Source organism: Cherax quadricarinatus, chromosome 78 (assembly GCF_038502225.1).
Source record: "Cherax quadricarinatus isolate ZL_2023a chromosome 78, ASM3850222v1, whole genome shotgun sequence".
Taxonomy (NCBI): Eukaryota; Metazoa; Arthropoda; class Malacostraca; order Decapoda; family Parastacidae; genus Cherax; species Cherax quadricarinatus.
The window spans coordinates 5,485,489-5,551,772 of record NC_091369.1 but is presented as its reverse complement, the minus strand read 5'-3'; the positions used below and the strand labels follow the sequence as shown (position 1 = coordinate 5,551,772).

General features: G+C 47.0%; 2 protein-coding genes across 3 annotated transcripts in view; both read right to left on the bottom strand.

Annotated features, from left to right (window-relative positions):
- Window positions 1-3,558, bottom strand: part of LOC128701587 (soluble guanylate cyclase 89Db-like) — a 16,925-nt gene extending 13,367 nt beyond the window's left edge. The window contains exons 1-3 of the mRNA XM_070101591.1: window positions 3,453-3,558; window positions 3,197-3,355; window positions 542-783 (exon numbers count right to left, since the gene is read on the bottom strand). Of these exons, the coding sequence (XP_069957692.1) occupies window positions 542-783; window positions 3,197-3,355; window positions 3,453-3,515 (464 nt within the window). The 5' untranslated portion in view covers window positions 3,516-3,558. The remainder of the gene's footprint in view (window positions 1-541; window positions 784-3,196; window positions 3,356-3,452) is intronic.
- Window positions 3,559-7,391: 3,833 nt separating this feature from the next.
- On the bottom strand, window positions 7,392-45,791 carry LOC128701667 (soluble guanylate cyclase 89Db-like). 2 transcript variants are annotated; one of them, XM_070101589.1, is made up of 5 exons: window positions 44,796-45,791; window positions 25,268-25,716; window positions 11,454-11,626; window positions 10,529-10,645; window positions 7,392-7,497 (listed from the first exon to the last, which is right to left on the bottom strand). In XM_070101589.1, the coding sequence occupies exons 3-5, from the start codon at window positions 11,606-11,608 to the stop codon at window positions 7,452-7,454; spliced, it is 318 nt and encodes a 105-aa protein (XP_069957690.1). In that variant the 5' UTR covers window positions 11,609-11,626; window positions 25,268-25,716; window positions 44,796-45,791; the 3' UTR covers window positions 7,392-7,451. The 2 variants fall into 2 exon arrangements, with proteins under 2 accessions (XP_069957690.1, XP_069957691.1); XM_070101590.1 differs by lacking the exon at window positions 25,268-25,716.
- Window positions 45,792-66,284: the final 20,493 nt, after the last annotated feature.

The following is a 66,284-nucleotide window of genomic DNA, read 5'->3' as shown; positions in this document are numbered from 1 at the left end:
GACACTATTGATAGTGACACTAGTGATAGTGATGACACTAGTGATAGTGACACTAGTGATGGTAACACTAGTGACAGTGACACTAGTGATAGTGACACTAGTGATAGTGATGACACTAGTGATAGTGACACTAGTGATGGTAACACTAGTGATAGTGACACTATTGATAGTAACACTAGTGATTGTGATGACACTAGTGATAGTGATGACACTAGTGATAGTGATGGCACTAGTGATAGTGTCACTAGTGATAATGGAACAGTCTACCTAGTTGGGTTATTGAGGCTAGGACTTTGGGTAGTTTCAAATTTAGGTTGGATAAGTACATGAGTGGGAGGGGTTGGATTTGAGTGGGACTTGCACATCGGAGCTTGTTTCTTGGGTGGCATTGAAAATTGGGTTGGGCAAATGTTTTGTTAGTGGGATGAATTGTAAAGGACCTGCCTAGTATGGGCCAACAGGCCTTCTGCAGTGTTCCTCCTTTCTTATGTTCTTATGTTGATAGTGACACTGGCAGCTGTTGAAGGTGATGATGACTCACTTGTCTCTGACAGTGATGAGGTTGTTGCAGTTGGTCACTGTAAGGGTGTCGACAGTGGCACTGCCTGGCATGACAGTGCCTGGCATACCCGTGTCACCATTAGGCATACCCACAACAGCGCCAGGTGCTCCGGCAGGACCACCCTGTGTTGCTGTTGCTGTGGCTGTTGTTGCTGTGGCTGTTGCTGTCTCAGGCAGCTTTTTAGAGATGACTTCCCAGGTCACACTCTGGAAGACTGTGATCTGCAAGTACCAACTTACGTTTAATGTATATCATGTATTATACGGTGTGTATTATACAGTGTGTATTGTACAGTGTATTGTGTATTATACAGTGTATTGTGTGTATTATATAGTGTATTGTGTATTATACAGTGTGTATTGTACAGTGTATTGTGTGTGTTATACAGTGTATTGTGTGTATTATACAGTGTGTATTGTACAGTGTATTGTGTATTATACAGTGTATTGTGTGTATTATACAGTGTACTGTGTGTATTATACAGTGTATTGTGTGTATTATACAGTGTACTGTGTGTATTATATAGTGTACTGTGTGTATTATACAGTGTGTATTGTACAGTGTATTGTGTGTGTTATACAGTGTATTGTGTGTATTATACAGTGTACTGCGTGTATTATACAGTGTATTGCGTGTATTATACAGTGTACTGTGTGTATTATACAGTGTATTGTGTGTATATATAGTGTACTGCGTGTGTTATACAGTGTATTGTGTGTATTATACAGTGTACTGCGTGTATTATACAGTGTACTGCGTGTATTATACAGTGTACTGTGTGTATTATACAGTGTATTGTGTGTATTATACAGTGTACTGCGTGTATTATACAGTGTACTGCGTGTATTATACAGTGTATTGTGTGTATTATACAGTGTATTGTGTGTATTATACAGTGTATTGCGTGTATTATACAGTGTATTGCGTGTATTATACAGTGTACTGCGTGTATTATACTGTGTACTGCGTGTATTATACAGTGTACTGCGTGTATTATACAGTGTATTGTGTGTATTATACAGTGTACTGCGTGTATTATACAGTGTATTGTGTGTATTATACAGTGTACTGTGTGTATTATAGTGTACTGCGTGTATTGTACAGTGTATTGTGTGTATTATACAGTGTATTGTGTGTATTATACAGTGTATTGTGTGTATTATACAGTATATTGCGTGTATTATACAGTGTATTGTGTGTATTATACAGTGTACTGTGTGTATTATAGTGTACTGCGTGTATTGTACAGTGTATTGTGTGTGTTATACAGTGTATTGTGTGTATTATACAGTGTATTGTGTGTATTATACAGTGTAGTGTGTGTATTATACAGTGTATTGCGTGTATTATACAGTGTAGTGTGTGTATTATACAGTGTACTGCGTGTATTATACAGTGTATTGTGTGTATTATACAGTGTACTGCGTGTATTATACAGTGTATTGTGTGTATTATACAGTGTATTGTGTGTATTATACAGTGTACTGTGTGTATTATACAGTGTATTGTGTGTATTATACAGTGTATTATGTGTATTATACAGTGTATTGTGTGTATTATACAGTGTACTGTGTGTATTATACAGTGTATTGTGTGTATTATACAGTGTACTGTGTGTATTATACAGTGTATTGTGTGTATTATACAGTGTAGTGTGTGTATTATACAGTGTATTGCGTGTATTATACAGTGTATTGCGTGTATTATACAGTGTACTGCGTGTATTATACAGTGTACTGCGTGTATTATGCAGTGTATTGCGTGTATTATACAGTGTACTGCGTGTATTATACAGTGTACTACGTGTATTATACAGTGTACTGCGTGTATTATGCAGTGTATTGCGTGTATTATACAGTGTACTGCGTGTATTATACAGTGTAGTGTGTGTATTATACAGTGTATTGCGTGTATTATACAGTGTATTGCGTGTATTATACAGTGTACTGCGTGTATTATACAGTGTATTGCGTGTATTATACAGTGTATTGCGTGTATTATACAGTGTATTGCGTGTATTATACAGTGTACTGCGTGTATTATACAGTGTATTGCGTATATTATACAGTGTACTGCGTGTATTATACAGTGTATTGCGTGTATTATACAGTGTACTGCGTGTATTATACAGTGTATTGCGTGTATTATACAGTGTATTGCGTGTATTATACAGTGTATTGCGTGTATTATACAGTGTATTGCGTGTATTATACAGTGTAGTGTGTGTATTATACAGTGTACTGCGTGTATTATACAGTGTATTGCGTGTATTATACAGTGTATTGCGTGTATTATACAGTGTATTGCGTGTATTATACAGTGTACTGCGTGTATTATACAGTGTATTGCGTATATTATACAGTGTACTGCGTGTATTATACAGTGTATTGCGTGTATTATACAGTGTACTGCGTGTATTATACAGTGTATTGCGTGTATTATACAGTGTATTGCGTGTATTATACAGTGTATTGCGTGTATTATACAGTGTATTGCGTGTATTATACAGTGTAGTGTGTGTATTATACAGTGTACTGCGTGTATTATGTAGTATAATGAAAGTCACTGACTTAATAATCCCAAGATGTTCTCCTCGTTGAGTTTAAGTGAAGGAAGTTAATTAGAGATCCTTACCGCCTCCCAGGAGAAGGTAACGTGTGGTCGCTGTATCCTGAAGTAGTGGAGGAACTCTGACCCCAGCAGGTCCATCCCCAGCAGGTGTAGCAGCTGCTCTCCTGCGAACCTCACTCTCAGCTCCGGGTCCAAGGCGATACCGAACGGCACGAATTCAAACTGTGGGAAGAAATGATGGAGAATAAGAGAGAGAGAGAGAGAGAGAGAGAGAGAGAGAGAGAGAGAGAGAGAGAGAGAGAGAGAGAGAAAGTCTTACCAGCTTACTGATGTTGAAGCTTGGGAAATTAGGCTTGGTGAAGCCAATTCTTCTCTTCTGCATCTCTTCAACGAAGCCTCTGTTGTTGAACTCCAGCCTGGGGGGGGGGGAGGGGGGGAGGGGGGGAGGGGTTAGTACTGGCTTCAGTAGTAATGTTGATGTTACAGACTAGTTGATGATTAAGACACATGTGTAACACCTAGGTGTCTTTACTGATGAATAAGATACATGTGTAACACCTAGGTGTCTTTACTGATGAATAAGACACATGTGTAACACCTAGGTGTCTTTACTGATGAATAAGACACATGTGTAACACCTAGGTGTCTTTACTGATGAATAAGACACATGTACAACACCTAGGTGTCTTTACTGATGAATAAGACACATGTGTAACACCTAGGTGTCTTTACTGATGAATAAGACACATGTACAACACCTAGGTGTCTTTACTGATGAATAAGACACATGTGTAACACCTAGGTGTCTTTACTGATGAATAAGACACATGTATAACACCTAGGTGTCTTTACTGATGAATAAGACACATGTGTAACACCTAGGTGTCTTTACTGATGAATAAGACACATGTGTAACACCTAGGTGTCTTTACTGATGAATAAGACACATGTGTAACACCTAGGTGTCTTTACTGATGAATAAGACACATGTGTAACACCTAGGTGTCTTTACTGATGAATAAGACACATGTACAACACCTAGGTGTCTTTACTGATGAATAAGACACATGTACAACACCTAGGTGTCTTTACTGATGAATAAGACACATGTACAATAGTTTTATTCGGTCCAATAAAGGAGATTATATTACTGGAGACAGGAAGAAGCAATTCTGAGGTGGTCAGTCCCTCAGCCTCAGCCTGAGGGACTGACAACCTGCTATCATCACTGAGGGACTGACCACCTGCTATCATCACTGAAGGACTGACCACCTGCTATCATGGCTGAGGGACTGACCACCTGCTATCATGGCTGAGGGACTGACCACCTGCTATCATGGCTGAGGGACTGACCACCTGCTATCATGGCTGAGGGACTGACCACCTGCTATCATGGCTGAGGGACTGACCACCTGCTCTCATGGCTGAGGGACTGACCACCTGCTCTCATGGCTGAGGGACTGACGAAAGGAAGCACAGAAAGTGAACTTGAAGGCAACGCAAAAAAAACTTACAAACCTCACGTAACACAAACCAAGCTCAAGTTCTTGGTCCAGGCGAGGTATCATTTAGTGTCGAGAAAATCGTAATTTTAGGCTATGTTGCCGCAGGTTCGTGTCCCAGGCGTCCTATGGTAAGCCAAATATTAATAACGTGATAGGTAATGCCCTGTTATCTATAGGTCCGTCCCACTGCGGCTTCCAGAGAGGCAACGAACACTAACGATCAGGACAAGAGCTGCACTCTTCCTATCAGAGAGCCCAAGAGCTCTACTCTTTCTATCAGAGAAACCAAGAGCTCTACTCTTTCTATCAGAGAACCCAAGAGCTCTATTCTTTCTATCAGAGAACCCAAGAGCTCCACTCTTTCTATCAGAGAGTCCAAGAGCCCCACTCTCCCTATCAGAGAGGCCAAGAGCTCTACTCTTTCTATCAGACAGCCCAAGACCTCTACTCTCCCTATCAGAGAGCCCAAGAGCTCCACTCTCCCTATCAGAGAGCCCAAGAGCTCCACTCTCCCTATCAGAGAGCCCAAGAGCTCCACTCTCCCTATCAGAGAGCCCAAGAGCTCCACTCTCCCTATCAGAGAGCCCAAGAGCTCCACTCTCCCTATCAGAGAGCCCAAGAGCTCCACTCTCCCTATCAGAGAGCTCAAGAGCTCCACTCTCCCTATCAGAGAGCCCAAGAGCTCCACTCTCCCTATCAGAGAGCCCAAGAGCTCCACTCTCCCTATCAGAGAGCCCAAGAGCTCCACTCTCCCTATCAGAGGCTAAAGGCTCCACTCCCCCTTCAGAGGCCAAAGGGCTCTCTCCCCCATCAGAGGCCACCCCACTCCCCCTTCAGAGGCCAAGGCTCCTCCTACCCAGGGGCCCAGGCCCCCTCCCCATCAGAGCCCAAAGGGCTCCCCCCTATCGGGGCCCCAAGGCTCCCTCCCTATCAGGGCCCAGGCTCCTCCCCCTATCAACCCGGCTCCTCTCCTATCAGGGGCCTAAGGCTCCTCCCCCTATCAGGGGCCCAAAACCCTCTCCTATCGGGGCCCCCAAGGGCTCTCTTTCTATCAGAGGAGGCTCCACTCCCCTATCAGGGGCCCCAGGGCCCCCTCTCCCTATCAGGGCCCAAAGGTCCACTCTCCAAGGGCCCCAACCACTTTTTCCTTAGAGGAAAAAGGCCCCCTCTCTATCAGAGGCCCAGGGCTCCTCTGCCTATCAGGGCCAGGCCCCCTCCCCTTGGGGCCCCAAAAGGCCCCACTCTTTCTCCAGAGGCCACCCCCCCCTTAAAGGGAGCCCGGGGCCCCACTCTCCCTATCGAGGCCAAGACCACTTTTTAAACAAGTCAACCTTCCTGTACTCCAGAATAAAGTCATTACCTCTGTGTAACGACAGCCAGTTAAATGATTGCTGGCGTTATTTAAAGGGTGTAATTGGGTAGTTAGCAAGGAGGGTCGTTATTTATTGTTTTTACACATAAAAAAGGCGGGCACTCCCTCCCCCTCTTCTAAAAAGGGGAGGGAAGGGCCTGAAAGGGGGTGCAGTAGCGTTGGGTTCGTGTCCTCGCGAAGGTCTCCGTTAAGGGGCTATTAAAGAAATCCCGGCGATCTGCGGGGTGGCCTGATGGATCAGCCCAATAACGCGCGACAACGGCCCTTTTGCGCAACGCGAGTACAGCAAAAGGCGGGAGCGCGGGAGCGGCAGCGTAGCAGGGGATGTCAGACATCCCCCAAAAAAAACAAGGTGTTGCGTGAAACCGACTTCTCAAGGGTAAAAAAATGATTCTCAAGGTAATTGGGTCATCGGGGAAATTAAGGTGAAAATACAGCTGTTGTACCTGGGATATGGGGGTCCCGGGTGTACCCGGGTTTTGGGGGTACCGGGGGTCGGTGTACCTGGGATATCTGGTGTACCTGGGGGTACCTGAGTTTCCCGGTGCCCAGTCCTGGGGGAGTGTGTACCTGGGAGTATCTGGGTGTACCTGGGAGTATCTGGGTGTACCTAGGTGTACCTGAGTGTTCCTGGGTGTACCTTCAGTACCTGGGAGTATCTGTGTGTACCTGGGAGTATCTGGGTGTACCCGGGGGGCATGGGAGTACGAGAGTATCTGGGGGTCCTGGGTGTACATTCCTGGGAGTACATGGGTGTCCCGGGTGGCCTGGGGAGTTCTGGGTGTACCTGGGTGTAAAGGGGTACCTGGGAGTACCCGGGGGTTCCTGGGTGTATGGGGGTACCTGGGTGTACCTGGGTGTAAAGGGATACATGGGAGTTCTGGGGGTTGGGGGTAAAGGGGGTTCCGGTGTCCTGGGGGATGGGGTACCCGGGGTACCTGGGTGTTTGGGTTCTCATTCAGGAAACATTTTCACAGTCAGGTTAAGATTTTCACAGCCAGGTTGATTACAGCCAGGTTAAGATGTCCCGCCAGGGTTAAAAATTGTCACACCAGGTTAAGATGTGTCACAGCCAGGTTTGATGTGTCCAACCAGGTTTGATGTCACAGCCAGGTTAAAATGTTAAGTCAGGTTAAGATGTTCATTCCAGTTAAGATGTGTCACATTCCAGTTAAAATTGTCCCGTCAGGTTAAGATGTGTCACATGAGGTTAAGATGTGTCACAGTCGGTTAAGATTTTCAATTCCAGTTAAGATGTGTCCCTTAGTTGGGTGTGTCACATTCCAGTTAGATTTCACATTCCCGTTAAGATGTGTGCAGTCAGGTTAAAATTTTCACATTCCTTTTTGTCCCTCCCGTTAAGATGATAAACATTTTTCACCAACTAGGTAATGGGAGAGTCTGGTCGACAGTCAGTGGAAAACAGGCCCCTTTCCCTTTGTCATTTCCCCCCACTACCATTAAAAGGTGACTTCATCTTCGGAAATCTGAGGATACGGATATAAATACAATTTATTATACCACAAGAGGGCAGCCACCCCTTCAGTAAACACTCCACAGTAACCCCTTTGCCTCAGTAACACACTACCACAGTAACACCCCTAAATAACCCTGCCTCAGTAACCCCTGCCTCAGTAACACACTGTCTCAGAAACCCAACTGCCTCAGTAACACACTGCCTCAGTAACACCTGCCTCAGTAACCCTGCCTCAGTAACACACTGTCTAGTAACCCCTGTCTAAATAACACTGCCTCAGTAACACCTGCCTCAGTAACACCTGCCTCAGTAACCCTGTCTCAGTAACACACCCCTCAGTAACACACTGCCTAAATAACACCTGCCTCAGTAACCCTGCCACAGTAACACCTGCCACAGTAACGCATTGCCTCAGTAACACGCTGCCTCATTAACACACTGCCTAAAGAAAACCCGCCACAGTAACACACTGCCACAGTAACACTGCCTCAGTAACACACCCTCAGAAACCCCACACTGCCACAGAAAACACCCTCAGTAACACACTGTCTCCCCCTAACCACTGCCCCAGTAACACACTGCCCTCAGTAACACACTGTCACAGCAACTTTCCCCCCAATGACACTTCTCAGTAAACACGGGCCCAGTAACACCTGCCCTTTAAACACTGTCTAAATCACACTGCCACAGTAACACACCCACGGTAACACACTGCCTAAAGTAACACCTGCCACAGTAACACACTGCCCCCAATAACCCCCGCAGTAACCCCTGCCACAGTAACACACTGCCACAGTCCACTCCCCCAGTAACCCTGTCTCAGTCACACCCACGGAAACACACTGCCACAGTAACACACTGCCTCAGTAACCCCTGCCACGGTAACCTGCCACATAACACACTGCCTCAGTAACCCTGCCATAGTAACCTGCCACGGTAACACACTGCCATAGTAACACTGCCACAGAAACCCTGCCACGGTAACCCTGCCTTTTTTCACCTGCCCCCCAGTAACACCTGCCATAGTAACCTGCCACGGTAACACATATAGTAACCTGCCACAGTAACACACTGCCTCAGTAACACACTGCCAGGGAAAAACCCACTGCCGATAACACACTCCCAAATAGTAACACTGCCTCAGTAACACACTGCCTCAGTAACACACTGCCATGGAAAACCCTTTCCCACAGTAACACACTCCCTGAAGAAACCCACTGCCCCCTTTTAACACCCCTGCCTCAGGGGCCCCTGCCAAAAGAAAACCTCCCACAGTAACACACTCCCAAATGGTAACACTGCCACGGAAAACCCTGCCACGGTAACACACTGCCACGGTTTTCACCCATGAGTAACACTCCCCTTTTAACCCTGCCTCAGAAAACCCTGCCAAAAAGTAACACTCCCAGGTAACCCCCCCAAAGTAACACTGCCTCAGTAACCCCTGCCACAGTAACCCCTGCCATTAGTAACACCCACAGTAACCCTGCCAAAAGAAACACTGCCCCATAAACACTGTCTCAGTAACCCCTGTCCCAGCAACTACGCCCCCAGTAACCCTGTCTCAGAAACCCCTCCCCACGGTAACCCCCCAAAAGCACTGTCTCAGTAACCCCTGCCACAGTAACCCTCCCCACGGTAACACGCTGCCTCAGTAACCCCTGCCACGGTAACACACTGCCTAAATAACCCCTCCCCCGGAAACCCCGCCACGGTAACACACTGCCCAGAAACCCACACTGCCACGCCCCTGCCTCAGTAACACCTGCCAAATGCCTGCCACAGTAACCCTGCCTCAGTAACCCCTCCCCACTAACACCTGCCCAGTAACACACTGCCTCAGTAACCCCTGCCTCAGTAACACACTGCCTAAAGTAACACACTGCCTCAGTAACACACTGCCACAAGTAACCCTGCCACGGTAACACCCCTGAAAAGTAACACACTGCCTCAGTAACACATTTATAGTAACACTGCCACGGTAACACACTGCCACAGTAACACCTGCCACAGTAACACCCCACAGTAACCCCTGCCACATCCCTGCCTCAGAAACACCCTGCCACGGAAAACACACTCCCCGGTAACCTGCCAAAATAACACACTCCCCGGTAACCACTCCCACGGTAACACCCCACGGTAACCCCACGGTTTTAACCCCTGCCAGGGAACACACTGCCCAGTAACACTCCCCGGTAACACACTGCCACAGTAACACATTTTGCCACGGAAACACACTGCCTCAGTAACACACTGCCATAGTAACACTGCCACAGTAACCCTGCCCTCAGTAACACACTGCCACAGTAACCCCTGCCTCAGTAACACACTGCCTCAGTAACACCTGCCTCAGTAACACCCTAAATTTTTCCCCTGCCTAAAGTAACACTGCCACAGTAACACTCCCCACGGTAACACCCCTTCCAGGTAACCCCTGCCCTCAGTAACCCCTGCCTTTGGAAACACTGCCACGGTAACACACTCCCACAGTAACACACTGCCACGGTAACACCCCCCACAGTAACACACTGCCTCAGTAACACACTGCCTCAGTAACACACTGCCTCAGTAACACACTGTCTCAGTAACACACTGCCTCAGTAACACACTGCCTCAGTAACACACTGCCTCAGTAACACACTGCCCCAGTAACACACTGCCTCAGTAACACACTGCCTCAGTAACACACTGCCTCAGTAACACACTGCCTCAGTAACACACTGCCTCAGTAACACACTGCCTCAGTAACACACTGCCTCAGTAACACACTGCCTCAGTAACACACTGCCTCAGTAACACACTGCCCCAGTAACACACTGCCTCAGTAACACACTGCCTCAGTAACACACTGCCTCAGTAACACACTGCCTCAGTAACACACTGCCTCAGTAACACACTGCCTCAGTAACACACTGCCTCAGTAACACACTGCCCCAGTAACACACTGCCTCAGTAACACACTGCCTCAGTAACACACTGCCTCAGTAACACACTGCCTCAGTAACACACTGCCTCAGTAACACACTGCCTTAGTAACTCACCCAAACCTCATCTGTGAGTGAAGATTATCCATCTCCTTCAGGAACTGACAGAAGTGTCTGCCTGTCACCCTCAGCATCTTGTCATACTCGTAGTGGCTGCAGTACCTAACGAAGCACCTAGGGAAGACACGTCCAGGTCAACACAGTGTTCTAGCAACGACCAGGGGGTGAGGGAAGGACTTTAGGAACGACCAGGGGGTGAGTTAAGGACTCTAGGAACTACCAAGGGGTGAGGGAATGATTCTAGGAATAACCAGGGGGCGATGGAAGGACTCTAGGAACAACCAGGGGGTGAGAGAAGGACTCTACGAACAACCAGGGGGGTGAGGAAAGGATTCTAGGAACGACAAGGGGGTGAGGGATGGCCTCTGGGAGCAACCAGGGGATGAGGGAAGGGCTCTAGGAACGACCAAGGGTGAGTTAAGGACTCTAGGAACTACCAAGGGGTGAGGGAAGGACTCTAGGAAAGACCAGGGGGTGAGGATAGGACTCTAGGAACCACCAGAGGGTGACGGAAGGACTTTAGGGACTACCAGGAGTGAGGGAAGGAGTCTAGAAACAACCAGGGGTTTGGGAGGGAGGGTTTTAAACCCTGGACACAGGAGTGGTTCTGACGCCGGTTTACCATGGATGTCAGAGTACTTACTAGGGATACAATATTGAGAGGCAGGGACTCAGTACTCAGTTCTAGAAACACAGTACTCGGTGCTAGGGATACAACATTGACAGGTAGGGACTCAGTACTCAGTTCTAGGGACAGAGTACTCAGTGCTAAGGATACAGCATTGACAGGTAGGGACTCAGTACTCAGTTCTAGGGACACAGTACTCAGTGCTAGGGATACAATATTGATAGGTAGGGACACAGTACTCAGTGCTAGGGACACAGTACTCAGCGCTAGGGGACTCACCTAGTCAAGACTCACCTGCCGAAGAATCTGAGGTGGTCGTTCTCGTCGCCCTGGCGGGTGAAGTGGGCGCATGCGGTAGCCAGCTTGCGGAAGAGTGAATCAGAGTACAGGTGATGGATGTTGAACTCTACGTTGCGGCAGCCGGCATGTTCCTTGATCATGTCCCACATCACCTCTCCGTACTCAGCCTGAGGGCAGGGGGCAGGGGGCAGGGGGCAGGGGGCAGGGGGCAGGGGGCAGGGGGCAGGGGGCAGGGGGCAGGGGGCAGGGGGAGGAGCAGGTATTACTTATATATATATATATATATATATATATATAGATAGATAGATAGATAGATAGATAGATAGATAGACAGATAGATAGATAGATAGATAGATAGATAGATAGTAGTAACGTGGATAGACGCAGTCAGGCGTCTGTTATCTGACTCTCTCTCTCTCTCTCTCTTTTTTTTTTTTTTTTTTTTTTTTTTTTTTTTTTTTTTTTTTTTTTTTTTTTTTTACACAGGGTTTGACAAGGTTAAGGATCCCTAGCTTTATTGACAGCTATTTACAGGTTAAGGATCCCTAGCTTTATTGACAAGCTATTTACAGGTTAAGGATCCCTAGCTTTATTGACAAGCTATTTACAGGTTAAGGATCCCTAGCTTTATTGACAAGCTAAGAGCTGTTACCTACATCAGCTCATTTGTAAGCCTTTTTATTGTTATGAGACATACAAGTAGGGAACAGGATGAAGTTGGAGCCATCTGTGGGCCAGCATTTTCATTTGATCAACTGACTTTATCTCGTTGACATCATTATCCTGTACGAATGTGTTCCATACTCGAGTCATCCTGGGTATGTATGATCTCAGATGGAGTGATGTTCTGGAGAAGGGTACAGCCAGAGTGAAGTTGCTGCTTTCTGCCCGTCTTGTGGCATAAAAGCTTGTTTCACGCTGTCCTCGAAGTGGATCCAAGTGTGGTATTTTGACAATATTGGCCTTGTACATAACAGTAAGGCCACCCACATCCCTCCTATGTTGAAGGCTCTGCTGAAATGACAGATCTATCCAGGATGGGTCCAGGCGAGAGATGAGACGTCTTGCTCTGTTCTCTACTCTGTCAAGCAGTCGCAGATGAGAGGGGGGGGGGCAGGCAAACCAAGAAAGTGGAGCATACTCAAGGTGCGAGCGTACTTGTGCCTCGTACAGGATCTTGCAACCCCTACTGTCAAGCAGATGGGAGATACGGCGAAGTGCTGTAAGCTTCCTGGCTGCCTTGTTTGCAAGATTTACAACATAGTTCTTCATGGTTAGTTTGGAGTCAAATTTCACCCCAAGGATATCAACTTCTTCTCCAGGTGCCAACATCCTCCCATTCATCCTTACTACTGCACCAGCATTACCATCATGGTGCCTAGAGACGATCATCATTTGCGTTTTCTCAGGTGCAAATGTTACTTGCCATCTATTTCCCCAAGCTGATATAGCTCTCAGCTGGTGATTGATGTAGCTTAGAGCACCTGGCATTTCTTCTCTTGGATAAGTGAATGTCAGTGTACAGTCGTCTGCATATGCATGTGATTCTGGGATGAGATGAAGAAGGTCGTTGAAGTAGACATTCCATAACAATGGACCCAGCACGCTTCCTTGTGGAACACTTGCCCCAATAGGATGTCTTGCTGATTCCGTTCCATTGAGAACTACACTTAGAGATCTACCATGAAGGTAATCACTGAGGAGACATAGCGTAGAGCCTGCAATTCCCAGTGCTTGAAGTTTTGCTAAGAGGCCCTGGTGCCACACCCGGTCGAAAGCGCCAGCAATGTCCAGTGCTACCACACAGCTGACTTTGGATTCATCCAGTGACTGGTGCCACTTAGTGGAGAGGTTTAACAACAGATCAGCAGAAGAGTAACCTTTCCTGAAGCCATATTGACGATCACAAAGTAGTGAGTGGTAGTCAAAAAACTCTGTCATTTGTCTTGAGATTATTGTCTCAAGGATCTTACCAGTGATTGACAGGAGTGACACTGGTCTGTAGTTGCTGATTTCTGCTCTGCTCTTCTTTTTGTGAACAGGGACTACATTTGCCTCTTTCCATAGAGAGGGCCATTTACACTGTACTAGGCAGTGCTGAAAGATGCGAGTTAGAGGTGCTGCTAGCTGGTCTGCACATCTTCTCAACAATCTTGGGCTCAACTTGTCTGGGTCCACAGCCTTTTCTTGGTCAAGCGATTTAAGTAGGAAATGCACCTCCTCCTGCCTTATTGTCACCACTGACAGTTTTGACACAGTTCTTGCAGCTAGCCAAGGAGGGTCCCTTGCTGGATCAGGAACTTGCATTTTGGTAGCAGAGTGTTCAGCAAAGAGGTCCGCCTTCTCTTGACTACTAGTAGAGGTGGTCCCATCCTGTCGATTTAGAGGTGGAGTAAGTTCATCAGGCAGATAACCTTGTCTGTCCTTGACCAGGGACCACCAGGTTTTGGAGCCTACCCTACCTGATGCTAACTTTCTTTTAGTGTCCACCTCCCATTTAGCAATGGCCCACTTTTGAACATCACCCATATGCCTACAGGCTTGCATGTGCAAGTTCCTGTTATAGGTGGTAGGATGTCTCTTATACCTTCGCCATGCTTTGTATTTAGCAGTAGCAGCCTCTCTACAACGAAAGCCAAACCAAGGCTGATCTGTAGGCTTCGTCACATATTGCCGGTGAGGAATGTGTTCTTGTTGTAGATTAAGGATGTCCAGTGAAGGCTTTCACTTGGTTGTCAACATCCCCTTGGAGAAGAGCATTCCAGTCAGTGGTGGCGAGCTCAGAGCAAAGGGCTGGTCAATTACCTCTTTCCCATAGCCAGGTTGTGCGTGTGGACTCCTCACCTCGTTCTGTTGGGATCTTAAGTGTGGTAAAAACAGCCTTGTGGTCAGACGATCCAACGTAGCCGAGGGGTTGACAAGTGACTATGCCTTCTGCCAGATCACTCACTACTGGGTCAAGGGAGGAGCCAGAGATATGAGTAGGGAAATCAACAAAGTTTCTCATGTCAAACACTGCAAGAAGGTCATCAAAGTCCCTCTGTATAAGGTGCTGGTTAAGGTCACCAACAATTATGATATGTTGACAGTTGTGTTGTAGCAGAAGGGAGTCAGTATTTTCCATTAGGAAGTTGATAGGGTCTGCATGTTGCCACTGAGGTCTGAACATTGCACATGCTAGTACAGAGGTACTAGTGTTTATACAGAGCTTGAAGAACATCATTTCAAGATGTGTAGGGGTGGCAACATCTATGTGCTGGGCATGAACACTTTTAGAGAAGCACACAGCAACACCACCTCCTTGCCCTTGCCTGTCTCTTCTCATCCATGAGGTGTAGCCAGCAATTCTTGCAAAATTTTCTGGAGTCCTGTCATCCAAAAATGTTTCAACAACAGCTATCATGTCGGGACGTCGAGTGTTCACAAAGCTATGTGTGAGCTCTCCAACATTAGTAATGAAACCTCTAATGTTGGCCGACAGGATGCTGATAGACTGGCTCCTCATGATGAAGTGGTCAGCTTGAGGTGGTGGGTGTGTAGGGTATGTAAGGTGCCTGCCCTTGAGAGAGGTAGGGTACTGAGGCAGCTGCAGGGATGTAGGTCTGTGGTCTTGTATAAGGCACAATCCCACCTGTCTCTCTCTCTCTCTCTCTCTCTCTCTCTCTCTCTCTCTGACTCACTCTCTGAGATGCTGTGAAGGATTTAAAAGGGGAAGAAGTGGGTAGTGGAGCGGAGGGTAGGGACTGGGATTGGGGGAGGGAGGAGGAGAGGATGTAAGGGGAAGTTAGAGGGGAGGGGAGAGGGGCGGGGAGAGGGGAGGGGAGAGGGAAGGGGAGAGTGAGGGGAAGTGTGTGGCGTCATTGTTGTACAATCGTCTACCACTTCCACCCTCCACAATACCTTGGTTGTGGGCACCCCACTTGTGTTATTGGTGGGGGTGTGGTGGGGTGGTGGGGTTGTGGTGGGGTGGTGAGGATGTGGTGGGGTGGTGAGGATGTGGTGGGGTGGTGAGGATGTGGTGGGGTGGTGAGGATGTGGTGGGGTGGTGGGGGTGTGGTGGGGTAGTGAGGGTGTGGTGGGGAGGTGAGGGTGTGGTGGGGTGGTGGGGGTGTGGTGGGGGTGGATCAAGGTTAGGGTACACAAGACAGCACTCAAGAATGGAGGAAGGAGTTGAGTGAGGGAGAAAGATTGAGGGAGATGATGATGGATGATGCTGACTTAACACAAGACCTGAATACTGTATCCTTAGAGAGAGAGAGAGAGAGAGAGAGAGAGAGAGAGAAAGAGAGAGAGAGAGAGAGAGAGAGAGAGAGAAAGAGTGAGCTACATCAATCACCAGCTGAGAGCTATATCAGCTTGGGGAAATAGATGGCAAGTAACATTTGCACCTGAGAAAACGCAAATGATGATCGTCTCTAGGCACCATGATGGTAATGCTGGTGCAGTAGTAAGGATGAACGGGAGGATGTTGGCACCTGGAGAAGAAGTTGATATCCTTGGGGTGAAATTTGACTCCAAACTAACCATGAAGAACCATGTTGTTAATCTTGCAAACAAGGCAGCCAGGAAGCTTACAGCACTTCGCCGTATCTCGCATCTGCTTGACAGTAGGGGTTGCAAGATCCTGTACGAGGCTCAAGTACGCTCACACCTTGAGTATGCTCCACTTTCTTGGTTTGCCTGCCCCCCCTCTCATCTGCGACTGCTTGACAGAGTAGAGAACAGAGCAAGACGTCTCATCTCTCGCCTGGACCCATCCTGGATAGATCTGTCATTTCAGCAGAGCCTTCAACATAGGAGGGATGTGGGTGGCCTTACTGTTATGTACAAGGCCAATATTGTCAAAATACCACACTTGGATCCACTTCGAGGACAGCATGAAACAAGGTTTTATGCCACAAGACGGGCAGAAAGCAGCAACTTCACTCTGGCTGTACCCTTCTCCAGAACATCACTCCATCTGAGATCATACATACCCAGGATGACTCGAGTATGGAACACATTCGTACAGCATAATGATGTCAACGAGATAAAGTCAGTTGATCAAATGAAAATGCTGGCCCACAGATGGCTCCAACTTCATCCTGTTCCCTACTTGTATGTCTCATAACAATAAAAAGGCTTACAAATGAGCTGATGTAGGTAACAGCTCTTAGCTTGTCAACAGACTTTGCAAAAGCATTTGACAAATGCGATCATGGCGTAATAGCCCATAAAATACGTGCTAAAGGAATAACTGGGAATGTGGGGAGATGGATCTTCAACTTCCTAACAAATCGAACACAAAGAGTAGTGGTCAACAGAGTTAAATCGGAGGCTGCCATAGTGAAGAGCTCTGTTCCACAAGGCACAGTACTCGCCCCCATCTTATTCCTTATCCTCATATCAGACATAAACAGAGATATACGCCACAGCACCGTATCATCCTTTGCGGATGATACTAGGATCTGCATGAGGCTGTCATCTGCTGAGGACGCGGTTAACCTCCAAGAAGATATAAACAAAGTTTTCCAGTGGGCAACGGTAAACAATATGATGTTCAATGAGGACAAATTCCAACTACTCCGTTATGGAAAACTGGAGGAGATAATAACTAGAACAGAGTATACTACTGACTCCGGCCATACAATAGAGCGGAAAAATAATGTAAGGGACCTGGGAGTAGTAATGTCTGAGGATCTCACTTTCAAGGATCACAACAGTGCCACGATCGCACGTGCAAAGAAAATGATAGGATGGATAATGAGAACTTTCAAAACGAGAGATGCCAAGCCCATGATGATCCTTTTCAAATCACTTGTTCTCTCTAGGCTGGAATACTGCTGTACATTAACATCTCCATTCAAAGCAGGTGAAATTGCAGATCTAGAGAGTGTACAGAGATCCTTTACTGCACGTATAAGTTCTGTCCAGCACCTTAACTACTGGGAACGCTTGGAAGCACTTGACTTGTACTCGTTGGAACGCAGGAGGGAGAGATATATCATAATCTACACTTGGAAAATCTTGGAAGGAATGGTCCCAAATCTGCACACAGAAATCACTCCCTACGAAAGTAAAAGACTGGGCAGGCGATGCAAAATGCCCCCAATAAAAAGTAGGGGCGCCATTGGTACACTAAGGGAAAACACCATAAGTGTCCGGGGCCCAAAACTGTTTAACAGCTTCCCATCAAGCATTAGGAGAATTGCCAATAAACCCCTGGCTGCCTTCAAGAGAGAGCTGGACAGATACCTAAAGTCAGTGCCGGATCAGCCGGGCTGTGGCTCGTACGTTGGACTGCATGCGGCCAGCAGTAACAGCCTAGTTGATCAGGCCCTGATCCATCGGGAGGCCTGGTCATGGACCGGGCCGCGGGGGCGTTGATCCCCGGAATAACCTCCAGGTAACCTCCAGGTTGTCAATAAAGTTAGGAATCCTTAACCTGTAAATAGCTTGTCAATAAAGCTAGGGATCCTTAACCTTGTCAAACCATGTGACTACTACCACACATTAGTTACAGCTACCATGACTGGCCTTCCCTACCGTGACTACTACCACACATTAGTTACAGCTACCATGACTGGCCTTCCCTACCGTGACTACTACCACACATTAGTTACAGCTACCATGACTGGCCTTCCCTACCATGACTACTACCACACATTAGTTACAGCTACCATGACTGGCCTTCCCTACCATGGCTAATCTGTAAGTATATTTATGTGTACCTGTACCTAAATAAACTCTCTAAACCCTTCGAAGACTCTCAGCTCTACGTCTAAGACTCTACAACACTCTATAGAGCTTGCAGAGGAAGCTATGTTACCACAATATAATATTAAAAACCCCGTAGCTGGGTTGGTGGCGCACTCACCTTACACACTGAGGTCCGGGGTTCGATCCCCGTTACGGGATATCCATGTTTACCCAGTAGTAGGTACCTGGGTGTTAGTGGACTGGTCTGGGTCGCATCCTGGGGACAAAATTAACCTAATTTGCCCATAACAAGGAACTTTCTATATAACAGTATGTCGTTGATGCCAGCTATGGTCTGTATAAGTTGTATCATATACTGGTAGAAAGATTATTATTATTATTATTATTATTATTATTATTATTATTATTATTATTATTATTATTATTATTATTATTATTATTATTATTATTATTGTTATTATTATTATTTTTATTTATTTATTATCACACTGGCCGTCTCCCACCAAGGCAGGGTGGCCCGAAAAAGAAAAACTTTCACCATCATTCACTCCATCACTGTCTTGCCAGAAGGGTGCTTTACACTACAGTTTTTAAACTGCAACATTAACACCCCTCCTTCAGAGTGCAGGCACTGTACTTCCCATCTCCAGGACTCAAGTCCGGCCTGCCGGTTTCCCTGAACCCCTTCATAAATGTTACTTTGCTCACACTCCAACAGCACGTCAAGTATTAAAAACCATTTGTCTCCATTCACTCCTATCAAACACGCTCACACATGCCTGCTGGAAGTCCAAACCCCTCGCACACAAAACCTCCTTTACCCCCTCCCTCCAACCTTTCCTAGGCCGACCCCCTACCCCCGCCTTCCTTCCACTACAGACTGATACACTCTTGAAGTCATTCTGTTTCGCTCCATTCTCTCTACATGTCCGAACCACCTCAACAACCCTTCCTCAGCCCTCTGGACAACAGTTTTGGTAATCCCGCACCTCCTCCTAACTTCCAAACTACGAATTCTCTGCATTATATTCACACCACACATTGCCCTCAGACATGACATCTCCACTGCCTCCAGCCTTCTCCTCGCTGCAACATTCATCACCCATGCTTCACACCCATATAAGAGCGTTGGTAAAACTATACTCTCATACATTCCCCTCTTTGCCTCCAAGGACAAAGTTCTTTGTCTCCACAGACTCCTAAGTGCACCGCTCACCCTTTTCCCCTCATCAATTCAATGATTCACCTCATCTTTCATAGACCCATCCGCTGACACGTCCACTCCCAAATATCTGAATACATTCACCTCCTCCATACTCTCTCCCTCCAATCTGATATCCAATCTTTCATCACCTAATCTTTTTGTTATCCTCATTACCTTACTCTTATTATTATTATTATTATTATTATTATTATTATTATTATTATTATTATTATTATTATTATTATTATTATTATTATTATTATTATTAAGGCAGTGACGGGAGGACTAAAACCGTGACGGAGAGACAAAGACAGTGACGGAATCTGCTTGTCTGTGTGTTAGAGTGAAGGAAGCAACCCTCAGCTGTAGCAACACTATCACCCCTCACCCTCTTCTCTCCCCTCCCCTCCTTTCCCCTCCTCTCCCCTCCCTCCATCCTTCCCTCCCACGCCTGTCATCTCTCCACGGAAGCTCTAGACACTCAGGGAAGAGCATGATAAGCCTCACGTCTCTCCCTCTCTTCCTTCCTACCTTCATGAAATACGAAGAGCAAATATACAATGACTTCTTTGTACTCTCTCTCTCTCTCTCTCTCTCTCTCTCTCTCTCTCTCTCTCTCTCTCTCTCTCTCTCTCTCTCTCTCTCTCTCTCTCTCTCTCTCTCTCTATGGGCCGTTGTAGTCCGTGTCAGTCGTATGGGCCGTTGTAGTCCGTGTCAGTCGTATGGGCCGTTGTAGTCCGTGTCAGTCGTATGGGCCGTTGTAGTCCGTGTCAGTCGTATGGGCCGTTGTAGTCCGTGTCAGTCGTATGGGCCGTTGTAGTCCGTGTCAGTCGTATGGGCCGTTGTAGTCCGTGTCAGTCGTATGGGCCGTGTAGCCCGTGTCAGTCCTATGGGCCGTGTAGCCCGTGTCAGTCCTATGGGCCGTGTAGCCCGTGTCAGTCCTATGGGCCGTGTAGCCCGTGTCAGTCCTATGGGCCATGTAGCCCGTGTCAGTCCTATGGGCCGTGTAGCCCGTGTCAGTCCTATGGGCCGTGTAGCCCGTGTCAGTCCTATGGGCCGTGTAGCCCGTGTCAGTCCTATGGGCCGTGTAGCCCGTGTCAGTCCTATGGGCCGTGTAGCCCGTGTCAGTCCTATGGGCCGTGTAGCCCGTGTCAGTCCTATGGGCCGTGTAGCCCGTGTCAGTCCTATGGGCCAGGTAAGACAAAACACTGGCTGTCGAGTACACTCACCTGGAATCTACCTGTAGGGTATTCCGGGGATCAAAGCCCCCGCGGCCCGGTCCACGACCAGGCCTCCCTGTGTATCAGGGCCTGATCAACCAGGCTATTTACTGCTGGCCGCACTTGAGCATAGCTCTAGCATCTGCAGTTTATTTTCCAAACTGACTTAAGTTTGTTTATATACGTCCCCTTTTGACACACTACAAGACACGTCATATACACAAGTAGTAAACTGACCTTGCAAGATCCTTCAGCAAGTGTAAGGCGGCGTAATTGGTCACGAAATCTGTTCAAAATAGACTTACTGGGAAGGTGGGCAGATTTGATATGTAAATAAGCCACTCTGAGTTTTTTGGGTTATCCTGGAGAGTAATCTACACATATGCTGCTATGTAAGATAATTAATGTAACTGTATTTGTGTGTATCTGTACCTAAATAAACTCACTAACTTGTTATAACTTCCTCAGTGATAGAAATTGGTGAACAAGAGTAAAGTTAGGGGCTGACAGGGTGACAAGTGGTGTTCCACAAGGCAGTATTCTCCCCACCTCAGGGTGACAAGTGGTGTTCCACAAGGCACGGTATTCTCCCCACCTCAGGGTGACAAGTGGTGTTCCACAAGGTACAGTATTCTCCCCACCTCAGGGTGACAAGTGGTGTTCCACAAGGCACAGTATTCTCCCCACCTCAGGGTGACAAGTGGTGTTCCACAAGGCACAGTATTCTCCCCACCTCAGGGTGACAAGTAGTGTTCCACAAGGCACAGTATTCTCCCCACCTCAGGGTGACAAGTGGTGTTCCACAAGGCACAGTATTCTCCCCACCTCAGGGTGACAAGTGGTGTTCCACAAGGCACAGTATTCTCCCCACCTCAGGGTGACAAGTGGTGTTCCACAAGGCACAGTATTCTCCCCACCTCAGGGTGACAAGTGGTGTTCCACAAGGCACAGTATTCTCCCCACCTCAGGGTGACAAGTGGTGTTCCACAAGGCACAGTATTCTCCCCACCTCAGGGTGACAAGTGGTGTTCCACAAGGCACAGTATTCTCCCCACCTCAGGGTGACAAGTGGTGTTCCACAAGGCACAGTATTCTCCCCACCTCAGGGTGACAAGTGGTGTTCCACAAGGCACAGTATTCTCCCCACCTCAGGGTGACAAGTGGTGTTCCACAAGGCACAGTATTCTCCCCACCTCAGGGTGACAAGTGGTGTTCCACAAGGCACAGTATTCTCCCCACCTCAGGGTGACAAGTAGTGTTCCACAAGGCACAGTATTCTCCCCACCTCAGGGTGACAAGTGGTGTTCCACAAGGCACAGTATTCTCCCCACCTCAGGGTGACAAGTGGTGTTCCACAAGGCACAGTATTCTCCCCACCTCAGGGTGACAAGTGGTGTTCCACAAGGCACAGTATTCTCCCCACCTCAGGGTGACAAGTGGTGTTCCACAAGGCACAGTATTCTCCCCAACTCAGGGTGACAAGTGGTGTTCCACAAGGCACAGTATTCTCCCCACCTCAGGGTGACAAGTGGTGTTCCACAAGGCACAGTATTCTCCCCACCTCAGGGTGACAAGTGGTGTTCCACAAGGCACAGTATTCTCCCCCCCTCAGGGTGACAAGTGGTGTTCCACAAGGCACAGTATTCTCCCCACCTCAGGGTGACAAGTGGTGTTCCACAAGGCACAGTATTCTCCCCACCTCAGGGTGACAAGTGGTGTTCCACAAGGCACAGTATTCTCCCCACCTCAGGGTGACAAGTGGTGTTCCACAAGGCAGTATTCTCCCCACCTCAGGCTGACAAGTGGTGTTCCACAAGGCAGTATTCTCCCCACCTCAGGGTGACAAGTGGTGTTCCACAAGGCACAGTATTCTCCCCACCTCAGGGTGACAAGTGGTGTTCCACAAGGCAGTATTCTCCCCACCTCAGGGTGACAAGTGGTGTTCCTCAAGGCACAGTATTCTCCCCACCTCAGGGTGACAAGTGGTGTTCCACAAGGCACAGTATTCTCCCCACCTCAGGGTGACAAGTGGTGTTCCACAAGGCACAGTATTCTCCCCACCTCAGGGTGACAAGTGGTGTTCCACAAGGCACAGTATTCTCCCCACCTCAGGGTGACAAGTGGTGTTCCACAAGGCACAGTATTCTCCCCACCTCAGGGTGACAAGTGGTGTTCCACAAGGCACAGTATTCTCCCCACCTCAGGGTGACAAGTGGTGTTCCACAAGGCACAGTCTTCTCCCCAGGGTGACAAGTGGTGTTCCCAACACAGTATTCTCCCACCCAGGGTGACAAGGGTTTTCCCCAAAGGCCCAAATTCTCCCCCCCAGGGTGAAAAGTGGTGTTCCAAAGGAAAGATTCTCCCCCCCCCAGGAAAATGGGTCCACAACGATTCCCCCCACCCGGGGACAAGGGGCCCGGAAAGTTTTTCCCCCCTTTAGGGTGCGGTGCCAACAGTTTTCCCCCCACCCAGGGTGAAAGGGGTTAAAAGGCAGTATTTCCCCCCCCCAGGGGAAAAGGTTCCCGGCAAGTTTTCCCACCCGGGGTGCAAGTGGTTCCAAAAGGGACAGTTTCCCCCGGGGTAAAGGGGTTTCCCCAAAGGCACAGTATTCTCCCCCGGGGTGCTGGTGTTCAAGGCCCAAAAATTCCCCCCACCTAGGGTACGGGTTTTCCAAAAAGCCGTATTCTCCCACCCGGGGGTAAAAGGGGGGTTTTCCCAAAAGGCACAGACCCCCCACCTCAGGGTGACAGTGGTGTTCCACAAGGCACAGATTCCCCCACCTCAGGGTGAAAGGGTGTTCCAAAGGACAGTATTCTCCCCCTAGGGTGAAAAGTGGTGTTCCAAAAGGCCGTATTCTCCCCCCTGGGGTGACAAGGGTTTCCAAAAAGGGCCGTATTCTCCCCCCCCAGGGTGACAAGTGGTGTTCCACAAGGCACAGTTTTCTCCCCCCCGGGTAAAAAGTGGTGTTCCAAAGGGCATTCTCCCCCCTCGGGGCAAAAGGGGTTCCCCCAAGGCAGATTCCCCCCCCACCCAGGGTGACGTGGTGTTCCCAAGGAAAATTCCCCCCACCTCAGGAAAAGTGGTGTTCCACAAGGCACAGTATTCTCCCCCCTCGGGGGACAAGGGTTTTCCCAAAAGGGCCCAATTTTCTCCCCACCCAGGGTGACTAGTGGTGTTCCACAAGGCACAGTTTTCTCCCACCCAGGGTGACAAGGGTGTTCCAAAGGAAGATTCCCCCACCTGGGTAAAAGTGGTGTTCACAACAGATTCCCCCACCTCAGGGTGAAAGTGGTTTTCCCAAAAGGGACAGTATTCTCCCACCCGGGGTGACAAGGGGGCCAAAAAGGGCACATTTTCCCCCCACCTCGGGGTGAAAAGGGTGTTCCAAAGGCACAGTATTCTCCCCCCCTCTTTTTCATGCTGACATGATATTTTCCCTAATGGTTAACCATGTTTTTTAAAGAGGTAGAGGGTGGGGGTGGTCTCGGGTCAGATGATCAAAAGTTCCAGTTTGGGTCCCTATAACTAAGACAAATTAGACCTACCTTCGTGTCTGACTTAACATGAGTGTAAAAAGGGCCCGACCCCTTCCGAGGAAATTTCCAAAGACCCCCGGCTGTCTTTGAAGGGCCCAGAGGGGCTCCAACAGCCGGGGGTGGTATATGTTGACGGCAACGCACCCAAGCGTTGCAGGCCAACAACATGAGGCCTGGTCTGGGACTCCCCCAGGCAAGACTCGACCATCCTTCCCCCCCCGACAAAGGGGGAGTAAAAGACATACAGACAGACAGAAACAGACAGACAAAAGACAGGCAGAAAGGGTAGACAGGCAGACAAGAGAACAGACAGACAGTCATCAGGAGGTGGGTAGAAAGACACAACAGAGACGTACTCACCCTGCCAGCCTTTAAACCCCCAGTAAATCCCGACATGGGGCTGTCTTTTTGCTGCTGTTGCTGCCCTTTGTTACTGTTTTGTTTGCAACTGCTGCTACTGTTGCCCGTTGCTACCGTTGTGGTGTTGCAGTTTTTTCCCCCGTTCCTCTATTGCAGCTGTTTCTTTCCTGCTGAAAATGTTTTGCGTTTCAAACCCCCTGCTTGTGTTTTATAGGGCCCGCTGATTGTTCCTTCGGGGGAAATCTGCTGTTTAATTATCTTTTGTTTTGTTGTGCTGTTTTCCAGACTGTTGCTGCTGACTGTACTGCCGTTGGCCACTCGGGTGTTTTGCACCGGGCAACAGAAAAAAGGGAAAACCAATGAATGGGCCCTTACGCAAAACCCCCTTCAATACAACATATAACAACACACACACACAACACAAACACTTTATATCACTTTCATTACAAGTCAGTTTTTCCTCCCCCCTCAAAAAAAAAAGAGAGAGAGAGAGAGAGGGAGAGAGAGAGAGAGAGAGAAAAAGAGAGAGAGAGACAGAGAGAGAACAAAAAAAAAAAAAAAAAAAAAAAAGGGGGGAGGGACAGAGAGAGACGGGGGGGGGAGAGAGAGAGACAAAAAAAACAAAAAAAAAAAAGGAGAGAGGGGGAGAGAGAGAGAGAGAGAGAGAGAGAGAGAGAGAGAGAGAGAGAGAGAGAGAGAGAGAGAGAGAGAGAGAGAGAGAGAGAGAGAGAGAGAGAGAGACAGAGAGAGACAGAGAGAGAGAGAGAGAGAGAGAGAGAGCTATCTCACCTTGCTTCTCGCGTCTCCAGCAGGTAATAATCTTGTTGTTTTTCATTCTCCCTTCAAACATCTCTCTCTCTCTCTTTCTGCTTTCACGGAGAGAAATTGATGACAGCTCCGCCAATTGATGGTGACTACTGAGTCAACTTTGTCCTTGATGGTTCTTGATTGATGGTTTTTAGTGGTCCTTAATTACTAGTCTTTAATAGTTTTTAGTGGTCCTTGATTAATGGTCCTTGATTGATGGTATTCATTAATGGTCCTTGATTAATGGTCCTTGATTAATGGTCCTTGATTAATGGCCCTTGATTGATGATCCTTGAATAATGACCGTTGATTGATGGTCTTTGATTAATTGTCCTTGATTGATTGTCCTTGATTAATGGTCCTTGATTGATGGTCTTTGATCCACCACCACTCTGAGTCACAACCTGATGGTCACTCTTGATCCACCAACTCTGCAATCAGAAAAAAACCCAACCAATCAGGATCAGCATTGACCTGAGACCTGCACTCAGGTCAGGGACCTGAGTGACGACATTTCGGTCCTTCCTGGACCTGATGATGGTCCGGGATGACCCGAAAATAGAGAGAGGCTAAAACAGCAAGCCAATAGAATGTACGGTATACCCAGTGAATACTGTAATAATAATAATAATAATAATAATAATAATAATAATAATAATAATAATAATAATAATAATAATAATAATAATAATAATAATAATAATAATAATAATAATAATAATAATAACAATAATAATAATAATAATAATAATAATAATAATAATAATAATAATAATAATAATAATAATAATAATAATAATAATAATAATAATAATAATAATAAATGCCACAGCACAGACACATAGGTCTAAAGAAACTATTCTATGTATAGGTCGTGTATAGTTTACCCTAACCTAACCTAACCTAACCTAACCTAACCTAACCTAACCTAACCTAACCTAACCTAACCTAACCTAACCTAACCTAACCTATCCTAACCTAACCTAACCAACCTCCTACCAACCTACTCAACCTAACCTAACCAACTAACTAACTCTAACTCACACCAACCTATCCTAACCAACTAACCTAACCTAACCCCTAACCTAACCTAACCTGACCTACACAACCTAACCAACCAACCTATCCTAACCTCAACCTACCAACCCAACCAACCTAACCACCAACCTCAACTGCAACTAACCTAACCTAACCTAACCTAACTCAATCCCAATCCAACCTAACCTAACCTTCCTAGACCTAACCTAACCTAATCTAACCTAACCTAACCTACGTCAACCTAACCTAACCTAACCTAACCTACGTCAACCGAACCTAACCTAACTCCAACCTATCCTAACCAACCTAACCAACCTAACCTATCCTAACCTCAACCCAACCTCCAACCTAACCTAACCTCAACCTACCTAATCTAACCTAACCTAACCTGCCTAACCTAGCCAACCTAACCTGTCCTGCCTCACCTAACCTAACCAACCTAACTACCTAACCTAACCTATCCTAACCTAACCTAACCTAACCTAACCTAACCTAACCTAACCTAACCTATCCTAACCTAACCTAACCTAACCTATCCTAACCTACCCTAGAATGAAGCACAGAATGCGCAGCTTCACTCACGATGGTAGTCAAGTTATGGAATTACCATAACGTAATAAACGTAGGAATGATGTATGGTAGTGTGGGTGTTAAGGCAGGTTTTAACCAGCTTAATAACCCCATCTTGCCTGCCATCTACCAGCTTAGTGCCGCCTCTTCCACTCTCCCCGGGGTAATATGAATATTTGGCATGATATGTGTTATATCATGCTGCACTGTGAACGTTCATATCATCCCAGACACGTTGTACATGATCGCCTCGATATTTTGACTTCTTGCGCCCATGTATTCACGTATATTTAGCTCCTGACGAAGTACTGTTGACTCACGAAAGGCCTTGAGTTCCCATGTCTTCCCTATTTACCTGGAGTTTACCTGGAGAGAGTTCCGGGGGTCAACGCCCCCGCGGCCCGGTCTGAGACCAGGCCTCCTGGTGGATCAGAGCCTGATCAACCAGGCTGTTGCTGCTGGCTGCACGCAAACCAACGTACGAGCCACAGCCCGGCTGATCCGGAACTGACTTTAGGTGCTTGTCCAGTGCCAGCTTGAAGACTGCCAGGGTCTGTGTAATCCCTTATGTGTGCTGGGAGGCAGTTGAACAGTCTCGGCCCTGACACTTATTGTATGGTCTCTAACGTGCTAGTGACACCTGCTTTTCATTGGGGATGGTGCACGTCTGCCAAGTCTTTTCTTTCGTAGTGAGTGATTTGTCAAGTTCGGTACTAGTCCTCTAGGATTTTCCAGGTGTATATAATCATGTATCTCTCCCTCCTGCGTTCCAGGAATACAGGTTTAGGAACCCAAGCGCTCCCATAATTGAGGTGTTTATCTCCGTTATGCGGCCGTGAAAGTTCTCTGTACATTTTCAGGTCGGCAATTTCACCTGCCTTGAAAGGTGCTGTTAGTGTGCAGCAATATTCCATCCTAGATAGAAAAGTGACCTGAAGAGTGTCATCATGGGCTTGGCCTCCTAGTTTTGAAGGTTCTCATTATCCATCCTGTCATTTTCTAGCAGATGATTGATACAATGTTATGGTCCTTGAAGGTGAGATCCTCCGACATAATCACCTGAGGTCTTTGACGTTGGTGTTTCGCTCTATTTGTGGCTAGTGGCTACTTGTATATAATATATATATATATATATATATATATATATATATATATATATATGTGTACTCACCTAGTTGAGGCCTGCCTTCCTTCCTGCCTTCCTTCCTTCCTGCCTTCCTTCCTTCCTGCCTTCCTGCCTTCCTACCTTCCTGCCTTCCTTCCTTCCTGCCTTCCTTCCTGCCTTCCTTCCTGCCTTCATTCCTGCCTTCCTGCCTGCCTTCCTTCCTGCCTTCCTTCCTTCCTGCTTTCCTTCCTTCCTGCTTTCCTTCCCTCCTGCCTTCCTTCCTTCCTGCCTTCCTTCCTTCCTGCTTTCCTTCCTTTCTGCCTTCCTTCCTTCCTGCCTTCCTTCCTTCCTTCCTGCTTTTCTTCCTTCCTGCTTTCCTTCCTTCCTGCCTTCCTTCCTTCCTGCCTTCCTTCCTTCCTGCTTTCCTTCCTTCCTGCCTTCCTTCCTTCCTTCCTGCCTTCCTTCCTTCCTTCCTGCCTTCCTTCCTTCCTTATTTCCTTCCTTCCTTCCTTCCTTCCTTCCTTCCTTCCTGCCTTCCTTCCTTCCTTCCTTCCTGCCTTCCTTCCTGCCTTCCTTCCTTCCTGCCTTCCTTCCTGCCTTCCTTCCTTCCTGCCTTCCTTCCTTCCTGCCTTCCTCCCTTCCTTCCTGCCTTCCTTCCTTCCTGCCTTCCTGCCTTCCTTCCTTCCTGCCTTCCTTCCTGCCTTCCTTCCTTCCTTCCTGCCTTCCTTCCTTCCTGCCTTCCTGCCTGCCTTCCTTCCTTCCTGCTTTCCTTCCTTCCTGCTTTCCTTCCTTCCTGCCTTCCTTCCTTCCTGCTTTCCTTCCTGCCTTCCTTCCTTCCTTCCTGCCTTCCTTCCTTCCTGCCTTCCTTCCTTCCTGCCTTCCTTTCTTCCTGCCTTCCTTCCTTCCTGCCTTCCTTCGTCCTGCCTTCCTTCGTCCTGCCTTCCTTCCTTCCTGCCTTCCTTCCTTCCTGCCTTCCTTCCTGCCTTCCTTCCTTCCTGCCTTCCTTCCTGCTTTCCTTCCTGCCTTCCTTCCTTCCTGCCTTCCTTCCTTCCTGCCTTCCTTCCTGCCTTCCTTCCTGCCTTCCTTCCTGCTTTCCTGCCTGCCTTCCTTCCTTCCTGCCTTCCTTCCTGCCTTCCTTCCTTCCTGCCTTCCTTCCTGCATTCCTTCCTTCCTTCCTGCCTTCCTTCCTTCCTGCCTTCCTTCCTTCCTGCCTTCCTTCCTGCCTTCCTGCCTTCCTTCCTGCCTTCCTTCCTGCCTTCCTTCCTGCCTTCCTTCCTGCCTTCCTTCCTTCCTGCCTTCCTGCCTTCCTTCCTTCCTGCCTTCCTTCCTTCCTGCCTTCCTTCCTGCCTTCCTTCCTGCCTTCCTTCCTGCCTTCCTTCCTTCCTGCCTTCCTTCCTTCCTGCCTTCCTTCCTGCCTTCCTTCCTTCCTGCCTTCCTTCCTGCCTTCCTTCCTGCCTTCCTTCCTTCCTGCCTTCCTTCCTTCATTCCTTCCTTCCTTCATTCCTTCCTTCCTTCCTTCCTTCCTTCCTGCCTTCCTCCCTGCCTTCCTTCCTTCCTGCCTTCCTTCCTTCCTTCCTGCCTTCCTCCCTGCCTTCCTGCCTTCCTTCCTTCCTTCCTGCCTTCCTTCCTGCCTTCCTTCCTTCCTGCCTTCCTTCCTTTCTTCCTTCCTGCCTTCCTTCCTTCCTTCCTGCCTTCCTTCCTGCCTTCCTTCCTGCCTTCCTTCCTGCCTTCCTGCCTTCCTTCCTTCCTGCCTTCCTTCCTTCCTGCCTTCCTTCCTTCCTGCCTGCCTTCCTTCCTGCCTGCCTTCCTTCCTGCCTGCCTTCCTTCCTGCCTGCCTTCCTTCCTGCCTTCCTTCCTTCCTGCCTTCGACTGTTTGGTCTCCTGGGATTGAGAAAGATATATCTGAGAGAGCGGCCGTGAGAGACTTTTATCTCGCTAAGGAAGATCTCTCTCTCTCTCTCTCTCTCTCTCTCTCTCTCTCTCTCCCAGCCTCCTTCCCACGGCACTAGCAGTTTCTGGCATCCTCTGGCATCCCCTGGCATCCTCAGGCACCCTCAAGGAGCTAACAGGCATCTAGTTCACACCAGGTGTCGAATTCTGACACCGGCCCTTTCGGTCTTGGGTCTAATGGTGAAATATTGGTGATGCTGGTGGTGGTTGTAGTGGTGGTAGTTGAAATGGTGGTGGTTGTAGTGGTGGTGGTTGTAATGGTGGTGGTTGCAGTGGTGGTGGTTGTAGTGGTGATGGTTGTAGTGGTGGTGGTTGTAGTGGTAGCAGTGGAAATGGTGGTGGTTGTAGTGGTGGTGGTGGTGGCTATGGTTAAGTGGGGGGAGGGTTGTAAAGTTGTTTGAGAGTGTTGTAGCAGGTGTAGGAGTGTACAATAATAATCTGGGATAAAGGGTACAGGAAGCACCAGCAACCTCACATATATACCCATTAAACAATTAACCTAACTTAGTGACATCAAATGCAATTCATCAATTAAATTTTCTGGACGTGGAATTTTAGTCAGGAGAGCATGATGGTACATGGTAGCCAGTAGTACATGGTAGTATATGGTATTATACGGTAGTTTATGACTGTACAGAGTATTTAGGAGCATCTGTGAGTACACAGTGGTACATAGGTGTATACAAGAGTACAAGGTAATGCAGTGGAGTACAGTGTACGTGGGAGTAGTTTACATGGGTGACCCCAGGAAGATATGAACAACATTCTGAGGATATCTCTTCAGAGGAACAACTCGAAATGGTTTTGAGATGGACCTGATTTGTATGGGCCAGTAGGCCTGCTGCAGTGCTCCTCCGTTCTTAAAATGGGAGAGTACCAGTGTCACGGTGTGAAGCTGACACCGTGACACCAGGTTAGATGTCAGGGTGCCACCAGGAAGCGGTGCCATCACCAGACGCTCCATGAAGCATAACCCAGGATGAACTAAATATGGAACATTGATCCATGGAACATATTTGTGTCACACACACACACACACACACACACAGACACACACACACACACAGACACACACACACACACAGACACACACACACACACACACACACACACACACACACACACACACACACACAAAGGTGTAGGGAGGCAAAAGCTAGGTGTACTAGAGAATGGAAAAGGTACAGAAGACAGAGAACTCAGGAAAATAAAGAGATTAGCCGAAGAGCCAGAAACGAATATGCACAGATAAGAAGGGAGGCTCAGAGACAATATGAAAATGACATAGCATCAAAAGTAAAGACTGACCTGAAGCTGTTGTACAGCCACATCAGGAGGAAAACAACAGTCAAGGACCAGGTAATCAGACTGAGGAAGGATGATGGGGAATTCACAAGAAACGACCGAGAGGTATGTCAGGAGATCAACACAAGATTTAAAGAGGCATTTACAGTGGAAACCAGTAGGACTCCAAGAAATCAGAACAGGGGGGCACACCAGCAAGTGCTGGATGAGGTACATATAACCAAGGAGGAGGTGAAGAAGCTGCTATGTGAACTTGACACCTCAAAGGCGGTGGGACCAGACAACATCTCTCCATGGGTCCTTAAAGAGGGAGCAGAGATATTGTGTGAGCCATTAACAAAGATCTTCAACACATCATTTGAAACTGGGCAACTCCCTGAGGTATGGAAGATGGCAAATGTAGTCCCAATATTTAAAAAGGGAGACAGACATGAAGCACTAAACTACAGACCTGTATCACTAACGTGTATAGCATGCAAGGTCATGCAGATCATCAGGAGGAGAGTGGTGGAGCACCTGGAAAGAAACAAGTGTATAATTGACAACCAGCACGGTTTCAGGGAAGGAAATTCCAGTGTCACAAACCTACTAGAGCTTTATGACAAGGTGACAGAAGTAAGACAAGAGAGAGAGGGGTGGATCGACTGCATATTTTGGACTGCAAGAAGGCCTTCGACACAGTTCCTCACAAGAGGTTACTGCAAAAGCTAGAGGATCAGGCACACATAACAGGAAAGGCACTGCAATGGATCAGAGAATACCTGTCAGGGAGGCAACAACGAGTCTTGGTACGCGACGAGGTGTCAGAGTGGGCGCCTGTGACAAGGGGGTTCCACAGGGTCACCCTAGGACCTGTGCTGTTCTTGGTATATGTGAACGACATAACGGAAGGGATAGACTCAGAAGTGTCCTTGTTTACAGATGATGCGAAGTTAATGAGAAGAATCAAATCGGATGAGGATCAGGCAGGACTATAAAGAGACCTGACAGGCTACAAGCCTGGTCCAGCAACTGGCTCCTTGAATTTAATCCTGCCAAATGCAAAGTCATGAAGATTGGGGAAGGCAAAGAAGACCGCAGACACAATATAGTTTAGATGGCCAAATCTGCAAACTCACTCAAGGAAAAGATCTGGGGTGAGTATAACACTGAGCATATCTCCTGAGGCGCACATCAATCAGATAACTGCTGCAGCATACGGGCGCCTGGCAAACCTACGGATAGCGTTCCGATACCTCAGTAAGGATTCGTTTAAGACTCTGTACACCATCTACGTCAGGCCCATACTGGAGTATGCAGCACCAGTTTGGAATCCACACCTAGTCAAGCACGTCAAGAAATTAGAGAAAGTGCAAAGGTTTGCAACAAGACTAGTCCCAGAGCTACGGGGATTGTCCTATGAAGAAAGGTTGAGGGAAATCGGCCTGACGACACTGGAGGACAGGAGGGTCAGGGGAGACATGATAACGACATATAAAATACTGCGCGGAATAGACGAGGTGGACAAAGACGGGATGTTCCAGAGATGGGACACAGACACAAGAGGTCACAATTGGAAGTTGAAGACTCAGATGAATCAAAGGGATGTTAGGAAGTATTTCTTCAGTCATAGAGTAGTCAGGCCATGGACTAGCCTAGAAAGAGATGTGGTGGAGGCAGGAACCATACATAGTTTTAAGGCGAGGTATGATAGAGCTCATGGGGCAGGGAGAGAGAGGACCTAGTAGCAATCAGCGAAGAGGCGGGGTCAGGAGCTGTGACTCGACCCCTGCAACCACAAATAGGTGAGTACATACAGATCATAAACAGATGGGCAGACTGCTTTTACCTTGAGTGCAACAAAGTCATTGACAGAGTCGTCCTGGGAAGATGTGACAAGTGGGGTGCCACAAGGATCTGTACTTGGCCCCAATAATCCTTATAATTTACGTAAGTGATTTACAAGATGGAATTTGATAATAACCAAATGAACGTATTTACAAAACAACGAAGAAATTTTGTGTCAATATAGAGCGACAGTAGATATTTAACAAGTTGATCTGCATAAATGGACCACATTGAGTGATAGACGGATAATAGAGAGAGAGAGAGAGAGAGCCCTAGGAGTTATTATTAACAAAATAATGCCATAGGAATATCATATCAATAAACTACTAAACTGACAAGCTATAAATTCCAAAATATAACTTACAATAAACCAGAACTGAAATATACTGTTGTGTGTTGCCAACACTTGTGAAAATACTAAGTGACTGTCTGAGTTAAACAGCATAAACTATGCTGAAAGACTGACAGCCTTAAGGTTACCATCCAGGCTGGCTGATAGCAGGGAGAGGAGACACGATCACAACATACAAGGTCATAAGAGGTCACGAGAGAGTGGATAATGAAGGGTAAGTGGCAGCCACTCTGATAATTGAAGGAAAAGTGGAGCTGATTAATAAACTGAAAGAGGTAAGTGGTAGAGCAATTAGTGGCTGGGTTGGTAGCGCACTCACCTCACACACTGAGGTCCGTGGTTCGATCCCCGGTACGGGTCGTAACATTAGGATGTGTTACCTTAAGACACCTGCTGTCCATGTTCACCTAGCAGTAAAATAGGTACCTGGGTGTTAGCAGACTGGTGTGGGTCGCATCCTGGGCACAAAATTAACCTAATTTGCCCAATACAAGCGGCTTTCTATATAGTAGTATGTCATTGATGTCAGCTATGGTATGTTTAAGTTGCATCATATAATGGTAGAAAGATTATTATTATTATTATTATTATTATTATTATTATTATTATTATTATTATTATTATTATTATTATTATTACTACAGAGTGCTGGGGACACTAGGTTTTAAGTGCAGTTTGAGGTCTGGGACCTGAGACAGACGGTCTTGATGACCGCTGGATAAAGGTTTAACGACCAGCCAAATTGCAGAGATAACGAGAATCTTCACCACTATCACCACTATCACCACCACTACCACCACTATAACCACTATAACCACTATTAAACTACATTTTCGCTCAAGACACCTGCATTAAAACCTTAGCAGAGAGAGAGAGAGAGAGAGAGAGAGAGAGAGAGAGAGAGAGAGAGAGAAAGAGAGAGAGAGAGAGAGAGAGAGAGAGAGAGAGAGGAGGAGAGAGAGAGAAGGAGAGAGAGACAGAGACAGAGAGAAGAGGAGAAGAGAGAGAGAGAGAGAGAGAGAAAGAGAGAGAGAGAGGAGAGAGAGAGAGAGAGAGAGAGAGATAGAGATAGAGAGAGAGAGAGAGAGAGAGAGAGAGAGAGAGAGAGAGAGAGAGAGAGAGAGAGAGAGAGAGAGAGAGAGAGAGAGAGAGAGAGAGAGAGAGAGAGAGAGAGAGAGAGAGAGAGAGAGAGAGAGAGAGAGAGAGAGAGAGAGAGAGAGTCATGACTGCTTGACAGAGTAGAGAATAGAGCAAGACGTCTCATCCCCTCGCCTGACCCATCCGGGATAGATCTGTCATTTCAGCAGAGCCTTCAAACATAGGAGGGATGTGGGTGGCCTACTGTTATGTACAAGGCCAATATTGTCAAAATACCACACTTGGATCCACTGAGGACAGCGTGAAACAAGCTTATGCCACAAGACGGCAGAAAGCAGCAACTTCACTCTGGCTGTACCCTTCTCCAGAACATCACTCCATCTGAGATCATACATACCCAGGATGACTCGAGTATGGAACACATTCGTACAGATAATGATGTCAACGAGATAAAGTCAGTTGATCAAATGAAAATGCTGGCCCACAGATGGCTCCAACTTCATCCTGTCCCTTACTTGTATGTCTCATAACAATAAAAATGCTTTCAAATGAGCTGATGTAGGTAACAGCTCTTAGCTTGCCAATAAAGTTAAGAAACCTGTAATATAGCTGTCAATAAAGCTAGGAATCCTTAACCTTGTCAAACTCTGTAAAAAAAAAAAGAGGGAGAGAGAGAGAGAGAGAGAGAGAGAGAGAGAGAGAGAGAGAGAGAGAGAGAGAGAGAGAGAGAGAGAGAGAGAGAGAGAGAGAGAGAGAGAGAGAGAGAGAGAGAGAGAGAGAGAGAGAGAGAGAGAGAGACAGATAGAGAGTTCCTTCATTAACTTCCTTACTACCTTCCAGGTAGACTGTTGTGTCTACGTCTAGATAACTTCCTCCCACGAGTGCACCAGCAAGTGCTGGTCACACTGCACACAGCAGAAAAGCGGTGAAATAACTAACAATGGGAACTAGATACCTCGAAGGCAATGAAAGAAGATAACAGAACTCAACCTCACGTTAGCAAACTGAAGAATCAGGGGTGATATGATTACGACGTACAAAATACTCAGATGAATTGACAGTGTGTTTGAGAGGCGGACATCAGGTACACAAGGTCACTCTCTTCTTTTCACTGATAACTATACCACCATCTACTTATCACCATCTACCATCTATCTACCACCATCCAACTACGTACAACCACCTACTACCACCATCCACCCACCACAATTATCGACCGTTCAGGTTTACCACCAACCTTCCTTTCAGAAAAACAATACACTGCTATTGATCGCTGAAAAAAGATCAGAAATGAAGAGTACATGTGAGTACATGAGTGTGCATGGAAGTACATGAGAGTACATGAGAGTACATGAGAGTACATGAGAGTACATGGAAGTACATGAGAGTACATGAGAGTACATGAGAGTACATGGAAGTACATGAGAGTACATGAGAGTACATGGGAGTACATGAGAGTACATGAGAGTACATGAGAGTACATGGGAGTACATGGAAGTACATGAGAGTACATGAGAGTACATGGGAGTACATGAGAGTACATGAGAGTACATGAGAGTACATGGGAGTACATGGAAGTACATGAGAGTACATGAGAGTACATGGGAGTACATGGAAGTACATAAAAGTACATGAGAGTACATGGAAGTACTTGAGAGTACATGGATACTGTAAAGCTAACTCTATGGGAGTACATAAGGGAGGGAGATATTAGAAGACTTCAGAGTACATACTACCAGTACATGATACAACTTATACAGACCATAACTCACATCAGTGACATACAATGTAGAGCGCCGCTTGTTATGGGAGAATTAGGTTAATTTTGTCCCCAGGATGCGACCCACGCCAGTCCACTAACACCCAGGTACCTACTACTAGGTGAACATGGACAGTAGGTGTCTTAAAAGGAAACACATCCTTATGTTTACACCCGTACCGGTGATCGAGCCATGGACCTCAGTGTGTGAGGTGAGTACGCTATCAACCCAGCTACGGGACACAGTGAACATAGGTTGGTACTGTTAAACCAGACCAGGTACTGTTAAACCAGACTAACCAGGTACTGTTAAGCCAGGCCAGGTACTGTTACACAAGACCAGGTACTGTTAAACCATACCAGGAACTGTTAAACCAGACCAGGTACTGTTAAACCAGACCAGGTACTGTTAAACCAGACTAGGTACTGTTAAACCAGACTAGGTACTGTTAAACCATACCAGGAACTGTTAAACCAGACCAGGTACTGTTAAATCAGATCAGGTACTGTTAAACCAGACCAGGTACTGTTACACCAGACCAGGTACTGTTAAACCATACCAGGAACTGTTAAACCAGACCAGGTACTGTTAAACCAGACCAGGTACTGTTAAACCAGACCAGGTACTGTTAAGCCAGACCAGGTACTGTTACACAAGACCAGGTACTGTTAAACCATACCAGGAACTGTTAAACCAGACCAGGTACTGTTAAATCAGATCAGGTACTGTTAAACCAGACCAGGTACTGTTACACCAGACCAGGTACTGTTAAACCATACCAGGAACTGTTAAACCAGGCCAGGTACTGTTAATCAAGACCAGGTACTGTTACACAAGACCAGGTACTGTAACAGAATCTGTTAAGCCAGACCAGGTACTGTTGAACCAGACCAGGTACTCTTAAACCAGACCAGATACTGTTAAACCAGACTAGGTACTGTTAAACCAGACCAGGTACTCTTAAACCAGACTAGGTACTGTTAAACCAGACCAGGTACTGTTAAACCAGACCAGGTACTGTTAAGCCAGACCAGGTACTGTTAAACCAGAAAAGGTACTGTTAAACCAGACCAGGTACTGTTAAACCAGACCAGGTACTGTTAAACCAGACCAGGTACTGTTAAACCAGACCAGGTACTGTTAAACCAGACCAGGTACTGTTGAACCAGACCAGGTACTGTTGAACCAGACCAGGTACTGTTAAACCAGACCAGGTACTGTTAAACCAGACCAGGTACTGTTAAACCAGACCAGGTACTGTTAAACCAGACCAGGTACTGTTACACCAGACCAGGTACTGTTAAACCATACCAGGAACTGTTAAACCAGGCCAGGTACTGTTAAACCAGACTAGGTACTGTTAAACCAGACCAGGTACTGTTACACAAGACCAGGTACTGTTAAATCAGATCAGGTACTGTTAAACCAGACCAGGTACTGTTACACCAGACCAGGTACTGTTAAACCAGACCAGGTACTGTTAAACCAGACCAGGTACTGTCAAACCATACCAGGTACTGTTAAACCAGACAAGGTACTAGAATCTAGTCATAAGCAAATTTTAAATTATATTACCATAGATTTTCAATATTCTGTACTTTATGAGAGAGAGAGGGAGTGAGAGGAGAGGGGGAGAGTGAGAGGGGAGAGTGAGAGGGAGAGTGAGAGGGAGAGAGGGAGGTGAGAGGAGAGGGGAGAGTGAAGGAGGAGAGATGAGAGGGGAGAGGAGAGGGAGGTGGAGGGGAGAGTGAGGGAGGAGAGGAGAGTGAGAGGGGAGTGGAGGGAGAGGGAGAGGGAGGAGGGGAGGTGATCAGGTTGTGACGCAACGGATGAACCATGAACCGCATGGAGTGCGGCCCTGCCTCCTCGGCCTCCGGCTCGCCTCGCCGGCCTGCTGCGCTGCCTGCCTGCGCCTCCGCTGCCTCCTGCGCCTCCTGCTGCCTCCTGCGCCCCGCGCTCCGCTCTCGTGCCGCCTGCGCCCTCCTGCTGCCCGTGTGCTGCCGGCCTCCGCTGCCTTCGCCTGCTGCCTGCCTCCCTGCTGCCTTGCCTTGCTGCCTGGCCTCTGCCCCTGCCTGCCCTCCTGCTGCCCTCCTTGCTGCCTGCCCTGGCCTTGCTGCCTCCGCTGCCTCTGCTGCTCCTGCGCTCCTCCTCGCCGCCCCGCCCCTTGCCCTCTCCTTGCGCCTCCCTCCCTGCTGCCTCTCCCTGCTGCCTCCTGTTCCCCTCCCTGCTGCCCGCCTTCTCTCTGCGCCCTCGCTCTGCTTGCCTCCCCCTGCCGGCCTCTCCCTGCTGCCTCCCTGCTCGCCGCCTCCTGCTGCCCCTCCCTCCGCTGCCTCCTGCTGCCTCCTTGCCTCCCTGCCTCCTGCGCCTCCTGCTGCCTCCTGCTGCCTCCTGCCTCTGCTGCCTCCTGCTTCCCTGCGCCTCCCTGCTCCTCCTGCTCCCCTCCTGCGCTTTCGCTCCCCTCCTGCCCCTGCTGCCTCCCTGCTGCCTCCCTCCCTCCTGCCTCCTGCTGCCTCCTGCCCCTTGCTGCCTTCCTGCTGCTCCTTCCCTGCTGCCTCCTGCCTCCTGTCTCTGCTCCTCCTGCTGCCTCCTCTCCTCCTGCTGCCCTCCGCTGCCTCCGCCCTCCTGCCTCCTGCTGCCCTCCCTGCTGCCCTCCCTGCTGCCCTCCTTGCTGCCTTCCCTGCTGCCCTCCCTGCTGCCCTCCTTGCTGCCTTCCCTGCTGCCCTCCCTGCTGCCCTCCTTGCTGCCTTCCCTGCTGCCCTCCCTGCTGCCCTCCCTGCTGCCCTCCCTGCTGCCCTCCCTGCTGCCCTCCTTGCTGCCTTCCCTGCTGCCCTCCCTGCTGCCCTCCCTGCTTCCCCCCTGCTGCCTTCACTGCTGCCTTCACTGCTGCCTTCACTGCTGCCTTCACTGCTGCCTTCACACTGCTGCCTTCACTGCTGCCTTCACTGCTGCCTTCACTGCTGCCTTCACACTGCTGCCTTCACTGCTGCCTTCACACTGCTGCCTTCACTGCTGCCTTCACTGCTGCCTTCCCTGCTGCCCTCTCTGCTGCCTTCCCTGCTGCCTTCCCTGCTGCCCTCCCTGCTGCCCTCCCCAGCTGCTGCCCTCCCCAGCTGCTGCCCTCCCCAGCTGCTGCCCTCCCAGCTGCTGCCCTCCCTAGCTGCTGCCCTTCCCTGCCCTCTCTGGTGCCCTCCCTGCTGCCCTCCCTGCTGCCCTCCCTGCCCTCTCTGGTGCCCTCCCTGCTGCCCTCCCTGCTGCCCTCCCTGCCCTCTCTGGTGCCCTCCCTGCTGCCCTCCCTGCCCTCTCTGGTGCCCTCTCTGGTGCCCTCCCTCCTGCCCTCCCTGCTGCCCTCCCTGCTGCCCTCCCTGCTGCCCTCCCTGCTGCCCTCCCTGCTGCCCTCCCTGCTGCCCTCACTGCCCTTTCTGGTGCCCTCCCACCCTGCTGCCCTCCCTGCTGCCCTCCTTGCTGCCTTCCCTGCTGCCCTCCCTGCTGCCCTCCCTGCCCGCTCTGGTGCCCTCCCACCCAGCTGCCTTCCCTCTTGCTTTCCCTACCCTCCCTCCCTCCTGTCCTCCCTCTTGTTGTCTTGTCTTGTGTTGCCTTGTCTTGTGTTTTTTTGTGTTGCCTTGTCTCGTGTTGTTTGTGTTACCGTGTCTCGTGTTGTTTGTCTTGTGTTGCCATGTCTCGTGTTGTTTGTCTTGTGTTGCCATGTCTCGTGTTGTTTGTCTTGTGTTGCCATGTCTCGTGTTGTTTGTCTTGTGTTGCCTTGTCTCGTGTTGTTTGTCTTGTGTTGCCATGTCTCGTGTTGTTTGTCTTGTGTTGCCATGTCTCGTGTTGTTTGTCTTGTGTTGCCTTGTCTCGTGTTGTTTGTCTTGTGTTGCCTTGTCTCGTGTTGTTTGTCTTGTGTTGCCTTGTCTCGTGTTGTTTGTCTTGTGTTGCCTTGTCTCGTGTTGTTTGTCTTGTGTTGCCATGTCTCGTGTTGTTTGTCTTGTGTTGCCTTGTCTCGTGTTGTTTGTCTTGTGTTGCCATGTCTCGTGTTGTTTGTCTTGTGTTGCCATGTCTCGTGTTGTTTGTCTTGTGTTGCCTTGTCTCGTGTTGTTTGTCTTGTGTTGCCTTGTCTCGTGTTGTTTGTCTTGTGTTGCCTTGTCTCGTGTTGTTTGTCTTGTGTTGCCTTGTCTCGTGTTGTTTGTCTTGTGTTGCCTTGTCTCGTGTTGTTTGTGTTACTGTGTCTCGTGTTGTTTGTCTTGTGTTGCCTTGTCTCGTGTTGTTTGTGTTACCGTGTCTCGTGTTGTTTGTCTTGTGTTACCTTGTCTCGTGTTGTTTGTCTTGTGTTACCTTGTCTCGTGTTGTCTTGTCTTGTGTTGCCTTGTCTTGTGTTTTTTTGTGTTGCCTTGTCTCGTGTTGTTTGTGTTACCGTGTCTCGTGTTGTTTGTCTTGTGTTGCCTTGTCTCGTGTTGTTTGTCTTGTGTTGCCTTGTCTCGTGTTGTTTGTCTTGTGTTGCCTTGTCTCGTGTTGTTTGTCTTGTGTTGCCTTGTCTCGTGTTGTTTGTCTTGTGTTGCCTTGTCTCGTTTTGTTTGTCTTGTGTTGCCTTGTCTCGTGTTGTTTGTCTTGTGTTGCCTTGTCTCGTGTTGTTTGTGTTACCGTGTCTCGTGTTGTTTGTCTTATGTTGCCTTGTCTCGTGTTGTTTGTGTTACCGTGTCTCGTGTTGTTTGTCTTGTGTTGCCTTGTCTCGTGTTGTTTGTGTTGTGTTGTGTTGTGTTGTGTTGTGTTGTGTTGTGTTGTGTTGTGTTGCCTCGTGCTAGTCACCAGGACAACACTGCCTCCTAACACATCTCTTAGAACTGCATTAAGAGGCAGCTAGGTACCACAGTCTCCTAACAACATGTTCATTTCCCCCTATAATCTACCTTGTACATAATTACTATCCCATTCGTTCTGTCTGTGTCGTAAGGTGAAGTCCAGGACCTTTACTAAATTCCTGGTATAACTTAACAATAGTGTTGCAGAGGTCTGAGCTTCGTACAGACCTCTGCAACACAACTGCTAAATTATACCAGGAATTAAGTAAAGGTCCTGAACTTCACCTTACGACACAGACAGAACGAATGGGATAGTAATTATGGACAATAATAATAATAATAATAATAATAATAATAATAATAATAATAATAATAATAATAATAATAATAATATTATTATTATTATTATTATTATTATATTTATTTACTTCAAGTACATGTACAAGGTATACAGACCATAGCTGACATCAGTGACATACTACTATATAGAAAGTCCCTTGTTATGCTGAGCATTTCCCTCAGATTACGTCAGTTTTGTCCCAGGATGCGACCCACACCAGTCCACTAACACCCAGGTACCCATTTTACTGCTGGGTGAACATGGACAGCAGGTGTCTTAAGGTAATAAGTCCTAATGTTTCCCAGCCGTGACGGAGATTCCAGCTCCGGACTTGAGCGTGTGGCTCAGGAAATCGTAATGACACGATTGCAAACAAACCATACCACGGGCGGGGATAGAAACCGCGGGTTCTATCCCCGCCCCTGGTATGGTTTGAGCGTGTGAGCTGAGAGAGCTACCGATCCAGCTAGAATATAGTGGAAAAATAACCCTTATCAAGTCATAACCTCTTAAGTAAGACAGTAAGTGGGTATCACAGTGTGTAAGTTGATTCAGGTATACATAAATGCACTTAAATTAATTATCATACATAGCAGTATATGTGTAGAGAACCTGGGATGACCCAGAAAAGTCTAAGTGACTTATTTCCATTGGAGTTCTTTTAGTACCTTAGTTTTATATAATAAAGGAGGTAATATATAATTATTATACTGTATACTAGGATAAGGTTATATAAGTTAATTATATTTACGTGTGTGTTAGCTAAAAAATGAAGAGGGATAAAATCATTCTCCCCCCTTTGTGTGCGGTGGTAGTTGAGGGCTGGCCAGGTCCTCCTCAGAGGGCTGGCCAGGTCCTCCTCAGAGGGCTACTAGGTCCTCCTCAGAGGGCTGACCAGGTCCTCCTCAGAGGGCTGACCAGGTCCTCCTCAGAGGGCTGACCAGGTCCTCCTCAGAGGGCTGACCAGGTCCTCCTCAGAGGGCTACTAGGTCCTCCTCAGAGGGCTGACCAGGTCCTCCTCAGAGGGCTGACCAGGTCCTCCTCAGAGGGCTGACCAGGTCCTCCTCAGAGGGCTGACCAGGTCCTCCTCAGAGGGCTACTAGGTCCTCCTCAGAGGGCTGACCAGGTCCTCCTCAGACTTGAACTTTATCATGTCGTGTGACCAGTGACGACTGTGGGACTTTTACGGTAGTGGAAGTATTATCAGTGCTGGTGTTTCACCTCTTGCGATGGAGGGAAGGTGGAGAGAGGGAGGGTAATGTAGACCACTAGTTTGTAATATTTCTTCTAGTGTCGCATCTCTCACCACACCTCCGTAACTTTAACACTGACATTCCCTGTCTCCCCTCCCCTCTCCCCTCCCCTCTCCCCTCTCCTCTCCCCTCCCCTCACACACACGGGGCAGTAAAGACGACGTGTTGGCCAAACACCTTCCCTCAACACACATACACACACACACACACACACACACATGATAAAGCTCATGGGGTAGGGAGAGAGAGTAAACGTAGTAGCAATCAGCGAAGAGGCGGGGCCAGGAGCTGTGAATCGACCCTTGCAACCACAAATGAGTGCAACTGGTATGTAGCCCTGGGGGTCCCATCACAGGGGGAGCAGAAGAACTGTGTGAACCACTAACAACAATGTTCAACAAGTCAATAAACACAGGACAACTGCCAGAAATGTGGAAGTCAGCGATTATGGTGCTAATATTTAAGAAAAAGAGGTCAGACAGGTGGTGATAAATTACAGACCAGTGTTACTGATGTGTACAGTATGCAAGGTTAAGATTACCAGGAGAGGAGTGGTGGAGCACCTGGAGAGGAGTGGTGGAGCACCTGGAGAGGAGTGGTGGAGCACCTGGAGAAAAGTGGTGGAGCACCTGGAGAAGAGTGGGATCATAATCAACCCGAATCCTAACCTGCTACAATTCTACGACAAGGTAACATAAGTGAGGCAGGGGAGAGAGAGAGAGAGAGAGAGAGAGAGAGAGAGAGAGAGAGAGAGAGAGAGAGAGAGAGAGAGAGAGAGAGAGAGAGAGAGCAAGATGAGGAGGCAAGAATAACAGGGAAGGTACTACAATGGATCAAGAAACACTAAACAGGAAGGTAACAATGAGAGACTGTCCGAGAAGGGACGTCGGAACGGGTACATGTGACGAATGGGGTACCACAGGTATCAGTAATGGGACTGACACTCTTTGTTGTGTATATAGACGACATAATGGAAGTGATAGTCAAAGGCGCTCGTGTTCACAGCTGATGAGAACCTACTGAGGAGAATACGAACGAGTGAGAGCCAGGGGAGACTATAATGGACCTGAACAAGCTGCAGGTCTGGACTGTCAAGTGGCTACTGGAACTTAACCCTAGTAAAGGCAAAGTTGTGAAGATTAGACAAGGGCAAAGAAGACCGCAAACGGGGTGAGCACTGCACAGAGCATATCACTTGAGGCGCACATTAACCAAATAACAGGTTTATCAAATTTGAGCCTGACAAATCTATGATTATCTTTTATTCATGACACTGTGTACAGCATGTCAGGCCTATAGTGGAGTACGCAGCACCAGTGTGGAACCTACACTTTGTCAAGCACGTAAGGAAACTGAAGAAAGTACAATAGTCTGCAAACAAGACGAGTCCTGGAGGAAAGATGTGTGTCCTGTTAGGAGAGGTTAAGGGAACTCAACCTGATGATAGTGGAGAACAGAAAGACTGGGGGGATATGATAATAACGTACGAAATACTGAGAGGACTTGATAGGGGTGGACAGTGATAGATGGTTCAAAAGGCGGGAAACAAGTGCACAAGGGCCTAGGTGGAAGTTGAAAACACAGATGAACCATAGGGATGATAGGAAGTATTTCTTCAGTCATAGAGCAGTGAGGAAGTGTAAGCAACTGGACAGTAGAGTAGTAGAGGCAGGATCCATACATAGCTTTAAGAAGAGGCACGATGAGGCCCCCGAAGCCAGGAGAGAGTGAACCCACACGCACACACACACACACACACACACGCGCACACACACACTAAGACAAGAACAAGCTTTTGACTGTGACAGAGGGAACACGTAGAGACACATGTGATTGGCAAGGTTGTTAGGAAGAACTTCTTTAGCCGCAGAAAACGACTAAAATGTCAATAACATCTCATATATATATATATATATATATATATATATATATATATATATATATATATATATATATATATATATATATATATATATATATATATGAAAGGAAGTAAAGAAAGAATCAACAATAAACCAATATAAATAATAATAATAATAATAATAATAATAATAATAATAATAATAATAATAATAATAATAATAATAATAATAGTGTTAAAGCGGTAATATCTACTCACCTTATTAGACGAGATTCACATGTCGAGAGTGTGTGAGGGAGAGTGTGTGAGGGAGAGTGTGTGAGGGAGAGTGTGTGAGGGAGAGTGTGTGAGGGAGAGTGTGTGAGGGAGAGTGTGTGTGGAAGAGTGTGTGAGGGAGAGTGTGTGAGGGAGAGTGTGTGAGGGAGAGTGTGTGAGGGAGAGTGTGTGGGGAAGAGTATGTGAGGGAGAGTGTGTGAGGGAGAGTGTGTGAGGGAGAGTGTGTGAGGGAGAGTGTGTGAGGGAGAGTGTGTGGGGAAGAGTATGTGAGGGAGAGTGTGTGAGGGAGAGTGTGTGGGGAAGAGTATGTGAGGGAGAGTGTGTGAGGGAGAGTGTGTGTGGAAGAGTGTGTGAGGGAGAGTATGTGAGGGAGAGTGTGTGTGGAAGAGTGTGTGAGGGAGAGTGTGTGAGGGAGAGTGTGTGTGGAAGAGTGTGTGAGGGAGAGTGTGTGAGGGAGAGTGTGTGTGGAAGAGTGTGTGAGGGAGAGTGTGTGAGGGAGAGTGTGTGTGGAAGAGTGTGTGAGGGAGAGTGTGTGAGGGAGAGTGTGTGTGGAAGAGTGTGTGAGGGAGAGTGTGTGAGGGAGAGTATGATTCGGTTTACGTGTAAGGAATAGAGTGAAAAGATTAGGATGTGAAAGGCAGCGTGGTTAGAATAGAATCTAAAGGATAGGGTGACAAAGTTAAGGGAGAGAGACAGGATGATAAAGTTAAGGGAGAGAGATAGGGTGATAAAGTCAGAGAGAGAGGAATAGGGTGATAAGCGTAGGATGTAAGGGATGAATGAGAGATAACAGAGGTGAGATTTGAGGGGAGAAGTAGACAGAGAGACAGGTAGGCAGACAGGCAGGCAGACAGACAGGTAGCCAGGCAGGCAGACAGGCAGGTAGACAGGCAGGTAGACAGGCAGGCAGACAGGCAGGTCAGCCTGGACGCACACAGATGCAACATCCACCTTCCGTGCTGGATGTTATCACACTGAGACCTCTCTCTCTCTCTCTTTCTCTCTCCCCTCACTCCTTTCTCCCCTCTCGTTCCCCTCCCTCCCACTCCCCTACCCCTCAACGCCCTCCCCTACCCCCGGAGGAGAGGCTAGAGACGAGCACGGAGAGAGAATCAGAGAGTGAGAGAATGAGAGAGAATCAGTGAGAGAATGAGAGAGAGAGGCATTAAATACAATGGAAATGAAAATTAAAAATGGCTTACTATCTCTATGTGAGTAATATACTGAGAACTAACTTACATTTCCATTTATTTACGCAACAATTATCTCAAAATACCTTTCGGCATATCCACTGTGTATAAATTCCCGCATCCATCGCTTATATGTACCTCTGGTATTATGTGCAGCTAAAGTATAATTAACACATGTCAGAGGGAAACTCAGATATACACAATCTAGGTATACATAGCCCGGGCATATACAGTCCAGGTATACATAGTCCAGGTATACATAATCCATGAATACACAATCCAGGTATACACAGTCCAGGTATCTGTATATTTTAACCCTCTTCTGGGATCCTCTTCAGCACATGAAGAGGCTCCAATTTGGGATCAGTCCCTCTTGGATTTTCCAAGTGTAAATTATGATGTATCTTTCTCTCTCTCGTTCCAAGGAGTACAGGTCAAGACTCTTCAAATGTTCGCAGTAAATTAGGTGCCTGACTTAGCATCTACTTTTGAGTGTCAATGTATGTGTACTCACCTATTTCGCCTATTTGTGGTTGCAGGGGCCGATTCACAGCTCTTGGCCCCGCCTTTTCCCTGGCAGCCGTCAGGGATGTGAGTATTATGTCACTTAGTAAGTGTATAGTAAGTATATTCACCCTTGTCGGCCATCCCACTGACACACACACTGTCAATAACCTATTATATTAGCAGGGATCTTATTTAAAAAATTACTAGTTACCTCTCACGCCACATATACTAAGCAATAGTAACTACATTGATTGTCTTAATGGGATTTCTTCGCGATACCTGTCTAACTTCCAGCGTTATGGAGGCTCTACTGAGGCTCCCCGTCACCGTAACTGTTGTAGGGACCTTCGAGTTAAAGTAGATACCCTTAATCTTTTCTACACCGTCACTGCCCTCTAGTACTCACTTTTAACCTCACCGTCAGCGTCACTGTCGTAGGGAGCCATTGAGGTACACTCCACGCCTCCTTCAGGAACCACAGAGGTACACCTCACGCTTCCTTCAGGAACCACAGAGGTACACTCCACGCCTCCTTCAGGGACCACAGAGGTACACCTCACGCCTCCTTCAGGGACCACAGAGGTACACCTCACGCCTCCTTCAGGAACCACAGAGGTACACCTCACGCCTCCTTCAGGGACCACAGAGGTACACCTCACGCCTCCTTCAGGGACCACAGAGGTACACCTCACGCCTCCTTCAGGAACCACAGAGGTACACCTCACGCTTCCTTCAGGAACCACAGAGGTACACTCCACGCCTCCTTCAGGGACCACAGAGGTACACCTCACGCCTCCTTCAGGGACCACAGAGGTACACCTCACGCCTCCTTCAGGGACCACAGAGGTACACCTCACGCCTCCTTCAGGGACCACAGAGGTACACCTCACGCCTCCTTCAGGGACCACAGAGGTACACCTCACGCTTCCTTCAGGAACCACAGAGGTACACTCCACGCCTCCTTCAGGGACCACAGAGGTACACTCCACGCCTCCTTCAGGGACCACAGAGGTACACCTCACGCCTCCTTCAGGAGCTACTACGAAAGTCTTGAAAGAAAACGAGGTAATACTTAATTACTCTGAGGCACACCACAGGTTATGTCAAGGTTCCAACACTGATCAATACTTCGTGAGTCGGATAACCCACTTAGCCTGTGTCCTTCACACATATATACACAAGCACAACCACACACACACAAGCACAACCACACACACACAAGCACAACCACACACACAAGTATTTCTTCAGTTATAGAGTCGTCAGGAAGTGGAATAGCCTAGCAAGTTTGGTAATGGAGGCAGTAACCATACATAGCTTTAAGACAAGGTATGACAAAGTTCAGGAAGCAAAGAGAGAGGACCTAGTAGCGATCAGTGGAGAGGCGGGGCCAGGAGCTGAGTCTCGACCCCCTGCAACCACAATTAGGTGAGTACATACAAGCACAGTCACGCACACAAGCACAGTTACACACAAGCACAGTCACACACAAGTACAGTCACACACAAGTACAGTCACGCACACAAGCACAGTCACACACAAGTACAGTCACACACACAAGCACAGTGACACACACAAGTACAGTCACACACACAAGCACAGTCACACACACAAGTACAGTCACACACACAAGTACAGTCACACACACAAGCACAGTCACACACACAAGTACAGTCACACACACAAGTACAGTCACACACACAAGTACAGTCACACACACAAGCACAGTCACACACACAAGTACAGTCACACACACAAGTACAGTCACACACACAAGCACAGTCACACACACAAGTACAGTCACACACACAAGTACAGTCACACACACAAGTACAGTCACACACACAAGCACAGTCACACACACAAGTACAGTCACACACACAAGCACAGTCACACACACAAGCACAGTGACACACACAAGTACAGTCACACACACAAGTACAGTCACACACACAAGCACAGTCACACACACAAGTACAGTCACACACACAAGTACAGTCACACACACAAGTACAGTCACACACACAAGCACAGTCACACACACAAGTACAGTCACACACACAAGTACAGTCACACACACAAGTACAGTCACACACACAAGCACAGTCACACACACAAGTACAGTCACACACACAAGTACAGTCACACACACAAGTACAGTCACACACACAAGCACAGTCACACACACAAGCACAGTCACACACACAAGTACAGTCACACACACAAGTACAGTCACACACACAAGTACAGTCACACACACAAGCACAGTCACACACACAAGCACAGTCACACACACAAGTACAGTCACACACACAAGCACAGTCACACACACAAGTACAGTCACACACACAAGTACAGTCACACACACAAGTACAGTCACACACACAAGCACAGTCACACACACAAGTACAGTCACACACACAAGCACAGTCACACACACAAGCACAGTGACACACACAAGTACAGTCACACACACAAGCACAGTCACACACACAAGTACAGTCACACACACAAGTACAGTCACACACACAAGTACAGTCACACACACAAGCACAGTCACACACACAAGTACAGTCACACACACAAGCACAGTCACACACACAAGCACAGTGACACACACAAGTACAGTCACACACACAAGTACAGTCACACACACAAGCACAGTCACACACACAAGTGCAGTCACACACACAAGTACAGTCACACACACAAGTACAGTCACACACACAAGCACAGTCACACACACAAGTACAGTCACACACACACGTACAGTCACACACACAAGCACAGTCACACACACAAGTACAGTCACACACACAAGTACAGTCACACACACAAGTACAGTCACACACACAAGCACAGTCACACACACAAGTACAGTCACACACACAAGCACAGTCACACACACAAGTACAGTCACACACAAGTACAGTCACACACACAAGTACAGTCACACACACAAGCACAGTCACACACACAAGTACAGTCACACACACAAGCACAGTCACACACACAAGTACAGTCACACACAAGCACAGTCACACACACAAGCACAGTCACACACACAAGTACAGTCACACACACAAGCACAGTCCTAATAAAAAGGACTGTAGAGTGAATGTTCATTGCCACAACGTTTTGCCCTCTGTAGAACCTCGTAAGCAATATGACTTAATAATGCTCTACAGAGTGAATCATGACTTGATAAAGCTCTACACAGAGTGAAACATGATTTGATAAAGCTCTACACAGAGTGAATCATGACTTGATACTGCTCTACACATATAGCCATAATTACTGTGCAATCTGTCTTTGCTTTAGTACAGTTTACAGTAAGCTGTCTAGAGCCACCTTAATTAGCCTCTGTCCTGGACAGACACAGAAAGCCACAGACACACGAAGCGACAGACAGAGGGACAACCACGATGAACATATAACCTGTTTCTCATTGAACCTCAGCAGAATAAGACCAGTCCTCGAGGACAGAACACCAGTGTAGAGCCCTACCATGGCAGAACACGAAACAAATCCGAGATTCTTAGAGAGTGGTGCTGAGCTCTTCTCCAGGCTGAGGGACTGACCACCTCAAATATTTCGTCTCTAAGGTTACGTCATCTATATTTTATTACTACTGAAGATGCCTAATGTGTAGAATACTTGTTGGACCTGCCTCGCATGGGCCAGTAGGCCTTCTGCAGTGTTCCTTCGTTCTTATGTTCTTATGTATTTTGTACCATATTCACTATCCTCTCTACGGTCTGACTCAGGTGGGTCTTCCATAAACAACCCCAGTGGAAATAAGTAACTTTGTCTGACTTTTTTGGGGTTATCCTAAGTTCTCTACACATATGCTGCTTTGTATTATTATTATTATTATTATTATTATTATTATTATTATTATTATTATTATTATTATTATTATTATTATTATTATTATTATTATTAAATATTCGCCGGTATTCTCCCGGCCCGGGCCTTTTCCAAGTAGTGGCCCGGCCTTGGCTCCCTCTTTAGGGAGTGTCTGAGACCTAAGTCTCCCATGGGAGGAGGCACAAGTACCTCCTCATCTTTGGGACCAACTGTCCCCAGGCCTAGCCACAAGCTAGGCCTCTCTGGTCTGCCATCCCCGCCCCAAGGGGGCTAATGGGAATGACAGTCTTATGAGCTAAAGGCTCGGGCTCAGGCACCTACCCTACCCTAGAAGGGTTAGGCATGGTGTCGATGCTATGTATGATAATCTATGTAATTGAATTTGTGTATACTTGAATAACCTTTATTTCCACAAGTACATGTACAAGGTGAACAACCATAGCTGATATCAGTGACATACTATTATATAGTAAGACTATCAACTACACGATGACTGTTATCACTACAACAAAAAAATCATATTCTTATATTACATAAGAACATAAGAACATAAGAATGGAGGAGCACTGCAGAAGGCCTACTGGCCCATACAAGGCAAGTCCTTATCTAAACGACCTCTACCCAAAGCTACCCAAGAATTAACTCCCGTATCCAGTGACACTAACCAAACCCAGCCCCTCCCACTCATAACAACATAAGATGAACATCAAAATGGTATAAAATACCGACAGGTTGGTAGGTAAGACACAAAGGCAACAGTTAGGCAACTTTATTCCGAAACGTTTCGCCTACACAGTAGGCTTCTTCAGTCGAATACAGAAAGTGGGCAGGAACAGTAGAGATGTGAAGACGATGTAATCAGTCCATCACCCTTGAAGTCGTAGAATTTGAGGTTGTCAGTCCCTCAGCCTGGAGAGTTCAGTTCCATAGTCAGGAGCTATCTGAAGATCAAGCGACAGTGCGGAGACTTAAATACTGTCGGAAGGAGAGGTGCATAGTAGTAGTAGTAGTAGTAGTAGTAGTGAGAATGTAGCCACTGATAGGTCAGGTCCCTCTCAGATCCAACAGTTCTCACTTGAAAGGGTTGTCCAAGGTGTTTTCTGTACCAAGATGCCATGTGTCGCAGTGTCTGACAAGATGAACATCAAAATGGTATATGGTAAATGGTCGCTTGATCTTCAGATAGTTCCTGACTATGGAACTGAACTTCTCCAGGCTGAGGGACTGACAACCTCAAATTCTACGACTTCAAGGGTGATGGACTGATTACATCGTCTTCACATCTCTACTGTTCCTGCCTACTTTCTGTATTCGACTGAAGAAGCCTACTGTGTAGGCGAAACGTTTCGGAATAAAGTTGCCTAACTGTTGCCTTTGTGTCTTACCTACCAAGAACATAAGAACATAAGAATGGTAATAAGAACATAAGAATGGTAATAAGAACATAAGAATGGTATTTGGTATTATTATCTAAAGTGGCAAGAACCGAACTATGGCGGACCTTGAAGTCCCCGTTTATTAGGTACACGTATACATATGTACCATCAGCATACATAGTAACTTATGTGTATGTTACCAAGGATAACTAAAAAAAATCAAAGTGATTTACTTCCAATGGGGTTCTTGATATATCTTGATGCTGGGGGAAGGGGTCTTGATATGAGGAATTGGGGCTGGCCTTACCCATCCTCTGATCAAACCTAATTCCCTCTCATTTCCTTGATGCTGTACGACTCCTACGGATTTAGTGCTAGTTTCCCAGCCTGTCTCATTATTATTATTATTATTATTATTATTATTATTATTATTACCATTATTATTTTTATTATTGCTGTTATTATAATAATAATAATAATAATAATAATAATAATAATAATAATAATAATAATAATAATAATAATAATAATAATTATTATTATTATTATTATTATTATTATTATTATTATTATTATTATTATTATTATTATTATTATTATTATTATTATTATTATTATTATTATTATTATGACATTTAGGGTTTTTTCCAAGAAAAAGTAACTCCAGTTCATTGAATCAAGAGCCCTACACCAGCATCAAGGTCCAATCTGGAGCAGCTACAAACACATCATCTTTTACATTAGTTACTGCCAACATCATACAATTTTCTTTGATGAAAAAATCAAAGAAAATGGTTTCATGTCCGGACTAAAATTAAAGGAGACTAAAATATTTTTTTATCCCAAAATTCAAATCATTAGTAATTTTAATTTAGCAGACGAAACAACACGAACGAGTGGTATTGAATCAATAACAACACTGCGACTAGCTGAGGATTCGAACCCATGTCGTTTTGGCCCTGCCTCGTGGTGATTATTATTATTATTATAATCAAGGGGAAGCGCTAAACCCATAGGATTATACAGCGCCTGGGGGGGGGAGATGTGGAAGGCATTCAGGCTTAATTCGGGGAACTGGAGCACAGATCCAATTCCCTAAATCAAGAGCCCCTCACCAACATCAAGGAACCTTCCCTGAGGGGCCTCGTGGTGAGCGATAATCACATGACGCTTTAATCCACTGGACCACACAATCCTACAAGAATCAAGCACCTAGCAGAGCAAGGTGTTTTACCTTGATCCGAGGACATACGGTGGTGTGGGTGCTTCTGAGATAATTTCATTCTACTCACTGTTTGGTGTATTAGCGTCCACAAGCAGAATATATCGCGGTATATATTCGCATGAGATAGGCAAAAACAACATGGGCTCGATCCCTCGGATAGTCGCAATGTTGCTATTGTTTAAATACCACTCGTACGTTGTTACAATACGATATATTCTGCTTGTGGAGGCTAGTACACCAAACGGGGAGTAGAATGAAATTATCTCAGAGGCACCCACACCACCGTATGTCCTCGGATCAAGGTAAAACACCTTGCTCTGCTGGGTGCTTGTATGGTCCAGTGGGTTAGAGCGTCGTGGATTTTCGCTCACCATGAGGCGGGCTAAAACAACACAAGTTCAATCCCTGTCTAGTCGCAGTGTTGTTATATATATATATATATATATATATATATATATATATATATATATATATATATATATATATATATATATATATATATATATATATATATATATATATATATATATATAATAGTGAGAGGGTGAAGGAGGGATGAAGGTGGGTGTAGGAGGGTGAAGGAGGGATGAAGGAGGGTGAAGGAGGGATGAAGGAGGGATGAAGGAGGGTGAAGGAGGGATGAAGGAGGGATGAAGGAGGGTAAAAAAGAGTGAAGAAGGGTGAAAGAAGGTGGAGGGATGAAGGAGGGTGAAGGAGGGATGAAGGAGGGTGAAGGAAGGATGAAGGAGGGATGAAGGAGGGATGAAGGAGGGATGAAGGAGGGTGGAGGAGGGTGAAGGAGGGTGAAGGAGGGTGAAGGAGGGATAAAGGAGGGTGAAGAAGGGTGAAGGAGGGTGAAAGAGGGTGAAGGAGGGTGAAGGAGGGTAAAGGAGGGTGAAGGAGGGTGAAAGAGGGTGAAGGAGGGTGAAGGAGGGATGAAGGAGAGTGAAGGAGGGTGAAGGAGGGATGAAGGAGCATGAAGGAGAGTGAAGGAAGGTGAAGGAGGGTGAAGGAGGGTGAAGGAGGGTGAAGGAGGTTGTAGGTGGGTGAAGGAGGGATGAAGGAGGGTGAAGGAGAGTGAAGGAGGGATGAAGGAGAGTGAAGGAGGGTGAAGGAGGGTGAAGGAGAGTGAAGGAGAGTGAAGGAAGGTGAAGGAATGTGAAGGAGGGTGAAGGAGAGTGAAGGAGGGTGAAGGTGGGTGAAGGAGGGTGAAAAAGGGTGAAGGCGGGTGAAAGAGGGTGAAGGATGGTGAAGGAGGGATGAAGGAGGATGAAGGAGGGGGAAGGAAGGTGAAGGAGGGATGAAGGAGGGTGAAGGAGGGATAAAGGAGGGTGAAGGAGGGTGAAGGAAGGTGAAGGAGGGTGAAGGAGGGTTGAAGGAGGGTGAAGGAAGGATGAAGGAGGGTGAAGGAGGGATGAAGGAGGGTGGAGGAGGGTGAAGGAGGGTGAAGGAGGGTGAAGGAGGGATAAAGGAGGGTGAAGAAGGGTGAAGGAGGGTGAAAGAGGGTGAAGGAGGGTGAAGGAGGGTAAAGGAGGGTGAAGGAGGGTGAAAGAGGGTGAAGGAGGGTGAAGGAGTGATGAAGGAGAGTGAAGGAGGGTGAAGGAGTGATGAAGGAGCATGAAGGAGAGTGAAGGAAGGTGAAGGAGGGTGAAGGAGGGTGAAGGAGGGTGAAGGAGGTTGTAGGAGGGTGAAGGAGGGATGAAGGAGGGTGAAGGAGAGTGAAGGAGGGATGAAGGAGAGTGAAGGAGGGTGAAGGAGGGTGAAGGAGAGTGAAGGAGAGTGAAGGAAGGTGAAGGAATGTGAAGGAGGGTGAAGGAGAGGGAAGGAGGGGGAAGGAGGGTGAAGGAGGGTGAAGGAGGGTGAAGGAGGGTGAAGGAGGGTGAAGGAGGGTGAAGGAGGGTGAAGGAGGGTGTGTCATGTAGGGGGGTAATGATTAGGGGGATATGGGAGTAAGAGGGTATGTATAGGCAGGGGATAGGCAGGCGAAGTGGTAGTAGAGATGATTAGAGGAGGTAGGTAGGTAATGTGAGGTCACTGGTGACTACAACTTCACCTCTCATTACTCTACCCACCTCTCCACACTACTCACCCTCTCACTACTTTAAGTAAACATAATAAAATATAAGAAATAGGAATAGCAAATAACGGGGACAGTGAATATTACTATTCTACTCAAACACAGTTTATTATTAAGTCCTTGTACAATAATATATTTGGGAACAGAACATTATTGTGGTTTAGATAAATGGGATGGTATGTATAAGCAGTGAGACAGGGAATACAATCAACTTGACCAAAATGAATATAACTTACAATATAGTTCAGAGGGCAGTTCATCACATAAACTAAGCCACAGGTCCCAAGACCTACACAGCATGAGTACTGCGCCAAGCCAGTACTCTGCCCAATGCCTCCAACAGTCTCTCCTCCCGAGACTCTCCAGCTCAGCTCTGCTCCCAGGCTAGAGCTCTGCCCGAATCTCCTCTGCTCAGCTCTTCCATGGGTTTATATGGTGGTCCAAGCACACCCCACAACCACGTGTACGTTTGAGACACTTATGCAACATATGGGAATCTTTATTCAGGAAACGTTTCGCCACACAGTGGCTTCATCAGTCCAATACAAAGAGGAAGGCGTAAGGAGAGGAGGAGAATGAGGTAATCAGTCCCTCAACCTGGAGTCGATGTGTTCAGTCCATCAATCTTGTAGAATGTACAGCATAGGGCCGTAGACGTGGCTTATATACTGTAGAGAGGTGACCTACGAAGACCTACTTCGACTAGTGGATGGTGCCACTATGACCCCGCCTCCGCCTGCTTCACCTCACCTCTCTACAGTATATAAGCCACGTCTACGGCCCTATGCTGTACATTCTACAAGATTGATGGACTGAACACATCGACTCCAGGTTGAGGGACTGATTACCTCATTCTCCTCCTCTCCTTACGCCTTCCTCTTTGTATTGGACTGATGAAGCCACTGTGTGGCGAAACGTTTCCTGAATAAAGATTCCCATATGTTGCATAAGTGTCTCAATCTTCAACTTGTCGGTTTTTCAAACCATTCATCACAACCACGTGTATGACCTGACGCCTAGGTCTGACGCCGTCAAGAACAAAAGACCTCAGACGTGGGCGTGGCTGACAGACGTTTGCCAAGGAAAGGTGTGACCATATAATTGGTTAAATTAGGTCCCCCCAGAGATCTCACAAGCCCAGCTGGACTACATCACAGGTGAAGGAGGGTGAAGGAGGGTGAAGGAGGGATGAAGGAGGGTGAAGGAGGGTGAAGGAGGGTGAAGGAGGGATGAAGGAGGGTGAAGGAGAGTGAAGGAGGGTGAAGGAGGGTGAAGGAGGGTGAAGGAGAGTGAAGGAGAGTGAAGGAGGGTGAAGGAGAGTGAAGGAGGGTGAAGGAGAGTGAAGGAGGGTGAAGGAGGGTGAAGGAGGGTGAAGGAGAGTGAAGGAGGGTGAAGGAGGGTGAAGGAGGGGGAAGGAGAGTGAAGGAGGGTGAAGGAGGGTGAAGGAGGGTGAAGGAGAGTGAAGGAGGGTGAAGGAGGGTGAAGGAGGGGGAAGGAGAGTGAAGGAGAGTGATGGAGGGTAAAGGAGGGTGAAGGAGAGTGAAGGAGAGTGAAGGAGAGTGAAGGAGGGTGAAGGAGAGTGAAGGAGAGTGTAGGAGAGTGAAGGAGAGTATAGGAGAGTGTAGGTGTGTGAAGTTGTGTGAAGGAGGGTGAAGGAGAGTGAAGGAGAGTGAAGGAGAGTGAAGGAGAGTGAAGGAGAGTGAAGGAGAGTGAAGGAGGGTGAAGGAGAGTGAAGGAGAGTGAAGGAGAGTGAAGGAGAGTGAAGGAGTGTGAAGGAGGGTGAAGGAGAGTGAAGGAGGGTGAAGGAGAGTGAAGGAGAGTGTAGGAGAGTGAAGGAGAGTGAAGGAGAGTGAAGTAGAGTGAAGGAGAGTGAAGGAGAGTGAAGGAGAGTGAAGAAGAGTGAAGGAGAGTGAAGGAGAGTGAAGGAGAGTGAAGGAGAGTGAAGGAGAGTGAAGGAGAGTGAAGGAGGGTGAAGGAGAGTGAAGGAGAGTGAAGGAGAGTGAAGGAGAGTGAAGGAGAGTGAAGGAGAGTGCGTAATTTCAGCACTGTGTGCGCCCCAGTTTAGCATTGCCATGTTCCAGGACTTGTTGCGCCCAGTGTTGCCAGCACTGTTTTCCATGTTCCGGACTGTGTGCGTCAGTGTTGCCAACTGCCCCCAGTTTGCCAGCCTGGTGGCAGTTTTTTGTGTTTGTTTGGGAGGGTAGGAGGATGTGTATGTGTGTGTGTACTCACCTAGTTGAGGGATTTGTGTGGTGTGTGTGTGTGTGTGTGTGTGTGTGTGTGTGTGTGTGTGTGTTTTTGTGTGTGTGGGGTAATGTGTGTGTGTGTGTGTGTGTGTGTGTGTGTGTGTGTGTGTGTGTGTGTGTGTGTGTGTGGGTAAGTGTGTGTGGGGGCCTCCCCTTTTTGGTTTAGGGTCGGGCCCTGGTGTGTGTGTGTGTTTGTGTGTGTGTGTGTGTGTGTGTGTGTGTGTGTGGTGTGTGTGTGTGTGTGTGTGTGTGTGTGTGTGTGTGTGTGTGTGTGTGTGTGTGTGTAGTGTGTGTGTGTGTGAGTGTGCGTGTGTTACTCACCTTTGCTCACCTATTTGGTTGGGGGTCGTTCTGCTCCTGGCCCCGCCTCCATGATTGCTCAGTTTCTCTCCCTGCCCCCAGGCTTTATCATCCTCGCCTTAAAATTTGTATGGTTCCCCTCCACTACTTCTTTTCGGCTTTCCCCAATAAATTTTAACTCCCTTTGTTATCAGTCTTCAACCCTTGTGACATCGTGTCTTGTCCCATCTCGGAACATCCCCTCTTTTGTCCCCCTCGTCTATTCCGCCCATATTTTATATGTGTTTTCATTCTACCCCCCTGTCCTCCCGTTCGTCAGGCCGATTTCCCTCAACCTTTTTTGGACAATCCCGAGCTCTGGGACTAGTCTTGTTGAAACCTTTGCACTTTCTCTAATTTCTTGACGTGTTTTTACTATGTGGGTTCCCAAAAAGGTGCCATTATATATGGGCCCGACGTAAATGGGATCAAGTCTTCAATCCTTTGATCCTCATCCGATTTGATTCTTCTCATTAACTTCACATCGTCCGCAAACAAGAACACTTCTGAGTCTATCCCTTCCGTTATGTCGTCCACATATACCAAGAACAGCACAGGTCCTAGGACTGACCCCTGTGGAACCCCGCTTGTCACAGGCGCCCACTCTGACACCTCGTCGCGTACCAAGACTCGTTGTTGCCTCCCTGTCAGGTATTCTCTGATCCATTGCAGTGCCTTTCCTGTTATGTGTGCCTGATCCTCTAGCTTTTGCAGTAACCTCTTGTGAGGAACTGTGTTGAAGGCCTTCTTGCAGTCCAAAAATATGCAGTCGATCCACCCCTCTCTCTCTTGTCTTACTTCTGTCACCTTGTCATAAAACTCTAGTAGGTTTGTGACACAGGATTTTCCTTCCCTGAAACCGTGCTGGTTGTTAATTATACACTTGTTTCTTTCCAGGTGCTCCACCACTCTCCTCCTGATGATCTTCTCCATGATCTTGCATACTATACACGTTAGTGATACAGGTCTGTAGTTTATTGCCTCATGTCTGTCTCCCTTTTTAAAAATTGGGACTACATTTGCCATTTTCCATACCTCGGGGAGTTGCCCAGTTTCAAATGATGTGTTGAAGATCTTTGTTAATGGCTCACACAATATCTCTGCTCCCTCTTTAAGGACCCATGGAGAGATGTTGTCTGGTCCCACCGCCTTTGAGGTGTCAAGTTCGCATAGCAGCTTCTTCACCTCCTCCTTGGTTATATGTACCTCATCCAGCACTTGCTGGTGTGCCCCCCTGTTCTGATTTCTTGGAGTCCTACTGGTTTCCACTGTAAATACCTCTTTAAATCTTGTGTTGATCTCCTGACATACCTCTCGGTCGTTTCTTGTGAATTCCCCATCACCCTTCCTCAGTCTGATTACCTGGTCCTTGACTGTTGTTTTCCTCCTGATGTGGCTGTACAACAGCTTCGGGTCAGTCTTTACTTTTGATGCTATGTCATTTTCATATTGTCTCTGAGCCTCCCTTCTTATCTGTGCATATTCGTTTCTGGCTCTTCGGCTAATCTCTTTATTTTCCTGAGTTCTCTGTCTTCTGTACCTTTTCCATTCTCTATTACACCTAGTTTTTGCCTCCCTACACCTTTGGGTGAACCAAGGACTCGTTCTGTTCTTCCCATTATTTCTGTTTCCCTTGGGAACAAACCTCTCCTCTGCCTCCTTGCATTTTGTTGCCACATAGTCCATCATTTCTTGTAATGGTTTTCCTGTCAGTTCCCTCTCCCACTGAATGTCTTGAAGGAAGTTCCTCATGCCTGAGTAGTTCCCCCTTTTGTAGTTTGGTTTTTCCCAGCCTATTCCTGCTACTCTCTCCACTTGGAGCTCAACTATGTAGTCGAAGCACAGAACCACATGATCACTAGCTCCCAAGGGCCTTTCATACATGATACCCTCGATGTCCGAACTACTCAAGGTGAATACAAGGTCCAGTCTTGCTGGTTCATCCTCTCCTCTCTCTCTGGTAATATCTCTAACATGTTGATGCATGATGTTTTCCAGTACCACATCCATCATCTTGGCTCTCCATGTTTCAGGACCCCCATGGGGCTCCAGGTTTTCCCAGTCAATCTCCTTGTGATTGAAATCACCCATAACTAGTAGCTTTGCTCCCCCCATGTGTGCTCTCCTGGCCACCTCGGCTAGTGTGTCGATCATTGCTCTGTTGCTCTCATCATATTCTTCTCTTGGCCTCCTGCAGTTCTGTGGTGGGTTGTACATTACTGCAATTATCACCTGATGTCCCTCAGACTGGATTGTTCCTACTAAGTAGTCCCTTTCGCCTTTGCCATCCATTCCTTCCATTTTCTCAAAACCCCACTGGTTTTTAATGAGCAGTGCAACTCCTCCTCCCCCTCTCCTCCCTCTGTCTTTCCTGAGGATTTGATATCCGGATGGAAAGATTGAATCTGTTATTATTCTGGTGAGTTTTGTTTCTGTGAGTGCTATTATGTCTGGGGATGTCTCCTTGATTCTTTTGTGCCACTCCTCATACTTGTTTGTTATTCCATCTGCATTTGTATACCACACCTTCAACTTCTTTTCTAAGACTGTGGTCTGGGAGGTGTATTGGGGTTGGGGAAGTGGGAGACCTGGTAAGGAACTATGGGTTGTTGCTGTGGGGGTGGAGTTTGTAATGTAGTGGGTGGGGGCATTGGATATGGCATGGGTGTTTTGATTTAGAGTGTTTGGTTGCACTTGGATTGACCTGGTTGGGAGGCTTCTATAGGAAGTTGTGAGGGAGGCTGTATTTGCTTCCTGGGTCTGGGATCTCCTGTCTTCTCCATCCCCTCTCTTTCCTCCTTTCGTCTTTGTACCATCTCTCTCAGTTTCTGCCTTTCTTCTTGTGTTCTGTCGTGGTCGAGATACATCTTCCTGTATGCCAGCGTGTCCCTTAATCGTGCTTTCTCCTGCAGGATCCTGTTCCGAGTTGCTTCTGCCTTGAAGGTCACTTTCACTGTCCGGTTTCTTTTTTTTACAAACCCCCCTATTCTCCGAAAATTTTCCAGCTGGGTCATGTAGTCTTCTCCTATTGCTTTCATGATGCTTTCAATTGCTTTTTTTCCCCTTGTTTTCTTGCTTCATATGTTTCCCCTTTAACTTCCTGGAGCCCATACACAAAGACTGACCTCACCCTTTCATTCTCCCACTGCATATCCCTGTGTATCCCCTCATTTAATTTGGTTTCCTCCACTGCAGCTTTCCTTTCTTCAGTTTCACTAGCTAATGTACTTAGGTTCAGTGACCTGTCATTTTCCCTTTTCGGCTTTCCTTGGGCTCTGTTGTTGTCTGTTAGGGCCTCCACATAAAGCTTAGCTCTTTCATTTACTACAGTCTCCTCTGATAGAGCTTCTCCATGCAGTTGTGCTCCTTCTTTCCCTACTGTCCCCTTATTTGTGGCTCAGGTAGCAGTCTCTGTTGTCAATCCCAAAATGTTCTTCAGTTCTTTAGGCTGTTTCAGATTTTTCAGTTCCTCTTCTAAACTCTGTATCCTAGCCTCTGCTGCTTTGACATGCACCTCCCACTTCCTGCTTTCCATATCTGTCCTCTCTTCCATTCTCATGTTAAGTTCTTCTAGTTTCTTTTCCCATTCATGATCCCTTTTTATGAGCTCTGCTGCCCAATTTTCCTTTGCAGCTTCCTCCTCCTGTCCCTTGGTTTTTCTTGTTGCTCTCTGACAACAAGGCTCCGGACGGTTGAGGGGAGAGGACGTGTGTGTTGAGGGAAGTCCTAGGCCTTCTATATCAGAACTGCTTATCTCACCCGACTGATAACTCATCATGCAACAAATATCGTTGGAGCACAGCTGAATTGCTGCTGGAACTCTTATGTGTGAACTGTGACTAGTGATATACCCAGTGAAACACAAACATGTTGATCTGAAGTGGCTGTAGGAGGCTACACCTTCACTCCACCTCGCCTGTCTCCCCTCCTTCCTCAATTTGGAACTCAGCCATTCGCCTCTATTTACTTATGGTCTAGAGGCTGTTTTTGCCAGACCACATAAATGCTTGAGTGCCCGTGTCAGTCCTCTGTGCCGCACTCCATTCATCTTACGAATATGTCTCCTGTGTGCCTACCTGCCTGCTACAAGCAAATATCCAAGTGGTTGACACGGGCTTAGCAAGCACATTCAAGCAGGCTTGAAAGCAGCATTCCAAGGCCCAGCATGTCTACGTATACGTTCTACAGTGCTGCTGGCATACCAGTGTTTCCTGTAGTGGCTTAGTTAAGAATTTAACGAGCATTGCAGTACTAACTTTTTAAGTGGGACATGCCAGAGGTTCACCTATAAACATAGTAAGTTTGTGCTAGAAGTGTTAAGTGCTGCAGATTTGTTGTAACTATTTGCACGAGTGGATTTCACTGACTTAGGACATTGTGCTACCATCAGTACCTACGTAGGATTAAAATGAGTGAGGAATGTCTGGCCTGCTGGGTGACCTTGAAAATGGCACTATAAGACCCGCATGCCACTTACACCCATACTGCGTGTGTCTAGTGAGGTGAATGTCCCTTCCTCGACTTTCCTATTCACCGGTATCCCTTAACTCGTCGCCATTATCTACATATGGGATAAGGGCGAGTTTAGCTGATCCAGGCTAAACAGCGCTCCAAGCCAGCCAGTGAAGGCCAAGTTACAGAATGCCTTTGTGAACGTTCTACAGTGTTCCGGCCGTACCTTAGGTGTTGTGAGAACTAGTTCTTATGTAGTGAAAATTTGTCTGTCATTCCAAGACACGTGTGCTAGATGTGTTAAGTGCTGCGGGTTTGGAGTAATTAACAAGTAGTACAGTGTTGGTAACTCTCGAGACGACTGTGGGCCCAGTGAATGACCTTGAAAATGGCACTGCGACCCGCAGGCCACTACACCCATATTGCCTGTGTCTAGCGAGGTGAATATCCCTTCCTTGTCCCTTCTCTCTTATGGAATAAAGGTGGTTTCGCTGACCCAAAAGTAACAGACTAACTCTTCCATCTCAAGCAGCTGAACTAAAAGTGACCTATGGATGTGAACGAAGTAAATGATGGTGAAGGCGAATTCGTACGTTTTAGAAGTAAGGGAGCTTTGAAAAAAGAAAGAGGATTTCAAAGGAGGCTTGCTGCAAGAAACAACGAGAGCAACAACAACCATTGCAGAACGGTTAGGCTTGATTTCCCTGCTAACACTGAGTTTGAGGTCAAGTTTAGATGGTTTTACGAAGCTTCATTAGACAACCCAGAAAAAAACCTTCGGATTCGCTTTCATCATGACGAGGATAATTACGTTTTTGTTACTAACGACCCAACATTCATAGAAAAACTTCTTACTCATAAATATGCTAACATCCAACTCCAAGCTGCCCCACCAAGATCACCTAAAGTACTTATTGTTATCCACAATGTCAATAAGTACATGGATCCTAAATTCCTGTTGTCAGATCAAGTTGCAAACCCTCATCGACTTCCAAATGATCTGATATTGGCTGAGTGGATTGGTCAAGGAACTCCACCATCATATATCTACTCTCGTGCAGCGCTTAACAGGAGTTACAAAATAGCTTTGTACAAACCACCTCACCGTAGATGCTACAAGTGTCAGCGCTGGGGTCACGTTGCTTTTAAATGCTTTAGTAAGTCACACTGGTGTGCAGTGTGTGCCAAGGCCCATCCTTCTCACCAGTGCTATGATATGATCAAGAAACACCAGACCGTTGCATTAGAATGTATCAATTGTAAGACTCCAGGAGTCACAGCTGCTCATGCTGACTGCAGAGCGAAAACTGCCCACATCGCCAGCCGCAGGGCTCCCGCCTCACCCATCACCCCCATGATGAGGCAGTAGGCCTACCAGATACTTCATGTCTGAATACTGACCCATGCCTGAACTCAGACAATATGGTTGAGCGAGTCACTCTGGGAGTACATCAACAGAGCACGATCACGTCTGCTATCAACACTAGTAATGCTGCTGGTGTTGACACCACCTGTCTGGCTGAGTCAGCTGTCAGTCAGCCACCTGACTCAGCTGACAGGGACTTCATACCTCCAGATGACGCTAGTCTTGCTGGGGTGGTACACAACATGCAGCTGCGCATAACAGTACTGGAGAAGCAACAATGGTGTTTGAAACAACAACTTGAGCACCACGAGGAAAAACTTACAGAGGTTGCAACCCACAGATTGTCAGCCATTATGAAAATGAGTGTGGTGATGATGAACAAACTGATGATTGCAGTGGTGTTAATAATTACAAAAACGATGAATCTGATAGTGGTGTTTACAATCACAGTGAAGATGATAAGGGCAGTGAAGGCCATCATGATAGTCAACCTGATGAGTGTAATGTATTGATAGATACTGAGTGTGGAGATGACCCGGTTGTTGATAATGGTGTATGTATCACTGGTCATAATGATGAGGGAAGTGATACATGTGATGATAGTGATGAGTGTAATAAAAGCGGAGAGGTGAGTGCGAGGGATAGTGTCACCTTCCATACATTCACAGACAAAGAGCGCAGTGACCTCTGTAAACAAAGACTCCCAAGAGGTCTCACTAATGGAAGTGCACTTAGGAGACTCATGGATAAGGATAATACTGATGATATTGATATTGATTATGTCTGTTTGTTATTTAGTAAGTTTTTTCATTTTGCTGAGAAATTGTATACTATCCCTGGACTTTTATAATGGAACCAAACTCGTATAAACTATCCATTTTAAGTTGGAATATTGCGTCACTTAGAAAAAGATTTTCTGACCTGCATCATAAAGTAACCAACGAATCCATTGATATTGTGTGTCTACAAGAGTGCAGAGTCCCTGAAAAATCCCAACCCCCTAAATTGCCATCGTTTGTTGCATATAACCTCAAATCTACTAACTCTTGTGTTCTATATATTAAAAAATCACTTCCCCATCAACTTCTTGCACATAAGAAAACAGAGGGACTACAGTATCACGGTGTTAGGATTTATATTGGGAACTCTGCTCTCAACATATTTAACTTGTACGCTCCTGCTGATAAGTTTAATTACTTGGAGCTCCCAACTTGTGCTCAGTCTGAACCTACTCTCATTATTGGTGATTATAATGCAAGACACAAAAGCATTGGAAACTCTCAGTTTGGTAATCGTAATGGCAATCAACTGTTGTCACTCTTAAACAGTCATGATAATGTGCAAATTGTAGGTGACCTTGAACCCACACATATCTATGGAGGCGTCCTTGATCTGTGCCTGGGCTTCAACATTACTTCTGCCAGCTGTGAGTCTTCCATTGTAACAGATATAGCGTCTGATCATTTCCCAAGGCTAACCTCTCTAGATATTGGTAATACTATTCTCCCTGGTGGGATATTCAAACGGAAACGTCTTAATGTTTCCCCTGATCAACATGATGACTTTGTTGCACATGTGACTGACTGGTATAATTCCTCTAAGTGTACCTCTGTCGAGACTTTTAACAATGACCTTGTGAGCAGTATTCAGAACTTCTTAGAGCCGCCTCTGAAACCTCCTACTACTCTAAATCCAAATGACTTCCATAATAATCATAAGTCTTATAAAAACCATACCTATTACAATGATTCTAAACTTGGAACATTGAAACGTACTGCTGGCAGACTAGGCCTAGCCTATAGAAACCATCGTACCCCTGAAATGCTGAGCCTCTTCCAAACTGCCCTTGCTGCTGCCAGAGAGCGTATGGCAGAACTGCGGCAAACAGACTGGGAACAATTTGTCAATGGTCTTAATGCTCACACCCCACTTAGCCGGGCATGGAGGGACATAAATAGAATTAAGGGTAACAGAACTGGGCAGATCGCGCACCCTCATCCCTTGCATAGGTTAGTTAGTTTAATATGTTTATTATGCACCCCATACCCATCCTGTGCGCGGTAGTCAAAAGATTACAGAGGTACATAATTGGTCCAGGGACTGGACTCCAAAGTTTTGATAGCTGAGCAAGTTACAGAGGTAATGAACTCACAATTTACAAAGGTAATGAACTCACAATTTACAAAGGTAATGAACTCACAATTTACAAAGGTAATGAACTCCAGGTAAGTCTGGTCACAATCATGACAAGTTACAAAGGTATTTACAGATTACAGAGGTACGTAATGGGTCCAGGGACTGGGCCCCCAAAGTTTTGATAGCTGAACTAGGTACAAAGGTAATGAGCTCACAAGTTACAAAGGTAATGAATTCTGTAGAATGGTTACTTACCTTGCATAGGGCGAATGAGTTAGTCAGTGCTTGGGCTGCTACATCTAGCTATGACAGTCTTCCCAGTACCACACAGGCGAAATTAATGGACAAATATGATGCAAGGGAGAGACTTGTTTGCTTTATGCTCAGCAAGGTAGATGACTGCAACATTCCTTTCACTAATTATGAACTTGATGCAGCACTAACTAAGGGCAACTCCACGTCGCCTGGTGAGGATGGTATTACTTACAACATACTCAGATTGCTGTGTCGAGTACCAGGTAATCCTTTACTTGAATTATATAACATGAGTTATGTCACTGGGGAGCTCCCTAAATCATGGACCAATAGCCTCATTATTCCCATTCCGAAGCCCAATCAACAAAACTCATTTCGCCCAATATCCCTTACTAGCTGCTTGTGTAAAACATTCGAAAGGATGATTCTTAA

Bases quoted from the DNA above. Each gene is read 5' to 3' on its own strand.
- LOC128701667 (XM_070101589.1), bottom strand. From the start codon at position 11,608: ATGTGGGACATGATCAAGGAACATGCCGGCTGCCGCAACGTAGAGTTC. The intron at 10,646-11,453 runs GTGAGTCTTGAC...TGTCTTCCCTAG, and splicing joins CACCTCAGATTCTTCGGCAG to GTGCTTCGTTAGGTACTGCA. The intron at 7,498-10,528 runs GTGAGTTACTAA...CCGTATCCTCAG, and splicing joins CACTCACAGATGAGGTTTGG to ATTTCCGAAGATGAAGTCAC.